Source organism: Sinohyriopsis cumingii, chromosome 3, assembly GCF_028554795.1.
Source record: "Sinohyriopsis cumingii isolate HCF-2022 chromosome 3, ASM2855479v2, whole genome shotgun sequence".
NCBI lineage: Eukaryota > Metazoa > Mollusca > Bivalvia > Unionida > Unionidae > Sinohyriopsis > Sinohyriopsis cumingii.
The window spans coordinates 118,414,466-118,486,554 of NC_142963.1; the positions used below are offsets into that span (position 1 = coordinate 118,414,466).

The window sequence follows — 72,089 nt, forward strand, 5'->3', positions numbered from 1 at the left end:
ATTTACAATGTGTTTAATAAGTTAGTACTTGTATCTAAAGCATGTGTCTTTGCATTGCACTACAGATCAGTCAATTTTCCACTTGCACTTATTATTAATAACAATTATTATCTGCATATTCGATCTCACCTAACATAATTGCACATACATATCCTGCTATTGATACATATTCATTAGTAAACATTTTCCCAACTAAGTATACTTATAACTAGGTTATATGTGATAGATGTATAGATATATGTAGAGATAGAGAGACAGGTGCATTGGTAGGTCGGTAGGAAAGTAGGTGGGTAGGCAGGAAGTTAGATGTACATGTAGCTAGACTGGCGTTGATACCTACATGTGCTGTCCTGAGTCAGTTTATCAATGTGTTCAATGAACATCACTTCTTTGTTGTTCATACCTTTCGTACTGCATACATATCCACGAATACCAATATGCATGATGAAAACAGTTTCAACTCAATGACCAGTATAACTATATTTGGAAAAGTTAATTGCATACTTCGAATATCAGTGCACACGATGTGCGTGAGAATTTTAGACCACAATGGTGATCTTCAGCGAGGAAGCAATGAATTTAAAACATTCATCCCAATAAAAGGTATTTGTTGAAAGAAATTTCAGGATTTCCCTAAATAAAAGTTATTACAGACATTCTAGTAAACAGCATCTAAAACAGCACCTAAAAACAGATAATTGGCAGTCGCAGGTTGGGCCCATACCCAACAATAAATAAGCTCAAGATTTCTGAAAGACGATATCGCTTCTGCATCCAACTGATAGATTGATTTTGAAATCGAATGTTATTTTATAATCCATTAGAAATTACAACGACGTTCTTTTCAAAGAATCGGCCCTGCATAGTGTCCCTTGTATGGGGATCTTCGCCCATATATATGAACAGTAAAGAGGACATATATATCATAATATGGTAAAGAAAATTATTGATTCCTGTTTGTTGAATATCAGTCTGTGGAAACACTTCTAGGTGTGTTCAGATATAATTTGACAGGAATCATATGTTTACATTATACAGTAGAATTAGAAAGTGATTCTTGCTTTTCTCGGGATTAACAGAATATTTTGAAATTATTAAGAATTCATTCAAAGATAGTCTGGATATTGTCATTGTAATTCATCAAGAATGTTGGTGCATTAAAGATTATTGGCACATCAGTACATTCCAGACTGGAATTCATTCAGAACACTATACTTTTGGGCTTTTGAAATAACGTTTAGGATTTATAGGTTACTGCATTTGTATTGGAAAATATGAACGAGTTTTGGGATGGAATACTGCACCAAATTGTGAGTGCAGTATATCCTTCCGACAAAACGAGTTCATATTTTCCCATACAAGTGCAGTAACCTTTTTATTATATGCTCATTTTTTTATTCTACCTAAGGTTTAATTATATAAATAAAATACACTACAAGAAACAACGTAAATGAATGAATGCCTTATTACAAACTAAATACACAAGCGCAGATTTGTCATAACACAATGACATCATTATTAATGCGCACATAACTCCGCCCAGATAAATTTGAACTTTGTCGCGCGCTCAACATAACTTTCGAAAGAAAATGGCGTGTCTAGTTAAAATTGAAATTAGCAGTCCTATTGTGAATGAATGCGCATTGCAACAACTTTTCCATTTGATCTGGAATGAATATATTTTGGTATTTTGTTTCGATTCGACGAAAGTTTGTGATTTTGGACTAGGTTCATCTGTGCAAATTATACCTGAAATACATCGGATTGAAGTGGCGCGGGAGAAGCGTGTTTACGTCTGCAAATGTGTACAGCACAATTTCGAAATGTGTAATCCAGTTTGAAAACCTATGACATGGCTCATTTAATTCGGATTTGCAGAAATAAGAAAAAACATTTCGAGGACATTCAGGATGTAAAACTGTAAGTATATTTTATTTTGCCATTCTTATCACCAGCTAAAGAAGACAGTATAAGTCTCGTCTCTTGTATGTTATTTGTAAGGACCTAATCTTCCGTCTTTTATATAATGTAGCTAGCCTAAATCCGTAACATTGTATCAACGCGGAAAGTGCCAAAACAGCTTGGGTTTTTTGCAGTCCACGAAACATGTTTTAGTTCATTCAGAAACAGATTTAAACAACCACAACGTACAGAGCCTCTTACGCGAGTGTATATGATTTGTTTACAAATCAAAAGTGCTGGCGTCTGCGTCCATTGTTTGTTTACAATAGAAAGTAGTTCCTTTATTCACGTGAATGCAAAATGTGTATTGTCGCGCGCGTTCAGTATCGGGGAATACTGAACGATTCTGACAATGTAAAGTTAACGGGAAAAAAATGAGCATATAATAATATTTGGGATTTAATTTTAAAAAACGTAACTTCCTCTTAAATTTTCACTTTGTAACTTAGAGAATTAAATTATTTGTTGCTTTTACTCAGCGCACTAGTTTTGCTTCTATCTATTTCAAAGTTTAAGACCATATAGACGTAGCAATTATTGTACTCGATGCCACATACGGAGTGGGAGCCTAAACGTAGTGGCTACGACATAACTGGAAAGTAAGAGCCTGTCTAGATGATATCCTTGACCTACACATTCATGACAATTATCCTTTTGTCCAAGGCCTGTTCACTTCTTTGACTTTCTAATCAGCTGTATTGTCACTGTCTATTAACAATGAGGGAATTTTCAGAAGCAATGGCAAACAATTCAGCATCGCCTTTCTTTTGAATATCATAAACTAATTATAAGTATGTGGAAGGAAGGAGTGATCAGCTGATAGATTTAAGCCGCATGTTCTATTTTATGACAGCAAATAAGAGCGAATATGTTCTATAATTAATGCGTCCTCTTGTGACCCGAAACTATACAAAACTTCAAGTAGAGTGGAAAACAGAAACTTCTGTTCTTCTTCAAACATGCCGCAAAATTGTCCCATATAATAAACTCTATCCAATTATCATATTAAATATTAGCATGCAAACAATTTCGTATGCCAATTTTTTTAAAAGTATTTTAGAAACCCAATGAGGGATTTCTCCATAAATACCTATTATCAGTTCAGGGTAAAACTGGGTGAGCGTTAAGGATAGGCCAGCATTAAAACACTTGATATGAATCCAACACGACATAAACATTATATACATTATTTCACAGTGTAATTGATAAATTGAAATTTCATTTAAGATTGCAATTGATCAAACAGAATTATAGTACAAATCTATTGATGGGCAATAAAAATGGAGAACTAAATATTTTGAGAAACACCCACTGGCTTATAAATAGATTTTAATTTTTTTCCATAAAACATCTTGTCAACTTTAATCGATGTACTATAGTTAACTTTTTGGGGGACACCATGTATTCAATTTCCGACTGAAAATAACACATGGACTCTTGGTGCGGGGCTATGTTATTACATGCAGACTAGGGCGTTCCCTGTTTAGAAGCATGAGGGGCAAGGAAATGATGTAAAACATCTGTTTATCAAGGCTTGAAAATGCTCTACTTCTAAAGAATGAAAAATATATTTGGCTTGAATCCCAATCTAGTGAAGAAATTAATTCTGAGTTTTACATTATGGGATATGAATTAGTCGTCCGATCCCTTTAATATCTAGTTTGTGTGGTTCCTGAAAGTGGAGGTTATCAGTAGCACAGTTGGTATCGTAACGAAGTGCAATGGAAAATTGGTGATATGTTATTTACTTTTAATTTTTCTGTTATATTGCAATATATTTTGATTTATATGCTTAAGCATTATTTCGCGCTTTGGTCCTTTGGGTGTTTCTGGTGATGCTTTTTGGTAGATAATTATTAAAGTTACGAATTTATTCACTGAGCATGAATAACTTGTGATTGCCTTGTCGAGTAAATTGTCACACTTCAACGTAAAAGGCGTACCTTTCAAGGTAATGTTTATTCCCCTCAATCCAATATAAACCCCCTGTATATGCCTGTATTCCATTGCTGATAGCAACTTTGCACTTTGTATTAATTAATACATCAACCGTATCCCATGTGAGGCCAAAGTTGGTCACTGAAAATAAAAGCAAAATTCAGTAGTCAAGGAAAAAATTTAAGCAGAGAGGAAATCGGTTCGGATCTACTAAAATATATATCAGACGACACCTGTATTAGTGCGTTAAAAGAAGACCATGCTTTTTACATATGACACGTTTATGTATAGGTTCAGCATTTAATTGACTCCAATGCAACCAATAGCCAATATAAAAATTGCACGTGATATCTTCGTGGTATAATTATTTGTGAAACATATAAATATATATACATAAAAACAAACTTACACCATTTCCCATCTTTTCGTTGTAACATGATCTTCCCAATGATTAAGCTAAACAAAATAACGTTCGTCCAGATATTATGTAGCCGTGGTTGACAATCACAACGTAATGACATAAGCTTGAATGGAATTTTCCAGATTGAAGATATGATTCTTGTACATGCGTACGTTTGCAAGTACACTAGACAAAGGAGACTTTAAATATAATTTTCGTCTTGAGTGACTGGTGGAGCTAAATAAAGCTACACAAACACCTACCATTTCAGAATAGTTCCTGTATTGGCATTGCCTATCAGTTTGTTTGTAATATACACTCTTTAGGAACCAGTCGCTATTATTGACCTTATTCGAAAGACAAACCACATAAATAAAGCAGAAAAAAAACACATTGCGGGAAGTAATAGACCAACTATTCGATGCGAAGTAGCCTATTGAGTCAGCACGGGTTCGGACCGGGTTCGCAAGGATAACCAAGTAAAAATATTAAAAGTGTACATACAGTTCTTCTGGTTGTGTAACAGAACCTAAATTATTGCAAATAATCTAATTTGCTCTACTAAACTATTCTGCCCACTTTTTCACAATCTGACTGAAATCAGATCTCAACTGTCCTACGCTTAGGGTTCATGTTCTGGCGACCTTTGAATTAGCCAATGGAATCTCAGCTTTCAAATATTTGAAAGTGACTCAAATCGTTTGGAACACGTTGATGTTCTTTAGCCATACAGCTCAGTCTTCCAATCTTCCAAACGCAATGGTATAACACTTAAACTTGTCCATGTCCTACGATACGTCCTAGAAATATTACACAAGCACGGTAAAACTCACTTTTGGATTAATTAATTGTCAAATTTGCATCAGTGAGTCTGTCAAAGAATATTAGAATTGTCGCTGCATGATTTTTCCATGTGTCGTAGATGATGACATCATCAATGTAAGCATCACAATTATCTAGATCATGGTCATTAAACAGTGAAAAGTACTACGCGAACCTTTCATCCCAAACGGCATCACTTTATATGGATACAATTCATCTGGAGTCAGTGGAATCTGCCAAAATCCTTTCAGAAGGTCAAAATTTGGTGATATACTTTGCATTTTGAGTTTTATAAATGCAGTCATTGATTCTTTGTAATGGAAATGAATCTGTTCACCTTTCTATAACTAATGCACAAGCGGAAAGGATTATCTGGTTTCGGAACAAGTATACATGGTGAACTCAAGTCACTTTTACTTGGCTCTATAAAATCATTCTACGGTAAATAATGAATTTATTTTTTCAAACATTGTTGTTTGAGAGGGTTCATCCTGTGTGAGTGTTGTTTTACAGGTGTGAAATTTACAATTTCAACGTCATGATAAACTGTATTTGTTCTTGTAGGAACATCTGGAAATAAGTGCTCATATTCAGGTAGTAACTCTTTTCTTTTCTTGTTGCTGAAAATGTGAAGGTTTCTGGTCATGATTATTCATGATTTCTGAATTTCGAAGATTTTGTTAGTGCAAAATCCATAGTCCAATTGCATTCCATCGCTTAAGTCCACAATGTATGGGACTGGTGCAACTAAATTAATTTCATGATTAACTTGGATATCTCTATCAACATACTCCTTTGAATATTTATATAGCAAAGAGGTTTTCGTCTCCCAGGACTATTTATGATATAATTTAAATCATTTACTTTCTTTTCAACTGTGTAAGGACATCATTCTCAAGAGCTTTATTTACCATAGCTCTAGTAACTGCACAAGCTGGCTATAAATCAGGGAATTCTTTTTCAATAGAATCAACTTTTTGATCCAAACAAGACTTGTCAGTTACAAGTGAATTAACGACAACCTTGTCTGCAGCTAGGTTGTTGCCTAGTAATAAAGGAATTCCCTTAACGGGTAAAGAATACACTGTTCCGAATGCCACAGGTCCTGAGATTAAGTCTGACGACAAATTTACACATGAATGGTTCATAATTCTCCATAATAAAATCTTAGAAATAAGAGCATTTGGAATGGGTTTGTCTTAATGTTGTTGCTTATTTTTCAATTTGTAATAATCAGAAATTCATCTTACAATAGGTACACGTAGGACGAGATAAGGACTTCTGATCAGTCTTATCAGAAATTTGATTTCTAAAAGTAGTGACAGGTCTATATTTAGAAGGGCTCGTATTAGGCTGACATAATTCTTTACCAGAAGACTGCTATGTGGAAGACTTACGTACAAAGGAAACTTTTTGAGCTAAGGAATACTCTTCCGCAGTACGAACAGGATTTTCTAAAGTATCGACCTAATGCTCATCAAGATAACTTTTAACGTCACTGTGGACACAGTTCGTGAACTCTTCAACTAATATGAGTTGCCTGAGATTTTTGTAATCTTGATCAACTTTCTTGGCTAAGCACCACCTATCAAATAACTTCTCTTTTTCTCTTGCAAATTCTACATGAGTTTGTCCAGCTTCTTTTCTTTAGTTCCTGAACTTTTGCCGATAAGCCTCGGGGACTAACTCGTAACCCTTTAAGATGCATTCTTTAACCATAGGATAGTCAACACTTTGCAATATTGACATGGCAGCATAGATGTATCGGACCAATTCAAAAGTGCACTTTGTAATAGCAGATTCATCTACATACATATGAACTTGAATTTGTAGGTAAAGTGGGGATGTGCTTTTTACTTGCCAGCTCTAATTCTTTTAATCTAAATTGATATCCATTTTCTTCCATTTCTCTTTACATCTGCGTTTGTCTCTCTCTCTCTCTCTCTCTCTCTCGTATTGCATTTGTCTGTCTCTTTCCTCTTTATCCAATAGCATTTGTTTTTTCTCTTTCTGTAACTGCATTCGCTTTTCTTCTTTCCGTATCTGCATTTCCCTCTCTCTCTCTCTCATTTTCCATTTGCATTTTACTCTCTTTCTCCTCTATATCTATTTGCACTTGCTGCTACTCTTTCCAAAATTGTGTGTGAGAAAGCTTGCCAGTAGCTTCTCGTGGGTCGGTGGTTCTTCCCGGGATTTTCCCGGGTTCTTCCTCCACCATTAATACTGGCCGCCATGCATAGTCTATCGTGTGCTGAAAAATGGCGTTAAACCACACAACAGCAACAACAACAACTTTCCCAAATTGCATTTTTCCTTTCTCTTTTCTCTTTATTTGCATTTGCATTTGTTTCTCCTCTTTCTCTGTCTGAAGTTGATTCATGTTTTCATAGGTTTCATTCATATGGACTGCATGACCAACTGTAATTGATGACAAAACATTGCCATTATGCAGCAAAACAGTTTTAAGACTCGTCTTCGATGAATTAATGAACAGTCTCAACTCATCTGAATCATGAACGATGTGGAGGGCTGCCATCACACCATCGATGTTGTTGCAGGCTACAATATCACCTCCCAGGAAGAGGAATGGGACAATATCCTTTTGACGGTCACGGAACATGGAATCCCTAACATTAACACTGATGTAGTCTGGAGTCAAACAGTTTTGCCTTACTCTTGGATTATTCCAAATCCTTGGCAATGCCACACAGTTCACCTTGTGTTATGAGGTGTGGTTCGGAGGAGGAGGATGGGAGAAAATATGGGTACGGTGACATTGATGGTTCAGGACTAGCAATTTCATCCTCTTCCTTTTCCTCGTCTAACTCAAGAACGAAAGATTCTGGTTCATCAGCAACCGGGGGTTACTGAGCGTATAGCTAATGGAATGTTTGGATAATGCACAATCCACTTTCCCAACTGAAGGCACCTTGCAGAAGTATAAATTTGCTGAAATGATCTGTTGGCTCTATAAAAATCATTGGCACTGCAAAACTCATAGATGTCCTTTTCCTGTTCAACCACTGGAGAAGATTTGTTGCACACGTGTTGCGGCATATGTGTGTGGACCCCTTTTTGTCCTGATCTCCAATTTTACCGCCAAAAAAAGGTGATAGGCTTTCTTACCCATAGTGGTTATACTTTGCTTTTGGGATGCAAAAGTCACTTCACCACAAACATAGCAGAAGTTATCTGTATTGTTCACACAAGTATGAGGCATCACTGCCCACTTTGGCTAAACATAAATGTGTCCCTTTGCAAAATCAAACACTGACAAATAAGAAAGCACGACACTGTATGATTTCTAGAGCTGACATAGAGCAATTTGTTCAGCAGAGTGACGTAATTTTAGTTATGACTTTAAGGAATACCATGATGCAATTCATATCATGTGTGACGCAATACCAGCTTCAGATCACATCGTTCATTGTTTTGCCTAAAAAGCAAGTACTGTCCAAACCCAGTCATAGATTTATTCAAATATCCAGATAAAGATGCATTTTAGATATTTCTGGTTGAAATTGAGATCCCTTCTCTTTATAACTCACTTATCCTAAGCCATTCCCAATTCAAAGGTCGTATATACTGACCCAATATCATATATGTAAAACTACAACAATTGTACGCATCGTTTCGTTCTCATTTCCCAGAATTAGTACGGTGTGACTACATTAATTTCGGAAGCATTTTGGCTGTAGGCCAGTGTTATCGCACCATAAATGATGCAAAACAGTTTCAATTCAGTGCATTGAATCCTTATACATGTGAACTTATTCTTCGAAATATTTGGTAACAAAATTATTTATAATGACCCTAAAACAGATATTTATGAAAAAATACACGTTAAAAAACATTTTAAGAATTGCCATACCTGAACGCTACTGCTGAATGTGCGGTGCTAGAACTCAATAAGCATATAGTCTGGTTGTCCCCACCCCCACCCCGGAAAATCAGGGAAATATTTCTTTTTACAAAGGTGTCATTGTTTATATACGGAACGGGTTAAATTTTGAGATCAAGAGATTAAGCGCACATTTAGTACTCAACTCTTTTTGAACATATATATGTGTGTGTGTGTGTGTGTGTGTGTGCGTGCGTTTTTAAAAGGCTCGAAATGGGGACATCTGTGTGAATACACACCAACTTACCGAGGGCACACCTCGAAACGGAGACGTCCCCGTTTTGTAATGTCGGCTTAAATGGAATGCCAATGCCTTGTTTAATGATACAAACGTTAAAATAACCGTATCTGAGCATGTACCCATTTTGTTGGTATTTTTTCACATCATGCTGTACACAACAATACACAGGCCCGACTCTACTCAAAACCTCGCGTGTATCAGTCTGAAAACTCCATTTATGTTTACGCGGTAAAAATTCATTCACACTGTTGTGCTGTCGGCTTGCGCACTTTGCTTCCGAATTACTGACCAAAGATGGCATCAAGAATCATTGATGTAAACATGGACAAATATATATGATATATTTTCTATTTTAACACAGAGAGCAATGTCGATATACATGTTTATTAATGAGTAGTCCAAAGTTCATAACACATTTCGCAAAATTAGACCGGGAACCAAGAAAACTGAATAAAAGGTTTCATGCAGATATTATGCACGGTTTTTACGTCGGACAAGATATTCTAGCAAGTCATCTGTGCTTGTATATTTTATCTATTATTTAACTCTGAGCCATGCACATTTGGATAAGAAATAAACTGGAAAATATCAACATAGATTTTAGTTCATTCAAATGTGGTTAGAGGCATAATAACGAACAGTCTACATGGTAACCAAAACATAATAACATTTCTTTCCTCCAATTAACCGCACTGGAGGTAAATCCGACAATTTAAGCTTGAGCCAATAGGACATAAAAAGAACTTTTGTGAGTACTTGTATATGGCACCATTCACGACGCTGAAAATGCAAGTTTTCATACTCATATTTAGTGTTTCTCGATGTATCATAAATGTGCATGCTGGCTGAATTATCAAATATTTCACATTCTTTCCTGGTTTAGTCAGTATCCTTTTATATTCTCTCTCTCTCTCTCTCTCTCTCTCTCTCTCTCTCTCTCTCTCTGCCTCTCGGCTTCGTTACTTATGCCTGTCGTTCTTCCTCCTTAGCTTCATTTCATTCTTCTAAGGACCCGATGATAACAGTCGTCAACCTTTCTCTAATCAATCAATGACCACAAACACGCAACATTAAATTCACAACTGACTTCACTAAGCGAAATGCAGAACATTACTACTTTTACATGCAAGAGGTCTCTTTAGTGAACAAATAAAACAAACTATAATAATTTTCCTCTAATTAATGCATGACCACCAATATCAAAACCACACATTTACATCACAACTTCACAATTGCCTGCCTACCTCACAAATGCATTGTTTCTTCTTAATACATTTCCGTAATGTAGCGCCGGTACTTAACTACCATAAAATACAAATCACAACTCAAACACCAAATACCGGGAACTATTTTTCTTACGCTACCTTAAGTCAGTTAAATCATGCTTTTAAGCCTCATTTGGAATGTAACTCTTCACCATATTTACCATCATGTTAAGAATAAAAGGGGTCTCCAGATAACGGGACAGTCTCTTCTCGATCATTCAATTGTACGATTTGCCAGTCTCTATCATGAATACTTCACAGGGCGTCACACAATCAATCCACACAATGAGATTTTGATAGGGACTGTTTGGCTCCAGGGACACTTATGCGGCTCTGACCTGAACTCACTAAAATTAAACCATGCCATCATGCAAAATAATTTTTGGGTGTGTTTTATATTGAAGAGATCTTAACATGCATTGGATTATCAATGAAGGGGATTGCACTGAAATGGCAAATGTTTGTACACCAAAGTTAAAAAATGTGTTAATTTTTCTGACATTTTAAATTCTAAACCGTAGTCTTGCCAATAAAATTATTTTAACTGAAGATTGGCATGCAGATCTGTGATTATTTCATTTGAGAAAAAGGGACACATTCTCTGTATTTTCACACAACTCTGACAATTCAACTTCTTCAAACTCCTGAACGTATGTTTTTACTTATACAAAAAAAACAAAACATTATATAAAGATTCAACATGGCACTTTTAATTTAGTTTATTAATGTGGATGGTAACTACATGTAGGAGGTGAATATTTAGATTGAATTGATTTCTATTTAGAATCAAAATACATACTTATTGTCTGTCCCCGTTCTGATGGTAAAGATTCTCACCACAAATCAATTAGAAATGACATGTATGTATCAAATGCATAGTAAAATAGATCTTTATCGCTCTTAATTTGCTAAAATAAAAATATCCCCATTTTGATGGTAAAACTCATATGTCCCCGTTTTACAAGAATGTGTGTGTGTGTGTGTGTGTGTGTGTGTGTGTTATCTCGAATTATGACTTCTCCAAGTTTCAATTCTAGTTTAGCTTTTCTCTTAATCATAAAATATTTGTACATAGATAATAGAAAATTGGGATAGATAGCATAATCTGTCGTCACTGTGCAACGGAAAAAAACACATTATAGTCTGTTTTTGAATCTACCAGATAAATGAACTATATTGGCAAGAACTCCCAAAGCACAGTTGTATGTGTATTTTTTCTTACTCGTTGTAGTCAAAGCCATTCCCTGAAGAGGACATTATATTTGCCTATTGTTCTTCATTTATCAGCAACTTTCGATCTACATGCAGAGTCTTCGTTGTTTTTTTCACACAGGCACGTACCACTTTTGTATTAGTCAAGAAGTGGCTTTGCTAACTCTATTCTATTTCAAAGGGGACAAACTCAGCTTGTTAACTATACAATTTTATGTTCGATAAAGCAAACACTTCTTTTAAGCCGAGTATATATATGACCTATTCCATTTTGAAAATGTGAACACAAAAGGTAAACCAAAGATAATATATGACAATAACTATGAGTAAAAACATAGAATGTATCATTTTAATTTGTTACAATAATTCTACTGATTTGTGAGTGCATTAGAGTGTGCTATTAAACTGGACATAAGACACGTAAATGGTTATTCAAGTTCATATCAAGAGATTTATATGCATTCTACACGTCATATCACCTAAAATGATCTATATACATATGGTTACTTTACTCTTTTCGTTGCATCGATATACATTGGCAGATATTCCTATCTTCTCATCACTTGAAAAAGTTGATGATGTTCTATATTTACCAAACAAGTCAAAACTTTGAAAAGATGGCAGTTTTTATATGTTACATATAAAATGTGTTTTGAAAACTTGTTTGAATTATATCTTCGGATCTCCGAAACGGGTACATTTTCATTACTTTGTTTTCACAGTCCTCCTATTCTGAAATCAAATTGTCACGTTTCATGTTCTATTATACTTTACAGGCAACACAAATAATAATCATAATCATAATTATAATCATAAAATTATTATTACGAGTGCCAAACTCGTATTGCTTTTCAACTATGCGAATTAAATCTTGTACTATCTGAAACATGTTTGACTCAAAAATGGTTAAAAATTTAAAGAAGTCGACTTTGGCGGGGGATGGGGTGGTGGTGTACAAAGTGACCATGATAAGGTCCCACAGTGATGTCAATTCAATGTTAAACATTTCTGGAAGCTACTAACTGTTAAAGTTTTGTTCGGCTTTGTTTTCCTTGGAGTCTTATGGCACCGAAACACGTGAAAGTTATGTCGTGCCCAGGCAAGTAGAGCAAAGTGTCTTTGCATACGCCACTGTATCTATCCGAGCTGATCACATGGTGCAAACATAACCTGTACTTCTGGTCACGAGTCTAACATATTAGATACTAAAAACCGTCGCTTTATAAAATTGTTAAACAAGGTAATTACTCAGAAAAAGGCAAAACACCACCTTCCAAGAAAAACCTTGTAGTTACATATATCGATTATTTAAACCTGATATATATCATCGTTCGATGTTAAATGGAACAAAAGCTCTTGTCATTTGACAAAATTAACAACGACATATCTGACGTGAATATTCATTTCTAGAAAATAGACATGATTTTTAAGAAAATGAATTTTTCAAGTATTATATTATTTACAAGCAGTTGTTTGTACTTTAAATTTTTTTTAAACCTGAAGTGCAAATACCCATAGATAATTATGACTACTAGTAGTTGAAAAGGAAAACAAGAATAATTTGGGGGAAAACCCTAGCTAGTCAACAGCTGATCAAAGATATGTATCACTAGGGTATAACATGCAAGCACCTGCTAGAATAAAGGATACAATAATACACTACTTATATATCAAGGCTGTAACTCATCCATTAAGATATATTTATGACACTTTGAAGAACCAATAAGCTTCAAACTTCCTTCTCCAAAAATCAATGACTAGATTATAATCGTACACGAATGATTGGTGACTTGAGAAGCCAATGGTAATGAATATATTCAAAAATGACCTCTTGTACAGAACATGAGTATATGGTAAATTCTGTTGAAAGGAGCTGTGAAGTACATTCAATGGGCATTACTAAATATTTAATATGATAATTCCAATTTTGAAATCAAACACCAGTGTGTTTGAGTTAGTAAGTTTCAGGCACGACCGTTTGTTCGAAATATAATCAAATATAACACTGGCATTGGGTAAAAACAAGCGAATGGGTGTGGACATGTAGACAGATGGAGTGGTTAATGGAGGGGATTGTGGATATGAAATGAGATGTTCTTTCAATTATGCAGTTTGTCTTTGAAATAATCAGATTGTCGTGAACTATCTGGTCCCCACTGTTTAATTTGTGTGATAGAGTCAATGCTGACCGGTAGATCGAGAGTGCAACCGTGCGGTATACTTCTATTCTTTCAGAGACACCTCCCCCCCCAAAAAAAAAAATATATATATATATAGTTCTGATATTATTTTCTTTCTTCTATTCACTCCATGATCCTAATCTGACGAAACAAAATCATGGCAAGCCAGAATAGGCTTTCGATAGAAGGTATCGGTACATATGTAAAAACCTTAAGATAGGAATTTACATACTTTAAGAATAGTCTTCGTTGTGCTGATTTGCCAAATTCCATTTAACCTTTATATATTTTCTTTTACAAGTATGTTTTTATCTTCCTTCCATGGAAAATAACTTACTTATCTTGCATTAGATTATGCCATTACGCTGAACATAAGACACGTTAAAGGTAATTCAAGTACATACATTTACATGTCTTCCATGTTATATCACCTAAAATGACAAATATCATTTTAGTTACATTACATTGCTCCTTGCGTCTACATTTGCAGATACTCTTCCCATCACTTGAACTAGTTTGTAATATTCTACAATTAGCAGGCAAATTAAACAGTTGAAAAGATGGTAGTGTTTATTTATAAATTGTTCAAAATGTGTCTTCAAAAAGCTTGTATTATTTTTCTTTCACCGTCTTTGTATTCTGATGTCCAAAAATTGTCACGTTTCACACTCAATTTTACAACAATAATAATAATAATAATAATTATTATTATTATTATTATTGTTATTGTTATTGTTATTATTATTATTATTATTATTATTATTGTTGTTGTTTGTTGTAACTCAAAATCGTATGATATTTCTAATATGTGTGTTAAATCTCGTGCCATCTGATACATGTGTATCTTACAAATGTTTACATAGTCTAAAGATTTAAAAACACATAATGGACTAATTTTCTTTACTTTTTCCTCTTGCCTTTAGAGAGAAAGAGTGGAGTACAAATCGGTCATGATGAAGTCCCTCAGCGATGTCGGCCGAGGCGTCAACTCATTGTTAAACATTTTTTGGAAGCTAAAAAATCTGTTTATGTTTTTGTTCGGCTTTACTTTGCTTGGAGTCTCATCGCAATGAAACACATGAGGGTTCTGTCGTGCCCAGCCATGTAGAGCATGTTCCTTTTCATACGCCACTGTATCTATCCGAGCTGATCACATGTCGTGAATCTAACCTGTACTTCTGGTCACGAATCCAGCGCCTTAGGTACTAAACACTGTCGCTCCACAAAGTTGTCAATCAAAGTAATAACTCCCCAAAAAAGGCGAGACACCTTAAAGTATCAACAAATGAGCTTCAAACTTCCTTTTCAAGAAATCAATGACTGGATTATAATTTCTCACGAACGATAGGTGACTGTAGAAGCCAATGATAAAGAATACGTTCAAAAATGGCATTTTGTTATGGAATACGTTTATATGGTAACTACCTGCGTGTTGAAAGGCGCTGTGAAATACATTCAAAGAGGCCATAACAAAGATTTAATATGATAGTTCCAAGTCTTAAAAAAGCTCACTTGAGCAGGAGTTATTAAGTTTAAGCCACCTTGCATCGCAAGCACAATTCAGCTGGTTAAAAGGAATGTAATGTGTGCTTTTTCTATGCACTTACCCTTTAATGTTAAATTTACGACATTACAAGACAAGAAATATTTTGCATATGTTCGTATAAACCTGGTTTGGATATTTCTAACACAAAGAAGTTGATAAAGTACTTCTAAATTAAAATTATTCGAAAATTAATGGACCACTAAGTTTCGCCCTTTTGAAATCTTCGCACATATTGCAGAACTGAACCCCGTATTCTACAGGTAGTAGTGTCCTAACATTTTCATATTTTCGTTCTTAATTTGGATGGAGACTTACATTTTGGTCCTGAAGGGTCCCTAGGTGGAGAATTTATAGAAATCACAGGTTTCCTTCTGTCTACATGAATGTCTGTTGTAATACCTTGATTGTCTATTATTAGTTTATTGAAAAACTAATGTAACAGAGTTCTTGTAAATTAGAGTGACCTTCAACGTCAATATTTTGTTAGCGTGTGCAAACTTTCTCACTTTGCATTTAAGTAGATCTGCGTGCAACCAAAGCCTTAAGTACACTTCCTTATTGAAAACTCTCAAACGTGTTGTTTCATTTTGATTACGGGTGCATTTAAGTGCGCAGGTATTTCAGGTGAAAATGTACACACAACATGTTTACAGCCAGAATATATATTGCAAGGCATCCCTTTTATTGAAAACTGTAGGGGTGTAGGTGTGTGTGTGTGTGTGTGTGTGTGTGTGTGTGTGTGTGTGATTTGGACTATTAACGAAGCTTTAAAAAATATTCAGTCATATCGCTACGATGTCTGCAGTGTTGCAGTTTATAGTGATGTCTAGCACTGTGCCACAGACATATAGCATGATGTACCACCTAGTCACATTATCATGACGCCAGGCCGACCAGTCCTAACACTAACCTCCTAATGCTGAGCGCCAAGCTAGGCAGCTGTTAGTACCATTTTTGTAAGTCTTTGGTATGACTCGGCCGGGGATCGAACCCACGACCTCCCGCACCCGAGGCGGGAAAACCGTAGAATGAATGATTTAATAATAATAATAATAATAATAATAATAATAATAATAATGATATTGAAATTTAAATAAATAAATAAATAAATAAAACAAGATAGAACCCTATCAATTTCTTCTCAAAGGTCAAGGTCGATGTGACTGAAGGAATGAAAATGGTTTCTAGCTCAATAGCTCCATTTCTCTAGCTTCTGCAGTTACCACACTTAGTAGATAGCTTGCTCTGGAGTTAAACATAATTATTATGAATTTGTGCGTCACTCTGACTGAAAGAAGCAGAATTGTTGATGTTATATAAATATACACATGGTATGGCAGGTAGGTATGTACACAGGTTGTTAGATGTATTGGTAGCTAAGAAGGAGTACGAGTTAAATATTATGATCATTATCTTAGTCCGAGTCAAGGTCATTATGTTTACCATGTTCTTTATTATAAATTTAGCAACAGACCTTGTCTAATTATAATTCAGATTATTTTAGAAATGAACTTTTGTCCTAGATCCTGGCTGTTATTTTGTGTCTTAGTTTCTTCTAAATAATCTTGTTAACTGTAGAAATTATTCATTCCTGCAATAACATTTGAATCAGAAGTTAGTCTTCTTGTTGTGTTCCATAATTAATTTGGGTGGAATTTATTTATTCAAATTATTTATTCACTGGTAATACAAAGTGCCCTTAAATAATACAATTGAATAGAAACATTAACTTGGAATTAAAGTTACGTCAGACAAGGACATCCTGGCTTATATTATTGTGATTAAGTGGAAGACTTCTAGTACATCAGCACACTTCAGGTTAGTGGTACATTAGTACATTCAAGACTACAGGCACATCAACATCTTCAGCGCTGGGTCTTTTTTCAAACATCACTGGAATTAATTTAGAACTTTATTCATTAATCATTAGGACTGGCGATAGAACTTTTAGGACTATTTGTAATTTAATTCGCAATACCATATGTTCTTTTTAAATTTTCACTTTTGTATTTTACGAACAAATAAATTATTTGTTGAATTTCGCAAAACTTGTTGGTTTTAGCTCTTGTCTACTACTTAGTTTAAGACCGTAGAGTCGTAATAATATTACATCTATTTATTATGCTTGATAAAAAGTATTCATTTGTGCTGTGTTTATTGAACTGATTAATGGAGTAAAATCCGTTTTTCTCATTATTTCTTGGTTTAAGATCTTACCGCAGAATAAGTTATTTCAATACAACTTTAGTTCACTGAATCGAATCTTTATATTTGTAAATTTATAATTCGAATTATTCATTTACAAGATTTAAAATGAACATGCCAAGTTCAGGCTATACTGTTGAGAAGCAGTGACAATGTAATGGTCTAGAAATTCATTAAATACTTTTCCTTTTGTTAAAATAAATCTCGACAGCCCAATAATTGAAAGCTATTGCTGAATTACAAGTCTTCTTCGCTAAATAAAGATGCGAAATAAAACAACCCAATGCAATTGGTTGTGCCAGCCTGCCCATCCCCGAACCTCGTACAACCGGGCAGTAACCAACACCACTCTCACTCTCTCTCTTTCCTTCTCAGCACAATAATGAAGGAATAACTCTATATTTGACAATGGGAATACATTGTCGCAGTGCTTGAGTATCGAAAAGTTGCATTTTGAGATCAAGTCATATTTTGTACAATTTGTACAAGAGTCATTTTGACATAACGGTCAGGTCCTATTTAATTTGTCCTCTGCCACATGTAAATAGTAACCAGAAAGCTTTAACAAGAGGCCACTCTATGGCCATTAATGTTCGAATGCAATCGCTTTCTTGCACGATTTTTGTCTGAAATATTCAATTGCTTTTTTTCTTTCATATACTGGTCTTCTACGTTTAATTTGCTTGAATGATTCATTCCTGGATCGGTAAATAAAGAGTGAAACCGACATTGCAATTCTTTACTTGGTAGAGGGGAATGAAATAAAGTTCTTGCCTTGTTTTCTCTTTATTTTTTCACGAAACTAAATCATAGCATATTGGAAATTAGTGTAGATAGAATATATCAGAACACGTGTTTGAAGCAGGTAAGTATGAATCATATCATACTGCAATCAAATGTAAAAAATACTGTATGAAGTATATTTAAGTAAAGTATATGTTAGTGGTTTCAAATATGCAGGAGGTATGCAGGGAATTCAGTAAACTTTGGAATATCAGAGTAGTCGCTGCTGTGCTGATTTGCCAAATTCCAGAAATACGATCTATATTTCCCTTGATAAATACATGTATCGGTCACAATACCTTAAGTTTATCTGCCGTATTTTTTCTACCTTCCAAGAACAATATTGTATTGATCCTCCATCAGAGTAATTTATTGCTGTTGACACAAGTTTATGTCTAAGAATACTCGATTTGGCTTGTTTAGTCAACACTAATGTTAAGTCAAGTACATATGATGACCTATTTTACCCGTCATATCACCTAAACTGGCCAATAGAATTTAAGTTCCTTTCTAGTGTGTAGTATATCCGTACTTTATCGACTTATTTAGATTTTCACATTAGCTGAAAATGCTAGTAATGTTCCAAATTTAGCAGGCCAATGAGAACCATGAAAGGAATGGCAGTTGGTATAAAAAGAAGAAAATAATCACAATTTAAAACTGTTTTTAAAATCTGTAGCCAGAATCGACCAAACAGGTAACAAACTCTCACTATTTTTTTCAGTTCTTGAAACTATGCTGTCACGATGCATATTCCATTTTACATCTGCACTCATAATAACACTACTACTACTAGTACTTATTATTATTATTATTATTAAAGTAGCCAGCATCACTGAATTGCATTTCTACAATGTGATTAAATTAAACTTTTCGTCTTTTTAAAAATTATTTGACTAACAGAACACATTTTCGACCAACTTTTGTTCTCTTACATTTTCCCCTCCACCACCCAAAGTTTGAATGATAAAATCCACTGTCGATGTCGAAGCAGGGTTACTCGATCGTTTAAACTATTTCCTTAATCAATGCTGAAATTTGTTTTGTTTGGCATTTTAAGTTACTGACATACACTGAGAGCACGGAATAAATGCATAGAATGCGAGATATTCTAGATTGCGAGGTCGATTCAAAAACACTTTTGCTATACCAGCATCTGCGTTTTCTCTATCCTTCTTGATGCATTACTAAAACTCATTTCCTTCATTTAAAATCTAACTTTTCGTGATATCCGAGAGTAACAAATATCATTTATCGGACTTTGAGTACTTCGTTTCTTCCTAAATGAATGATGTTTTGCCTTTTCAATAGTGTTAATGATCATTACCATGGATGTTTGGAGATTGGGTTAAAATGAATTAAAGTATCCATGTATGTATATTTAACTTGTGGTCATTTTACCACGGTATATAAAATACCTTCAAACGTTATTTAACCGTATCTAGTCTGTAATCTGTTAATGAGATATAAGGTGAACCAAGAAACACAGCTTAAAGAAAACTTGTTGCTTGATAGTCTTTTTAATGAGCACCGTATGATCATCCAAATAGAATGCTTTTCTAGAATAAATATCAATGGTGATTGCATTAGTAACTTCGCTGGAATCATTTGATAGTCCCTAGATAAAGAAGTTTGATATGGACGTTTAATCAAAAAGTTGATTGTGGTTTATAGAAGAAATTATACTTGTTAAAATATCCTAAAAGATGCCTGCTGGAGATTTTTGTTAATAATATTTTTTAAAGTACAGATAGAGCAGATATGGGTCGATAGTTAAATGAGTCATTCTTTTTTAATTTCCTTACGAATTTGTATATTTCAGCTAATTTCAATTACTCTAGAAATTCATAATTAAACTGATTGTTCCTTTCAATGAATCAAAACCTGACAAAGCTGATATTGTTCAGAAGTTTGGGGTGAATTCCATCCGTAACGGCCGGTCTGTTAATATATATTCTACTGACAATCTTAATAGTAACAGTTTATTCACAAAAGCAGTAACTTTTTATCCATCTCAGCCTCTGTAAAATTAGACCAATCAAGTATTTGGGAAATATTAGCAAAAACGAGGTTCAGCTCTGTAGCAATGTTGTAATAATCTGTGTACCAAATGCATATTTTTCATATGGACTTAGAAGCACTGGTTTTGTAGAAGTTAGTTCTCGTCTGTGATTCCAAAGGGACCTGTTATTAAAATCTGAGGTAATGACTTCTATCAACAAGTAGAGTTTATGTCTAAGACTACTTAATTTTGATTGTAAATGACAATTGGTACATCCATACATAAAATTCATGTGTCACATGTTTTCAAAAGATTATGTTTAATTTTGCGAATTATTTAGGAATTTTGTGCTGATACTAGTTTTACATCCATGATAGGTTCTTTTGCCAAGCCAAGAATGTCTTCATCCCCGGCGCTGTATTCCGCTTTCCGTACGAATGGCGGCCCAACTGTGTACCCTGAGATAAGGACCGCCTGGCAGGCGGACATCGTGGAATCTGGACTTATTTTCGCGTTCTGCATAGTTGCAGTATCCTTCATTATTATCATACCTGGAATACGAGGGAGAGAGGTAAGAAAAGCTGGCTTGTGCATGTTTTTTCCAATTTGCCAATATTAATTAAAATAGTCGAAAAGTTTTTAACGGCCTTTAACAATCTAATAGATGATACGTATTCAATCTTTGTCAAAATCATAATTTACCCAGAATGGGGAACATTTTCTTACTCATTAATTACTTTGTATATCGATTATTTAAATCATGTCAATCCAACTGTCATTAGATCATACGTCCGTCGTGCCAACTCGTATATAATGCCTACATCAAGCGCGCACATCAGAGAGAGAGAGAGAGAGAGAGAGAGAGAGAGAGAGAGAGTTCTTACAGGACAATGCCATGTAAAAGCCAGAAATGTAAATGTTGAGGGTCAGCAATTAAATTTTCCTAAACCAACATGGATTCGTCTTTGATACAATCCCAAGCTCTAAACAACTTTGCAACATTAGACAACACCTGTAACATAAAGAAACCATATATAATGATAAGATTACAAAAAAAAACCCACCATGAAATTAGAAAACAAAAAACATGCTGAAAATATCTAAGGTAGGAAACATTATTATATCTTTAAGTTTGTTCCTGCAGTCGAAACAAGTGAGGTTTAAGAGCACTCTTGAATGGGATCACTGTGTCTTTGTGTCTAAGTTCAGTGGGCAATTCATTCCACGTTGCTGGGCCCTGATGTGCAAAAGAACGTTGTCCATATATATATATATATATATATATATATATATATATATATATATATATATATATATATATGCACCGTTATAATTAAGGTTTGTCTCAGGTCTCTTCCACAGTCTCTTTCTGTAATTTATTGAATGACTCTCTCTCTCACTCTCTCTCCCCCCCCTCTCTCTCTCTCTTTATATATATATATATATATATATATATATATATATATATATATATATATATATATATATATATATATATATATATATATATATATATACTCTTTTCAGAGCGTATTTACAATCATCCGAGTTCTAACAACTTTGTTTATAGGAGCAGTTATACTGTGTAAGTATTGATTACAAATATCCGTATTATTTTATGTACGTATAAATCAATATTCCCAAAACGTGCGCTGGCATTACACTGTGACCCGAATCTAAAGTTTGCATTCGGTGACAAAGTTTTAAAGCTCTTGTGAAATACAGTTGACAAACATTGTTTCAGATACAATTTTAACAAGACTAAAGACAGCCGATCATTTTTACACCTGATTTTGTTTGCATGAAATAAATTAGTTTGATCATGAACCGACGGGCATCAATAAATAATCCGATAACATTATGCTGAACAAACATTTTTCCATGTAAAATGTTTCAAAATTGTAAGCATGCAAGTTAATACTACGCATATATTATTCATATTTCAATGGAAGACAAGAAGATTCCAATCACTGCTTGGGGTTTTAAAGAAAAAGTAAAGGGACATATAGGGTTCTTGTGAGTAAGTGATTTTTGCTTGTGATTGATTGACTCGATATGTTTATTTGCATCGAATGCTTGTATTGTTAATAGAAGCAAGCCTGTTATAGGTATTCTCTTTCTGAAACGTGTTTTTTTGTGGTTTGTCTTTTGAATGAAATTTCTAACCTCGATTGACTCCAAAGTGTGAATGAATATTCTAAAGGATTTGATAGACAGTGAAAATTGTAAAATCTATTATGAGACCATACACGTGAACACCCCTTTGGTTTATTTGTACACTTACTCCTGCAGGTGCGACAATGTTGCTGGCTGGTGTATATCAGTGCATTACCGTTGATGATTAGAACCGTGTTCTTAATGTGCGTTGTGTTTGTCTGAAGAAGGGCTACATAAATCATGGTAAAACGTTGGAGAAAATACGGCGTTATTTTGTTTTTTCGGGTTTATACTTGGGCAGATGGTGTTTGCCTGTTCTGTAAAGACTGGATCGCTCATGCCGTATAGTGTCATTTTAACGCATTTTTGATAGTACCTTTTATGCCGATATAATTCGCGTGTTCCATATTGGACATATGCATGGGTTGTACTAAAGACAAAAGAAAGCTGAAGCTATACATAAATGTGTTGTCTCTAAAAAGTGCATTGTCTTCTCTTGAGCAAGAAATGACACACTATGACAAACCTCGTCTTATATATTTTAGTAGATGCCAAGAGAATTGCTCTATGTTTGCTCAAATATTTTTCCTTGCCTTCTGAATTTTATCGTTATTTGCAGTGACCAACTTCGGCTTCTCTTGGGATACGGCTGCTATATCAACTCATACAAAGTATAAAGCTGGAACTAGCAATGGAATCCAGGCAGATGTAGGGGTTTATATTGGATTGAGGGGAGTAAACATTACCTTGAAAGGTACAGATTTTATGTTTACGAGTTACCATTTGTCCGCCTAAGTTTGCTGCATATCCATTCTATGGATATAATGTCACACTGTCAGGCAAAGATCGTCCAGTTTAACCCGATCTCACCTCACTGATGTATTTGATATTTATTTTTTTCACGTTTATATTGCTTTGATTGGCTAATAAAATATATGACACATGTACTCCGCAATACAAGAACAAAAAAAATTTGTGTGTGATGAATAAATTCTTAACTTCAATAACTGGTTACCGAAGAATATCACTCGAAACTCTTATACGAGAAAATAAAAACCCAGAAGAATACGTAAACAATTTTTAAAAAATGCTACTACATAAAAATTATAAGAAAAAGAAACTTGTGAACTTATTCCGTTAACCGCTCCAGTGGTCCAGTGGTAGAGCGTCCACCTCGGATGTGGGAGGTCGAGGGTTTGAATCCCCGGCCGAGTCATGCCAAAGACTTCTAAAAATGGTACTAACAGCTGCCTCGCTAGGCGCTCAGCATTAAGAGGTTAATGTTAGGACTGGTCGGCCTGGTTTAAGGATAATATGACTGGGTTGGGCATCATGCTACATGTCTGCGGCATGATGCCCCAGTGCTAGACACCACCATAAACTGTCTCACTGCAGACATCGTAGCGACATGATTGAAAATTTTTTTAAAGCTACGGTAAAAATCCAAAACACACACACACACACTTTCCGTTAACTTTGTTTTTCCGTTACGCCATCTGCTATGCAACTGATATATATATATATATATATATATATATATATATATATATATATATATATATATATATATATATATAAATTTCATAAGTACAATTGCTAGATATTACATGTTCTGTTACAATCGACATCAACGCAGATCCAATGTTATGGGTTTTGATTTACATCATACTAAGGACAAATGTTTAAATGAAAGATTGTTTGTAAGATTCACTTTCATTTTGTAATAACACCAACCATCATGGCCCCGATAACTATTCTACGTCATAATCTTTGATGTGGTTGTTAAGTAATGAGGACTCTGTATGACGCATCTTCTTCAGGATCTGTTTATTAGTAAGGAAACTGATAAGAGAAACATTCCATTCTCCTTTTCTTTAGAAACATGATTAGGTTCCCCCCTCAATCAAGTATCAGTCACATCACAGCACACTCAGACAAAACATTGATGCTTGATAGACAATCGCAGAATGTCTTATCGTACACATACGCCGTTAAGCACTGTGGTCTTCGAAAACGCTAATATTGAGATCTGCGCACGTAAAGATCGCCTGACAGCATGCAAAAGTCCTTTTTATTTAATACTACTCCGCGTATATAGTAGAAGACAGAAATTGGTAGTCACAGAAAGCTTATCACATACATCATGACACATTAATCCAAACTATTTTCATACCTAAGAGAAATGTTTATGTCACATAATCTTGAATTGCAAGTTTTACTTTTTTTCTGAAACTGGAAGACTTAGAATCTCGAAGGGACGGCAGAGCAACGAAATATATGACACTATTGGAATACATCAAACCAAATATTCTCGCGACCATTACTTTTTCTTTTTTATTTTAAGACCTGCAAAGGTATTAAAAAAGTCAATATTGACAAAAATAACTTGCAAAACTGGGTAGGTAATATGCTGAAATATGTCAAATAATGAAAACGTAGTACTGTAAAAAAAAATTTTTTTTACAAGCTTTCATTATGCAAGGGATCTTCAACATTCAAAACAATATTGATTTTATCACGTGTTATATTTACAGGAAAACCCGAAAATCAATTGAATGAGACCATCAACTACAATGAGCACTTCTCCTGGGAAGGTGGGCAGGGTCGTTTTGGATATGGACCGTACGGTAAGACTTATTTTCCAACAGGTTATTAGTTTCAGATTAAAATTATTAACCTTGGGGTAGAATAATCAAACATCGTGTTCCATTATTAACGTTTAGGGGCCTTCGAGATTAAGCACTGAAAATCGAGCATAGCACTTAAAAAGTTTTGAAGTTTGTTCTGCATTTTGGCATATATATATATATATATATATATATATATATATATATATATATATATATATATATATATATATATATACACGGTAATTTTGCGGAATTGACGTTTTTTCTATTTCATCCATATGTTTTATAAATAATACTTTTTCCATTTTATTCGTTGTGAACATGACTTTTCCTTAACCGAGAGTGATCATATATTACTAGTCCATTAAATGGGGTTATGGCTGACTTTACTAATACTACTAATGCTGTTATTTATTTATTTATCATTAAAGCTGGCCGCATCAATCAGGAATACCGTGCCGCACAATTCCGCGGTCTTCCCCAGCCTATCCTCTGGATCGCTGAATACTTTGTCTTCGATGAAGAGGGTGTGCGTTGGGGACGATTTTACAGAACTGCTGGATTTTATTCTGAAATACTGTTGTGGTAAGATTAGTACAATATATTAATACCTTTTTATGAAGACAAAAACGGAACATTTTTGCAAATTCATAATGCATAATTCCAGCGTTCATATATATATATATATATATATATATATATATATATATATATATATATATATATTGCATTCATTTTTACACTGTATTACTTTTACATTCCTTTGTAAGTATATCGGATTGCACGCTGTATTGATAATTTAAAGAAAAATTAAACTTTAATATCATTAACTCGAGTACGTCAATGTAAGACAGATTTGGAAGAGTTTGTGTCTTATAAACAAGGACGTATGCGCCTTTCTGTTGTGATCTCCTGTATCTGATGATTTAACCTTGTATATAACCATATCAATATTGCTCATTGCAGGCTAGCTTTCGCTCTGTGGCTTCTGGCCAACATACTGTTCTTCTTGACTCTACGCTACGCTGCATATGTTCTGGGACTGTGTGGAGCGTGCATGATCGGAGCCACACTTGTCTGGTCAAACGTTCGAAATCCTTTTGAGCTGATGATTCCATTCACAGATAAAGACATCCTGAAGTTTTCCTATGGAGGATCCTTCTGGATATGTATGGCTTCAGGTATTATTTTCAACGTACCCTTCATAAAAAATCATTCGCAGTAATGTGATGCTGGAACATTTAGCGAGTGTTTGAACATGGATCTGAGTCTTCAGGTTGCCGTTTAAACTCAGACGACTAGTTCTTATAATTATTATTATACATACATGACATGTTACTAAACAAATAATTTCCAAAAACTAAAAGAAAGGTACTTTAATGACGTTAAAAACATTTCATACGTAATGTAGGATTCAAATATAGCTTAGGCAAGCGGAGTGACAAGCTATGGAAGATATTGCGCGTAATGTTCCAACATATTACTTGTATGCTAACTAGCCTTTACCGTATCATGATGGAAAATGTGTTCTCTCTTGCTTGAGAAAGATGTTAGTTGCTTTTCTATTGTATTATGCGTGGAACTTAAATTTGGATTAATAAGGTTTATGTTTGATCATGCACAGGGGAGATAGCATTTAAATATGATGTTTATATTTGATGGCGCTACACGATAGTCAATGATAGAGCCATCAACCTTTCAATCAATAAATTAGTTAAACCACTACATATTTCGATCAGTCAATTAGTCAATCAACAGTTTGTTAAATTATCGAGTATTGGATTTTTACAGGAATCCTGAGCATTGTGATCGCCTTTGTCGTCTGCATTGTAAATTGGAAATCACCTTTGACTGCAGCAACATTTTTTAGCATAGATGTTATGTGGGATCAAAGACAGGATGAAGCTGGTTAGTGTTGTAGTACTACTTAGCGTGTGCATGAAATCTCACGAGAGTCGATTTGTAAACAGACAAAACACATTGTTTAACTTATTCACACTGTACAAACAATGAATCGATGCAACAAAAAGCAAAATGAAACTCTGAATCCGTTAACATTTCCACCAAACCACAATGTTATCTCTTGATGTTTCCATCTCTAGAAGAAAAGAATCAATCATCACTTAATTATTATGTAAATATATTAATGTATATACCCAGCAATATATCTCATGCTGTTTCATCAACGGCGGTGTTAAATAATATCTATCAATTCTTCAATTACTATGTGAAATTATGTATATAACATTTATCTCAGGTTTGATTCATATCAAGTATTTTAATGTTCGCCAGTCACTAGGGCTTACTTTCATATTTAGTATCTTTATTACGAAGCGATGATAAACATGCACAGATAATTCTCTTACCAGGCATATAAGTATATTTAATACGTCACATGGATAGAGTTTATTATATGCGACAATTTCGCAACATGTTTAAGACAGAAATCTGATTAAAATCAAATCACCACCGTATTACGTGAAGATTTGACAGCGACCGTGTAGGGGTCGTGTTCTGGTGACTTATAATTTTACCATAATCGCTAATTTTATCAACTAATCATATAAGTCTTATATCGTTGCGTTTGGGAGACTGAGCAGTGTGACTAAAGAACATCAATGTGTGCCGAACAATTTGATTCGCTTTTAGATTTTTGAAAACTGCACTTCCATTGGCTATTTCAAAGGTCACCAGAACATGACCCCTAGGCCGTCGCTGTCAGATCTTCACGTAGGACAGTGGACATCTGATTTTAATCAAATTGTCAGAACAGAAGCTTTGGTATAAAATTTATTCATCTTGTTCTATTTTCATAAGTTCAGAAATTTCATTCTGAAACCGATGCTATTCTTATTTGCATCTTCAATGTATTCTTTTATCAGATCACAAGGGAAGAGTGCAAAGACCGAAACGAGAGAAACTGCAGCTAAAAGATCTTGAAGGTCAACAGTCTGGCAAGAAAGCCAACAACGTTACCAAAAGCCGTGACAACCATGTTCACAATGACTGGGGCTCAGATGTCGAGTATTACAGCGATGACGACTTGCCACCAACAGATGAAGAGAATAATGATGACGATTATTCTTCTGACAAGGGCAATGATGATGATGCTAATCCGGTAAAATGTTTTCTGCATCATGGGATAGTAATCAATGTTTCACTGTGGCATAGAGCTCTTACTGGGACTTTTAAACTCAAAGAGCTCAGAGTGTACATATTAAAAATACAATGTATATGTATTGACCCTGTGTTATAGGTGCTGTACTTGCGACCGAAAGTGCGCGGACTCCAATCCTAGCATAGGGTCAGCCTGGGTCGGCTACTATGGTGTATCATTGGGCAAGGCCTTTTGCTCAAACTGTCTTGGAGCTGAATTACGTCCTTGAGTTGCTCTTCGAAAATCACCATACCAAACTAAACCAAAACATTGTATGGGATGAAATGATCAAATCTGATATATTCTAGCAAAACAAAGTATTACTGATACAAGATATGAACCTTGTCAGTTTTATCTGTGGACAGTTCTTTGAAAGGAAAATTTGTTTTAATTTCTTTTTAAAAAAAATTGGGGATGGGGGTGGATCTTTTGTCGGATATTTTCGAGACGATGCGCAAAGTTTTTTCTTCAATCTGGTTCCAAGGCAACACAGTCATTTCTAATTTCATTTACTCTAAGATACATATAAGCTTATTTATTTGAGGAAATTTTATCACTTCTATTATTTATTAGATGAAGTTTAGTTTCTCCTCTGTTATATTATCTCATATCGATCATTGAATCATTGAAAAGTTGACGTCATTTCATATCAATTAAAATGTTCTGACTTGTGCGTTTGTCAATAGTATTCGCTACCTACACAAGACAGTTTGAAATGTTTCATACCATAACTAAATTATATTATTCTTTGTAATCTCTCTGTAAGCAGTGGCGTCGCTAGGGGGGTGCGGGGGGGGGGGGAGAGGGGTGCGGACCGCACCGGGTGACACCATCTCAGAGGGGTGACACCAAAATGAAAAATTGCAAATTTTACAGAGCACACACTGCTCGGTCTTGTTGGATTTCATAAGCGGATAACCGATCATAGTTAAATACATGACTAGCAGGCACAGCAGTGGCGTCGCTAGGGGGATGCGGGGAGGGGGGTGCGGACTGCACCGGGTGACACCATCAGAGGGGGTGACACCAAAATGACATTACTAAGGATTCTGTATGGTCTGTTACGGAAGGAGGACCATGGGGTGACACCATGAGCTACCGCACTGGGTGACACCAACCCGAGTGACGCCACTGTCTGTAAGCTGTGAAAATTTTCTCCTAGTAAACATCTCATACAAGCGTATACACAGATTATTGGTTACTGTTCTTTACCTAGCACTGACCAGTCTTAAGGGTATGCCACCTTACGCACATCAACTGGTCGTGCAATGCAGACAGTACATGCGGTATACCAAAGGCAAATAGATTCTGAACAGGAAATTGACATTTTGAAAATATGCAGTATTTTTCTTCATAATCAATTCTGATTGTATTTTGTTACATTCAATGATACAAACAGCCAAATTATTACATTCAATGATACAAGCAAATTGTTACAATTATACAAACAGGCAAATTGTTACATTCAATGATACAAACAGGTACATTGTTACATTCAATGATACAAACAGGCAAAGACAAAATGTACATTTTACGACACGAGATTATCATGTGAATCCATTGCAATTATCTGCATCTACATATAAAATTACCCATATAATAAAAACAGCACTGCGCATGCCATATATATTTATATACCCTACTGAGGAGAGCACATGGTGGTACATCTTTTAATGTACCCTCAGAATTGGATGTTCAGAGAAGGGGGGCTAACCCACGCAGAGAGAGCTAATCCGGGTAATATAAATATAGATCGCGAAGAAGACAATTGTTTGAAATAAATTATAAAAAGATAACAACTTTCTGGACAAAGTACATAACGCAATACCACTAACAATGATACGCTTGATGATTTGTTGGAACAATTAATGTTTGCGAAACTTATAAAAAGAAAAATGATTTGTTTACGAAGCAAACATGGACTACACATGCTCTTGAAATTTATATTTGTCGCACTTGTTTAATTTTAGGAGATGACAACACTAAGAGTTACCCCATATGGGCTCGTAATTCCAAGATCCAAGGCAGGGACAAAAGTACTTCGGTCTAGCGGTACACTCACCAACACGAGGCTAACAACTTCTCTGTCGGACGCGTCCGCCACCTCATCAGGTATTGGCTCGATAACCGCGTCCATATCTGGTACGTCCAATGCATCCACAGCTTCCACCAGGGTCTCCATACCGATGTCCGAAGGTGGCTCAACCCGTAACATCAGAGGAATTTTACAGGATGGTAGTCATAATGGGATTTCACAGAGAAGCACAGATGGTAGCATTCCACAAGATGGGACTCCGGATAGACATGATAATGTTGGAAGAACATCGCCGCCAAAAGATTCAAGAAGTCCTGGTGCAGGAAACGTTTGGACAACACGAGAGTCTACATGGTTTCCAAAAGAAAGAAGAAAAAGAGAGAATCACGTGGTTAAGTTTTTAGACAGACAGAATCAAATCTCCCCGGTATGAAAAATTAAATGACTGAATTGAGACTTCAGAAAAATTACTGAAAAATCGTACTTCTTTAGGAGTAAAACAAAATCCACTCATCCCCCACCTTACTGCCAAAACACTGGACTCTGATATGGACAATGGATAGTTCCATTTTAGTATAGCGGAGTCATTTTCTATCCGCAAATTCATCCGCTTGGTCATCTTCTCGTTCAATAATTTAGATACCAATTTGATGCATTTTAAAAGAAACAAATTCCATTACATGTAGAAACGAGAAAGTTTGTGCACAACTTGGAAGTTGTATATTCCTGGCATTCAACGTCCGGTAAGTATAGCAAAATACAGTCGTGCATGCTACCTGTGTCTAAAATAGTAGCATACGGGAATGTATTATGCTGTACTTACTTTTGTCGTCAACATACGTGTAGATTGCAGAGAGAGAGAGAGAGAGAGAGAGAGCAACGTATAACAATAGAGCAAGACAAATGTCTCTTCGTTTTGAGCCTTCTGTGATAAATTGTTTAACATGACATTTTATTCATTTCAAGTTCATTTGTACTATAGTCTCACGTGTAATATTTGTATGTAAATAAACGGATTTCATTTTCAAATCGTCAATAGTTTCTATCTTTATTAACATCAATATTTTCTAAATTTGGTAAGGTGAAAGCAAGGCTGCACACAATGATCAGACATGCAATAATATTTGTATATATGTATGGAGCTCTAAATTTCATGTTGACCAAATGCAATTGCTGCTACGTTCATTCGGTGCGCACATGACCATTCGAAGTTTCAAAACATGTATCTAACCCGCAAAAAGTGAATATAAATCAAGGAGTCAAATGATGAGTAGAAAAATGAAAAAGCAGGCAGCTTAACTACAAATATTAGTATAAGGATAAATGGGTAAAAAGCGACCAGAGAGAGAGAGAATGGGAGATTAAACGTTGTTGTTTTGTATTCATGTTTACTCTCATTGTCTATACTGACATTGTTTATTGTCACTGAGTGATTCTCATGACGCAATGACAAATACAATTGAAGTTACTAATTTTTCGTAATACAAGTTGTTATATTGTTTAACGCCATTTTCAGTACAATCTAGGCTATACGTGGCGGCCAGTATAACTGGTGGACGAAGAAACCGGAGAAAACCCAGGCATGAACCACTGACTTACGCGAAACAAATGACAAGTTTTGTCAGTTACCCACAGACTCGAACTCAGGCAGACAGAGGTGTGATGGCCGTGATCCGTAACGATGGGCGCTTTATACCACTTGGCCACTAGGGGCCTGTTAATATAAGAAATAAAAAGTTAAACGTTGGCATTGCATAGAGGTCTTTAAATGCAATGATTTTAAAGCTTTGTTTTGGACTAGAGGGGGAAGGTCAACTCTGACAGTACGTAGGAGCGGCAAAATCATAAATCCGTCACTGCTCGGTCCGGGTTTCGTTAGCATTTTATGGCAAACACACGAATGTCATGATGTGACGAGGCATGGTACAATAAAGTACCTTTCTCCAAGAATATACCACGGTAGGCTATCCCGGTTGATCTAGTGATGGGAACCCAACTAGCACCTTTCTGCTAATGAGCCCAATGTATTGGGAACTGAGCAATTGCAGCTCCCTATAATATATGTGTACGGGTATAACTCCAAAAAATGACGAGTTAGCGCCTTCCGGAGATTCCCTGTTGTATAATATATCAAATAATTACACTTGAATTATATCGTTTATGAAAATCTATAAATCATCATTCACTCAATGAAGCTTCTCATTATGACGTCACAAACATCTGGAGTCGGATTATATATAATACAGTACGTGCGCTCCATCGTAAGTATGCAGGACGCTATGAATTATATGCCGCTTGTTTTCTTTGCTTATTTGGTTGGTTGTTTTGGTGCTCTGTCGATACCTATGCAACGAACACAACTTCCTTGTTATGTATATTGTTAGTTTAGTTCAAAACCATATTTTGTTCTTCATATATTGAAATGGAATAAACGAAGTGCAGAGTATAATTGAAGGATTTGGAAACAAATGCTCTAAACCAAAATTTTGAGAATCCACCTCCTGAGAACAAAAAGAGACAGATCAATACACGTCACATGCAAAGTTCACACACACACACACACACACACACACACATGTATGTATGTATGGATGTATGTATGTGTATATATATATATATATATATATATATATATATATATATATATATATATATATATATATATATAGAGAGAGAGAGAGAGAGAGAGAGAGAGAGAGAGAGAGAGAGAGAGAGTCTAGGATTCGGCCAATGTGGGTATGTGAGAAAGCTTGCCAGTAGCTTCTCGTGGGTCGTTGGTTCTTCTCGGGGTTTTCACGGGTTCTTCCTCCACCATTAACACTGGCCGCCATGCATAGCCTATCGTGTGCTGAAAAATGGCGATAAATCCCACAACAACAACAACAATATATATATATATATATATATATATATATATATATATATATATATATATATATATATATATATATATATATATATATATATATGCCCATGCACATGTGCATGTTACTACTAGATTATACATTTCACTTATTACAAAGTTTATACAGTAACTACTTTCTGTACTCATTTGACAATATTTACATTCTATTATCATTTTCAAGGGTTTCTCTTGTTATCAACCTCCCAATAAAACAGAAAAATAAATTAGGAGTAAATATTACTTTAATAATTTGCTGCATTAACACCTTGGCAATTACTATGCTTTATAGATGTGTATATTATATAACTACTACAATTTTTCTTTCTATTATACCCAACAGCAAAATAAATGAGGATATACCTCCATCACTGCACACATGCCTAATTTCATATACGGACATATCTGAGCTTGCTTAAAAGTGGAGTTGGGATTGAAAAATTTAGTACGAATCATTGAAAGAGATGCTTCTATATTGTACATTTGTCATCCAACATTTTCCATTTACAATTGTTATATGCACATTAATTTTCTAACATGCATTAAAACTTCATTTCTCACTTCAAATGGACACTGTTTGGTGTTTCATTGTTAAATCTATATTTATAGATATATGCTTTTAGTTGCAATAATGATATTGATCACAGTAACTTTGTTACTGTTTATTATACCAAGATTAAAGTCTCTTTCTGAAACTTTAAAATTGTGCAGATGATTATTCTTCTTTTCCACCCAATAAAACTAGTAAACAAAAGCTCAGTTTTGGAACAGTTCCAAAAATGATGATAACATCTCTAAGGAGTCATTACATAAAGAGCACATGTTTGTAAGGACTTTTCCAATTTTGTTTTAATGTATTTGTTGGTAAACTTGTATGCATTTAGTTTGAAACCCTCTGTTTACGACACTTGGCTGTTTTAACAGGCAGGAAAAAGTAATACTTCCAGTCGCTCTCATCTACAAACTAGTATTTGTTTTATTCCATTTCAATACTGATGGTGGTCTAGAAGCACCAAATTTTAGTTTTTGATGTATACTTTTACAGCACTTTTTTCATTTGTGATTAAAACTATAGCTTTAGGAAACCGACGAGTTCTTTTGTTTGGCCGCATGAAGTTGATTAAGCCGTGTTTTGGTCAACCACGGAGTAATATTTCATGTTAACTTGGTCGGAGAAAGTCTCCATGTGACCTCGCAATCGTTTCATATTTCGCTCCAACCTTCACTTCAAGATAGGGCATTATTATTTAAGAATGTAACAGCTTAAATTACGAATTTAAAATAAATATTCACAGGCGCGCCAGTAAACCTCATTATTCCACTTAAACCCTGCAACAATCAGTCTTGTCGCAGAAGATTATTGCTATAAATTTAAAACTGCATCACCGGGGCCTATACGTGCCTTTACGTACATGCTGTATAAAGAGGTCAACATGTACGAGGTAAAAGCAATAATTCGGGTACATGCTACGAAATTTCTGATGACATTTGTGGTCTTGGTCCATGTATTTAACATACACAAGAGCGAGTTTTTACTTACGAAAGTCGAGCAAAATGTTTTTGGTGGGTTCTTGGTGTCCGTTTGATATCAGCGAGACAACAATCAAAAATATCATTGGACTTTCCTTTTGGGTGCTTAGGTTGTCTCCCATTTGAATACTACAACTGGTGCCATTGTGCTCATATGCCATATTGAATACTTATATGCCTCGAGACTTCAACTCAAGTGTTACTCTGGCCTGAGTCTGTGGTAATCGTGCCAAATGAAATAATTACAGATGTTCTGCTAAGGAATCCTAGGGTTCATAAAATTCATTTATATTAAAATTTAGGGACTTCTCAAACTAGGAACCGTTATATGCTGAAACAAGACACTGCTATCTCTTTTGTCTGCAACAAAAGATGATTTGATTGTGGATAAGGATATTTATTTTTCGAAATGATACGCAAATACAGGAAACTAAGTACCCCGTAGCACGAAAGACAAAATATACCTTTAGTTCCCTGGATTATATCGAAAGACGGAATAGTGAGGTTTGACTGCAATCTTGCATATTGCTATCAAATAGAAATATAATTTTTTTTTTCATACTACAGACAATATTGCCATTTAAAAATGAATATTTGTTTGTATGATTTCCCCCAAGTTAGTATTTTCGGACAATGATCTTCAGGATACAATATCAGTTACGGACTTAAAATTTCATAGCATGTATATTATACCAAAATTTTTATTTACAAATACCTTTCGCGGAAGAAAGTTCTTGTGCCCGAGACAGCTGACAATCCAGTTTTAATTAGTAAGGTCAAATATTGTATTCGTGGTGGAGATTATTGACGTAGGATGATATTGAATGAAAGCGAGATCTGTTCAAAGCCGATTTATCAATCAGTGAATTAAAATAAAACGTGCCTAACGGAGCACGACTTTTTGTTGAATGTCAGAAACCGAGTATTCTTGAAATGTTTTTAGAAATACGAAATGATTGAATAACTATTGGTTTTTTTCTTCAACTTTGAACGTTAACCAAATTACCGATTTCAGCCCATGAAAATTAAAAATCGTTATACGTTTCTATTTGTTGGTGAATGCATTTGTTTATGAATCTGTTTATTGATGGATATATTTGTTTATAAAAGAATAAACAAAGCAGATTGAAATTTCAATGGTTTAAATGAAGGAAACAAAAGAGCAAGTCACGCATTGGGTCTCCTGCGGTTGACATGCAGAACAGAATGTAATGTATTAGGATATCCTTAGAAAATGAGAGGTGTCTTCATAATTATTTGTGAAAACAATGCTGTTAGGTGTCGTATTTGTGGCAAGAGAATGAAAATGGCAGATATGAAAGAGCACACTTTTTGTGACGTGTCGTGAAAACAACGGATTGAGAGAAAGAATAAGACAGGACAAAGACACAATTTTATACTAGAAAAATAAATGCACAAGAATGTTTGTTTTAAAAAATATCCATTTAAGTCAATTAACATAAAGACCTTAAAAGGACAAACACATTTTAAACTTAGAATAATGGAAAATATTTAAAGTTGATACAAAATTTACGGTATATGGACGGTGAGTACGACTGTAATCAGATTCACACGTGTCAATGCCTGTTGAGAATTACAAATAGTAGAGTAGACACGTGCTACAAAACAACGCAGTTAACAATTAACAGCGGCAGGACATGACAGTTTCAAAATGTTGATTATATAATATATAATTAAATTCATCTGGAATAATGATTATTCCCTACATGTTTTTATTGCAAAATAAAGTACCGCTGGAAAAAAAAAACGTACAAAGAATATAAAAAATTAAATGGCCGTTTAAGAAAAAGCATTACATTCACATTACTATAATACAAATCATGGACCGAAAGTCTGACTGAACATATAGATCCCGAATAACGTCATCAGCAACCATATTTATGATCCGCTGGCAGATATACCGTTGACATAAACGGAACGCAAATTAGGCTTTCTGTTAGCATCTAAATATGTGATTTATAATTTGACTTTGCTACAGTGTGCCTTGTAAAAGGGTAAATTTTGGTGATCGCTTATAGGAGAAACTGCCAGGTTGCCCGTTGTCCAGGTAAAATGGGCAGAATATCGTCTCCTAGTGACCTTATCGGGAAGCATCTATAATGGGCCGAGTATGTAATTGGCCGAGTAAGTTATGTGGACCGAGTACGTTATAGGCCAATGTGGGTAGGCCGAGTTCGTTAATGGACCAACTCTGCTATGGGCCGAGTAGTCCCGTAATTGTTGTTTCATGTCGCTTGTAGGCTGCTTTCGAGGGTCCAGCTTAGAATACGGGTCGAGTTATGTACATATATTCTGTCCATAATTCGTTGCCTTCTTCATTCATATTGTTTTTAAATGCATTAACCACTTTTACAAAATGTTTCCACCTATCACTGATGGCATTTTGCTTTCCAGTGAACTCCCTAAATACTATTTAGCCATACAGTGTCCATGAAATTATCATGGGTTCTTTTTTTTTAAAGAATGATCATTCCAGTCGAAGGCTCCGTTAATGTCAGCATGTGCAGGATTTGTGAAGATCATCTGACGAGCTTGTTGTTTTAAAATTATTGAGCCAGTGTTTTCATATGCAACTTGTACTTGGGTTTTACTCATGGTATCCTGTTAATTTCCTCTATAATATCTTCATCAAGTACATGGATGCCTTTTGTAATCCCATCAACTACCTCTTCTATTTTTCTGATACCTTCTTGGATTTCCACACTTGCCTCCTGCAGACTTGACTAGGGGCCGTCCACGCTTGCGTACAGATGTGTGTGTGTGTGTGTCAACTAATAATGTACGTACGCATAGGAAACGAGGGGGGGTGTGTGTGTTAAACTGACAGAGGACATAAAGGCATCAGAAACGAAGGACAAAGATACATTAAAGAAGTTACATAGTCTGTTGTAGATTTTAGTTTGTAAGCATAAAGACTTGGACATACAGTAGGACTAGACAGTTATGTAAGTTCTGTCAGTTTTGCCCGTCAAACCTACCGGAGTACAGACCGCCTACAAAAGATCGCCAGAGGCTTCTGTCCTGTGCCATCCCCTCGAGCTGACTCCAGGTGTGACCCATCTTAGTGATGTCTGCCTCCAGGTCGCGTCGCAAGGTGTTCCTTGGTCGGCCCTTTCTCTGCTTGCCTTGAGGGTTCCACCTTAATGCCTGTCTGGTAATGTGTTGGTTGGCAGCATATGTATGGTGTGTTCTATCCAACTCCACCTTCTCGTCTTGATCTCGTTCTCTACCGGAAGCTGGGAGGTACTCTGCCACAGGTTGGTGTTGGTGTCTGGCCAGCAGATCTGGAGAATTCGTCTTTGGCAGCTGTTGATGAAGGTCTGAACATTTTACGGTCGAATTGGTGGTCCTCCAGATCTCAGCTCTTTATAGTAGGACTGATATCACATTTGAGGTGAACAGTCTGATCTTGGTAGTCAAGAAAATTTCTTTGAAGCTCCAGATGTTCTTGAGCTGTATGAAAGCTGCTGTCGCCTTTCTGATATTTGCCTTAACATTTGCGTCTGTGCTACCCTGCTGGTTGATATTGCTGCACAGGAACGTGAAGAACTCCACCTCTTCCAGGGGACTTCCCTTCAGTGTGACTGGGTTGTTACTGACATAATTGATCTTGAGCATCTTGGTCTCGTTTTTGTGGATGTTGAGGCCAACCTGTGCTGATGTGGCTGCCAGGACGTCGGTCTTGTCCTGCATTTGCTGATAATTATGGGACAAGAGCGCTAAGTCAACGGCAAAGTCCAGGTCTTCAAGTTGACTCCACAATGTCCCATTGCTCTGCCCATTGGTGGACGTCTTCATAATCAAGTCGAAGGCGAGAAGGAAGAGAAATGGCGACAGCAAGCATCCTTGCCTCGCGCCAGTCCGCACTAGGAAGCTGTCTGTGTCCTGCATGAATGACTCTGCAGGACATTCCGTTATAAGTGTTCTTGATCAGGTTCACCAGCTTAGTTGGGATGCCATAGTGGCGAAGAGGTTTCCAGAGTGTCTCTCGGTCCATGGAGTCGAATGCCTTGTCATAATCGACAAAGTTGATGTAGAGTGAAGAATTCCACTCCACCGATTGTTCGATTATGATACGAAGAGTAGCTATTTAGTCTCTACACGATCTGTACTGCAGGAAGCCCGCTTGCTCATCTCGTAACTGGGGGGTCGGTGGCCTCCTTCATCCTCTCCAAGAGGACCCGGTCGAAAGACTTTCTCTGGTACTAACAAGAGAGTCGTCCCTCTGTAGTTGGAACAGTTGCTGAGGTCGCCTTTCTTTGGGATATTGATGAGGTGTCCCTCCTTCCATTCAGTCGGTATTTCTTCTTCCTCCCTTATCTTCTCAAAGAGGGGGTATACCACTTCCCCTGAAGCCACAAATGTCTGCTCTGAGAGTTTCTGCTGGGATGTCATCAGGTCCAGCTGCCTTGCCGTTCTTCAGCTGGGTGATGCCTTTCCTGATCTCATCTCTGGTGGGATTGTCACAGCTTATGGGGTGATCTGCGTTGGCTGGGTTGATTTCTGAATGTCTGGCTGCATCAAAGAAATAAGCCGCCTAACTTTAAAAAGTTTATATAGTGTCTTCAAAAGTTCAAATGCCGATTGAACCCTGTCGAACAGGTTACGCATTAAATTACTATCAAGGTTTCGCACACCCTGCATCATATGCGAACGTACATTATCAGTAGACACCCATCATATGCAAGCATATGCATCTGGGTTACTCACCCCCCCCCCCCCGCATACATACTAAATGGACGTCCCCCAATGATTCATGACACGAGCATTGTGGAAATGGGTTAATAAAAGCTCACCCATTGGGATACCATTTTATTAAAACTGAACATATCTTTCTCAATGTGGTCGTTAATATCACCGGTGGCATGTACAGCTTCTTGGTTGCTAGATTCACTCAATGGTAACTTGGCTCACGTCAACAGTTTGAAATTTTGTTCCACAATAGCAATTAAGTTGCTTGGAATGCAATGGAAGCCTAGACTGCTGAAGTCGGATTAAGTATATTTTTTTAATTAAACGAATAAATATATACTAATATTGAATCAAGTGTTTAGATAGCTTCATTTCGTTTAAGTTACTTATCAGTCTTTTAACCAATTTCAGCATTCCTGGCTTCCATCGCATTCCACTTTCACTTCAGCTTAACTGCAGGTCAACGGAACTTGGAAACATGTATTTTGCTTATGCTAGAATTTGAATTTATTAGAAAAAAAGGCATCAGAGTAAACCGAAGTCCGACTAAAGCAATATGACTTGTTTGTATAAAAGCACCATTTTGGGCTGCCGAGTGAGCGAGATAATCTTGAAAATTTGACTTCTCGTTCCGATATTAGTCGACCTCGTAATAAGCTACACAACACCGTTATTTAAGCAGCAAGACAGTAACCTCTAAAACACAAATATCAGTGCAGGCATCTTACAATATAGGACCAAACGGAAAATAGGCTCAAGCATTATGCAAAGAACAATAGAGTCTTAAGGAAACACACATACTCATCTATCTTGACTAAGGCAACGATAACTAATTCGGGAAGGCATATAAACGTGACATAGAAAGATTGTGAAAAGAACTATTCTGGGTTATATAAGGCTGCAGCAGTCTGATGACGATGTAATGTTCCAAAATGAATCAGGAATAATGGAAGATAAATACTATAAAAGTCTTGAAAGCCAACACATACTAGACTGATTGTATAAATTTTGAACAAGAATGTGACAGCAAAAGATTTGCACAAAATGTTGGGAAGTCAAAAATTCAATTAAATCATTGGAAAAGGCATGTGTGTGTGTGTGTGTGTGTGAAACTGACAGAGGACATAAAGATATCAGAAACGAAAGGACAAAGGTAAATTAAAGAAATTACAAAGTCTGTTGTAGATTTTAGTTTGTAAGCATAAAGACTTGGATATACAGTAGGACTAGACAGTTATGTGGAAAGAACAATTGCCAAGATGAATTCAAAGCTCAAGTTACCAATGGGTAACTTAAACAATTTTTGAAAGTGATGGGTGTAACCATTACCACAACTGCTGCATCAAGTAGGAATTAGTACTACAAATTCTGGATTTACAACTGCAAGCCTGGTAACTAATGTGATCAATCCAGCTCAAACAACAAATCCACCTTGACAAAATTAAACCTGCTTGAAAAATGTCGATTCGGATTTGAAGTTAGCTGACAAAGCGACATCAGTAAAGCCTGACATAACCAGTTTCGTTGTAAAAGTTGGCTACTGTCGACTGTATCAAAGATAATCTAATTCCTGGCTGATCATGTCATACTACTCATTCGAGCATAATTTATTCACAATCTGATCTCATTAGAAGATTTGTTAAAAGCTGTTAATGTCGCTTTCTGTGCAATCATTATTCATAGCCATATCACAGAGAACGAGGAAAATGCCATCACCAACAACTGCACTGTGTGGCAGCGGTATCGTTTGGAATCTTACTATATTTTCTTCAGTCATATTCTTCACCCATAATTCTCTTCAAAACAATTTATGGCGTCTTGGATAGTTGAAATAGACTATGTAATAGTTATTTTATTAATAACTTGGGTACTTTAAATAGCAATACACAGCACACACAATCTAAATGTTTTCATCTAGCCATCGAACATAAAAGTTTCAATAAGTTAATTTCTTCAGTAGGTATCCTTCTCCAGTATTTAGCCATATCAAATTGATATGCTGCTAATACATTAACAGGCGAAGGTTCTCTAAATACTTGAGGTACTGTTTCGCATCCATCAGGAACATCATTGATATGATACCTATTCCGTCCATTATTATTCGTCTCCAATCATTTCCGGGAGATGCATCAAATTGCTGCAAATGGTGTTAAATTACTTTAGGTTGATACTGTTGCTATTCTAATTGATCTAAAAGTGTACAAGAAAACCTGTAAACAATCCTAATTCTGGCATGGATGAACCGTTGGAAATGTGGCCATAAGATATTCCACGTAGAGATGTTAAAACAAGGCAGTCCAAGTAAGACGTGCCAAAATACAGATCAAACTTTGTACTATCAAAACTCATACTGTACTACTATCACTAACAAATTTAAGACTGCCATTTTTGAAAAGGTCTACTCATTCACCATGTAGTATATTGTCATCTTATCCTAGATACATATATTTAAAGTTCAATTTTCGGGCATTATTTAACTGGCAAGTGTTTCAGAAGAGCGAAATCAAGTTGGTTACTTATTCCTTATTCCCCATTCAATAAGGAATAAGTAACCAGTTACTTATTCCCGATTCAAATATTTTCATTTACATTTGAATACTTATTCCTTATTCACAACGAGTTTTGTTATTTATTCATTATTCCCAATTCAGTATGTAATTGGTTACCACTTAGTTAATGCAGATGAAAGCTTTTTTTAGGGCATGCATTTGTGTAATTCTAACCGGATTGGAGAAATACGAGTGCTATATAAAGCTGTCTATAGACAGATCACGGACTATATGTAGGAATGGTTTAGGATATTGATAGGAATACGTGTTTAGTACTGTGATACAGGATAAATTAGTTGTGTTTTGCATTTGGGTCGTGTCTTGTGATGTATTAGTATTCGGGTTCGAAAAGCTTACGAATGATTCAAGTAAAAGGGAAACAACAAAAAAACAATACGAGAGTGAAACTGGAGATTTCTCTTGTGTGGTCGTCATGTCCTTAGAGGAGAATTATGTGGAGTATTTACGAGTTTAAGAAGTCTTCAGATGTCTTGAATATTGTCTTGAAGTCCTTGGAACTGGGGAACTTAGCATTCTTGTAACCGATTTTAAGAAATTGGGGTTACATAAAGAAGAGTGGAGGGCGGGTAAAGCACATGCCGCAACATGATTATATCTTACTTATGCAGTTTGGTCGTTAAGTATCATCTTTAAAGAGATTTGAAAAGGGCCCTTCTTTGCATGTTATCTGTAGAGGATAGTGTAGTCACGAAAAAAGTACTGAGGAATTTCGTTGAGCCGATTTCGAGAAATCAGCCAGATGACGGAGGTCTCGTACGACACATACTGTAAGATTATAACATAGACCTTCTTTGACATTTTATCTCTTGAGGATAGAGGTCCATCCACGAAAAATGTCCTGACGAATGTCGTTGAGAGGAAACAGCATAATAAGGGACGCCCTATGGGTACCTGTATAAATAGTTGAAACAGGAATAAGTAACTGGTTATTTATTCCTTATTCAGTCGGTACTGGTTACGTATTCCTTATTCAATCGGGAATAAGGAATAAGTAACCAACTTGACGTCAATTTTGAGAAGTAGGATTTTCTATCTTTTGAGCAGTGGGCAATTATTGAATGCAGATTGGCATCATTTGTAGAAATAATGAAGTCGTCTGTTTTAAAATGCTATGCTGAACTTTCTATTTTCCATGTTTAACGAATCTTTTAAAGGGTTTCCTTTATTTGGAACCGGTGGAATATTTCATGGCAGTTCGCAACCGTTTTTAAATACCTTCATGTCATGTTTTTGATCAAATTTGGTCAAATTCAGTTCTGAAAACTCTAAATCGCTACTTAAATTTTTAACCATTTATAGTAGTGATGGCCATATTGGGTTGCACATCTAGTCACAGTTTCATGAAGCACCTCAAAATTTCGTCTTCAATTGAGATTTCCAGAATACCTTCGATTCTGTTACATCATCGGTCAATTTATTCAACAAAAATAGGTCCAACTGCCTGCTGAAGTTTCAAACTGTAGCCATAACTCTGTTCAAGTCTGTTGGAAAATGGTAAAATCAATGTCCACTTTATGCAAAGCCTAGTATAATTTCAGTCTGAACATATAAAATCCTTCTAAAGTTATTGAGTGGGAATGACACAATGTGTAGTTACTTGATGGATGGACATTGACATGACAAGACCCCTTCTACAAATAGGATAAGCTTAAATAAAAAGCATGATTACTTTAAGTGTTGTGGCAAGAGGTTCCTATGCTGATGATGCATGTATATAATAGCATTTATGGTACTTATTGTGGCTGTACATCTTCGCTAGCCAAAGATCCAATGTGACAACCCTATCTCAAACTTAATTTTGGTCTTCCATATAAAAAAAATTGAAAACATTTGAAGGGGGGTTTGGGGGACCTCCCCCAACAGGGTCTGGAGGGGCAGCACCCTTGATCCCGGGGCTCCAGGATTGCAGAAAGCCTCTGGCCAAAAAGCATTTTACACTCATAAAAAACTGCTGCTGGTGCAACTTATGATTATAAAATAAACAAAAATAATAATCTGAAAAACTAATGAAACTTCCAAACTTTACTTCAATATATTTATAGTTACATGAATTTGTTCTCCAATCCTACTGATGCTGAAGTTATTTCATGTGCATGTTAGTGTTCACATTGTAATTAAGTCTCTTTTCATAACAAATCCGTAACATTAACACCCAAGTACATCAACTATTTACAAATAATCCCAAACATTCACTTGTCTTTTTCTCCAATGGGCACAACCTGTTAATATACCAGTTGAGCTCTTTTTGCGGCATAGGCAAAGATTTCTTTGGCCTTCCTTTTTGTCCCCACCAACTTTTATGGCTCAATGTGCAATCATTTCTTTTCCTTCTCAACGAGAGCCTTTTTCCTTTCAAGCTGGTGCATGGCAACATGCAGTGCACATATTCTGACAGAGGGCTAGATCCATTGTCTCATGCAAGAAATTTTTTAATTTATAGTAATTAATTACACTTTTTTTCAGAAGCCTTCTATGTTTCAATATTCCGTATGCAGCTTCTTTTGCAGGTGCTGTTCCAAACTCTTCCAACCACAATTACGAAATTCAGATGTTTCTTGCATCACAAAATATAAGTCCTATATCAACTTTTCGTTCCAGCCATTCAAATTTCCATTCGTTTTGTAAACCTTTCTCTAAACTTTTTGTGTCATGGTCTCTCAACAACTCGGGACGCCATGTTTTGCAAGAAGGCTTCTTCTGTCCATTGCCATCAGTTTCCATTACAGGAAGATTAATTGGATGAATTTAAACCTTTGACTAATTAGAATACTTATTACGAGAGTTGTGTGGTAACTAATATATTGAACGAATAATTTACAAAGGTTGTTGCGGAAAGGGAACAGACAGACAGTTTTTTTAAAAAAAAAAAAGATTCGGATATGATATAAAAATGGACTAAAACGAAGAAAAATCATATCTGCTATCTACACTTTGGCGTATCGTGCAGATATTTATGCGCTTTGAGTCTGTGAATTTAATTGGATGCAGCATGCCACTGCATCCAATCAAAATTGTCTTGTTCAAATTTGAACAATGTTACTAGATCATCGTGACAAGGGGAGCATACTACTTGAATGCACTGATAAATAAGCAATTTTTCCATGCTGGTCCATGTTTGCAGAAATACCTTTCACTCAAATACACCTGCATTGGCGTCCCTCTGGTAAATAGTCATACCTTCCATGCTTAACTTAAAATGTATCCTTTCTAGGTCAGTTTCCTTCGCCATTTTCAGCTAATGAACAATGCACCATGCTATTGGTTAGTTGGCATTACATACTAAATCCAGGAGGTGTTGCTAGGACAAAGTACCAATATATCTGTTCTATCTGCCATGGTGTAGATAGGGTTATCATATCAGAGACTTGGCTAGTGAAGATGGTGGCCGTATTGTTCAATCAAGTTCAGTGAATACCAAAAATATTTAGAAAAATAAACCCTTCAGACTCCGCCCAGAAAACGTAAAGGTATTAAAATTCTATAAAATGTATATAAATTAAAAAAGAAAGGTAACACATGCAAAAACGTTCAAACATGATCAAAATTTGTTACATATAATGCAATCACTCAGAAAGTCGGACTTTTTATTTAGGTTAGTTCATTGTTTTATACTTTCTGCATGCACTTCAATAAGAAAAATTACACAAAAATAAAATCCAACTTCTCAAATAGCTCAGTTCTAGAATTCTTGGGTTGATGATTCTACGTCTATTTAAATGGGAGCAAATGTTTCCTCGTCTAAAGAACTATTACTATGAGACCATTCCGTGAAGATTTAATGTCCCTGGTGTTTCTTGGTAGATTAAGCAACACAGCACCAATTCAAATTTCACATCAATGAGTGACTGGACAAACAACAGTGCACCCACTAAAACATGATAAACTGGGCTGGTCATTTTATATAGAATCACTAATGTTGATGTATCTCTGCAAACCAAGATTGAAAACTGTTGCACATTGTAAAAAAATACTTAGGAATCATATGACTTTTTCAATACAAAAATAATGCAAAGCCCTCGGAATCTAATTGTTTGTATATTCAAATGCTACTATTGGATTAAAAACTTAAGTAACCACTTTAATAAGTTTTGTGTTAATCATGCATTATATAAAGAATAAATGAAACAATATACACATGGCAAACTTGTCCTTCTCATAATATTGGTGTGGGATGTGGAAATCTCAAAGGTAATAACTTATTAAGAGAGACCATGACTTGCAGAATTCCTTATTCAAAATCATAACCCCATGTGTGGGCTTCCCTCTCCACAATGCGCAATTGATTATTCTATCAAATCCATTGTAAAACAATGGGTATCTAGAAATGCTTTAAATACATGATTTGCTATAACTAAATTTAAATCTGGTGTAAACTTAGAAATTTATTTAAAAAACAAATATAACTTCTTACACCACAAAACAAGTCTCTCGTAGGATCTGATGTTTGACTGGGAGAATACAATTTCCAGGAATTACAAAACATAAAAATGAAAACCATCAAGACCCATTTTAAAAATAAACCTGCAAATTCATAAGCAAGCAAGTAAAATTGTAGTATTTCATCTACTTAGTAGTACCCTTAATATGTAACCCTTGGAGACAAAGAATGGTTTGCTCTTTCCAATAAAGACCAGGCCTGGTAAAACATTATACCTGCCCAGACCGGCTAACCCTGACGAGTCCATCTCAGTAAGGCAGTTGATTTTTTTCTGTAAGATTGACCAGTTTTCAGTAAGGTATAACAAAACATAAATAACTGCTACTTTAAAACTGAAAAATGTAATTAAAAGTTTGACGCATTGACCATAAACATCATGTTCAAATGAAAAGTCTGTAAATATGCGTGGACTTTATTTACCACTAGTACAGTTGCACAAACTCTAGTTCCGAACCCTATGTAGCAAAATGGCTTGCTGCTACTTCTCTACCTGACATGGCGACGGCAATCATTTCTCCTGCCACAAGACATACTCAAACTGGCACGCGATATCTAATAAACTTCATTGTGCCCTTTCAAGCTTTTATCCACAAGAATCTGAATACTCCTTTTTATTTTTCTGTGTTGATTATTAACACTTTTCTAGAAGCTTATTTTCCCTTTCGTCTTAAACATGCATCACTTTCTGGACGCCATTTTTAAAAAAAATATATAATCAACAGTTTGATCACGCAGATGCTTCGCATGAACAAACAGATGAAGTTTAATCCGTCTGTGGTGCTGCTGTAAAGTTAGTCTTGGTTCCATGGTTTGATAATTCTAAGATGTAACCCGGATCCAAATAAAATTCGGATGAACCAATTATCTGATTGTGGCCAAGAATACTGCATTGGATTACTTGCAGTGAGGGATCAAAGCTTTGGGATCAATAGGTCTGTGAGGAACATGGAGGCTCTCGATGGTTCGTTCAGCGGTTTGGAATGGGTGGACCATTTGTGATGCTCTCCGACATTTGATGCGAGCTGTGGATAAGAAATAAAGTATAACTGTCGACTGGATGTTACTAGATACATGTCCCATTTCTGAATCAATATTATTCTACATCACTATAACAGTGAAACTGATATTTCAATATCGCCATGTGAGTGAAAATCAGTTACTTGTATTTGAACCATCCAATGCTCACATTTTTATACAAAATTCTACAATGATCATCCTTGGTGGTAGGATCATACTTTGTCCATAGTATAAATTCTATATCCTCCATATATGTTTACAAGTTCCATACGTTCATTCCCATTTGATTATCCATGAAGTTAGACAGTTTGATTAGTGCCGTTGAGAAATGTTCATTATTCAATTACATTATAAACAAACATTCATGAAACAGACTTTAACCTCTTCAATGAATCCGATCCCAACAGGAATTCATCCTGTTATGGGAAGCAGGGAAGAGAAAAACGAAATAGGGCTAGGTGAATCCTCTAAATTGCCCACTTCTAAAAGCATTGTTTTAATTCATGCTTGCAGCTTGATCAGTCAGCATAACAGGGAAAGTGAAACAGGAAATAAAATACAAAGAACAGTTATGGCATTCTGTAAATTTGAGCCAAATAAATGAGCATAAAGGCAAGCATGTCAATTTAATGCAAGGCACTGGCATGCTCTACTTGGGATGCCATCATACAAGTATCTGTAATTCAGACCAAGGTTTATCTAAAGAGATTAGTCAATAATAAAAAGGGGTGGGGGAAAGGCCATAGTTCCATATTTAAAATTTAACCTTAACTGCAATATCAATCTCTCTCTTCCTGGTCCGCTCTATTAGAGGTATGTTCAAATCAAAATATTTAAAAGAAGTTGGATCTAGCTGTATAAGCATTGTTCTCTTTACTGTTTTTGAGCTTTATCTGTATCAATATTGCTGTCTGTTATCTGCAATGGTGTATAGCAAGCTTGTACGGTTTGAACACACTGACAAACTGGTCTTTATGGTTGTCATGTACAATGTTAAAATACATCGTCTTTTGGATACTGCAGCTCCAAAATATAATTTTTCACTAACATAAGCTCTGCCAATGTTTCATTTTCTTTCAGTGCTTTACCGACTATTATGCCATATTTCTCATCTATTCCACAATGCTTAATTGAGCATTTAAATGTCCAACAATGCCATAGTTTGTTGGTTTCAACAGCTAGCTATATAAAATAAATATCTTTACTGCTTAATTTCATTTTTGTATTCTTATTTATTCAGTTTATGTTAACCCTGAAATAAAAATTACACTCTACTCTTAAACTGTCTGTATTTTAAATAAGGTTGGTATTCTACCTTTTCTACATTTGATTTCAAAATACTGCAGAAAGGGGGATGTTGATCGGCACGAAAACTAATTTTTCCATTCATCATTTACATCAGTCTCAAATTTAACAACATAATTGGGCTCAAAACGGGTCACTGGTATCTCCAAGATACTTTCTAAATTAAAGCATTCTACTGTGTTTCAAAACTTTTAAATCATTGATGTCATTACTATCACCAGCCAGTATAAGCCTAACGAAATCATCTGAAGATGAACCATGATTTTTGGGCTTTATAGGATGCTCGTATTTGAAATGCTCTTTTGTAAAACTTCTTGATGCAAGGTTCAAACTATGACAGAATGCTTCTTCTAGGGCCAAATGTGCCAAATGAACTTGGTCTAACAACCAGTATTGTCAGGCTGAAACTATAAACAGACGACTAACTGAAAGAAGATGCCAGGACATGCACTACAATACCACTAATGACATGACTAGTGTTATTACAAGCAATTTTAGTATGAATGGTAAATACAGTTTATATACCTCACAGAGTACATTTTCATATACACAACTCTAAAGGAATATGTGGGAGCTCTTGTGCACCAACACTCTCCAATTAAACAAATTCACACAAATTTTCCATGATTCGCACGATTATTGAATGGCAGCATTCATGTTCCTAATGCAAGTGTGATCTCTCAGACAAATGCCTCGATTAGCCTCACTGTGTCCAAGAGAACTAATTGCTAGACAAGAACTGACCAGCGGGCTAGCCTTTATAGATGTCAGACTCGTCATCATGTTGTCATCATTGAGATGTCTCTTTGTAATGAAAGCAAGAGAAAAGAAATATGACTACGTGAATCCTCCAAACCATCCACTTCTAAAAACATGGTTTTAATTCATTTCTGTTGCATCGACAGGGATCACCGATTATTTCACCATCGTCTAGTAAACATTTGGAAAAGGAATTTTCTCTGATAAATTCCAAATCTAACACAGAAAGGGAAAATTAAATAAAAAGACAAATTATGCTAATCTGTAAAGTGTAGCCAAATAAACGATGACCATAGGCAAAGACTATCAATTAAATGCAAGGCACTGGTATGCTTTCTTGGAGTGCCATCGTACACATATCTGCAGTTCAAATGAAATATTTTTAAAAAACATGAGGATATGATTGATTTTGCTAGAAAGCTGAAAATTCTTAATCAGGTAACCATGTTAATTTATGTTGTTCATTTGCGAAGTAATACCTTAATTTAGAATCCTTTGCAACATAGAACTGATCTGCTCTTTTCAACGAAAGTCAGAGTCGGAATACTAACCAAAGAATTTTCTACCTGTTCACTGTGATATTAAAATAAATAAATTTCAATTAAGTCCAGTTTTCTGTTCATATTTTGCATAAAGTTTTGGGCATGTAAGGAACATTTCTGCCTGTCTAGCTTAATTTTCAGCTTCTTCATGTTGTTTAACAAAGGAATTTTCGAACACAGAAATTATGATTTAACAGTGAAATTATCAATGTCCTAAGGAAAAATATGCTTTTCTAGTTTGTGGTAAAATTACAGAAGTTATATTTGGTAGATTTAGTCACTTGCAAGAAGGACGATCAAATTTTTTGACCGTTCCGGTGGCCTGGTGGTTAGAGTGTCTGTCTTGGCTGTAGGAGGTCATGGATTCAATCCCCCGCCGAGTTATACCAAAAAACTTATAAAAATGGTACTAAGAGATGCTAGAAATCACTATAAACTGTTACACTGCAGACAAAGTAGTGATACGACTCAAAAAATGTTAAAGCTACATTATAAATGAATCACACATAATCAAAGTTTGAGGAAAACAACAAAATCAGAACCAGTTGGAGTGAAAATTAAATTCCATTTGACGGAAGAATTTACAGATTTTAGATCTGTCTACCATCAACTGTAGTCGGTCTCGTAATGTGTGTGCAGATGTTCAGAATTGACATTCATCAAACAAATCAGAGACTCTAGTCTATAATATGCCAAATTCATCATAATATCCAATGTTCAAAGTTTTCTTCAGTATTTTCCTTCAATTTGAGTGAATCCTACCTTTCTAATGACATCATTTTTTAAAACAAAAATTCAATAATTAGTGACAGACAAACAATTATTAAAATCTTATTCGTGAAGTTATCTAGATAATAATTATGTGGAGAAGTTGGCAACAAATTTCGTAAGAGGGAGAGGTCCCTCACACCAACCTACCGGTGGTGGTAGGGACTGATGGGTGAAAACATTGATATAAAGTAGGAAGCCTGTATTTCATGTCAAGCTGAAGAAGTCCAAAGTATCAACAGATGGTTACCTGAATAAAACCCCAGAAGATGGATGTCACAACAAGCAATGTTAGGGTGAACAGTTTAGTAAACATTGTATATTGCGGAGAGTACATTTTCTTATGTGGTTGTTATCCTAATTTGTGTGTGATTTATTCTCTCCAAATGTGCAAACTCGTACAAATTTTGTGCAATTCACACTCACTGGCAGAAACTTGTGCAAGTGCGATCTCTCAGACAAATGCCTCGATTAGCTTCATTGTCTAGGAGAGTACTAATTGCTGGACAAAAACTGACCAGTGGCATAGACTCAACAGATGTCAGACTCGTCATCTTGTTGTCATCATTGAGATGCCTCTTTATATTCAAGGGACCAGTGTTTCTTTTGTTTTTTTTTTGTTTGTTTTTTTTACGAAAGGCATCACAGGAAGGTTAAAAAGGAAATTAAATGCAAAGACCAATTATGCTGCTCCAATCTTGGCAAAGTGAATCATCCAAACCTCCCACTTCTAGAAGGATGTTTTGAATTAATTTTTGCTGCTTGATTAGTCAGCATCAGCAAGGACCTCTGTGTGTTTCCCCATTGTCTAGTAATACGTTTGAATAAGACATTTTTCTCTCCAAATGCATCACATGAAGGTGACATGAAATTAAATGTGAAGACCAATTATGCTGCTCCAATCTTTTCAACAAAGTCAGACCCAGAACAATCTCAGAATGTCCTACCTGCTTAGTTCTGGGTATTTACCAAACACTGGATTTTTCAAGCACTTATGACTGAATAGCCAAATTGTTACTGTCCTAAGGAAAAAATTCTTTTCCTAGTTTGCGGTTAAATAAGCTACACCGGTTATTCTAGTTGGTTTTTTTTAGTCACTGGCAAGGAAGAGAATGAAATTTTTTGAAAACAACAAAATCAGAACCAGCTGGAGTAAAAATTAAATTCCATTTGATGGATCAACTTAAAGATTTACTTTTTGAGTTGTCTATCATCAATTGTTGTACGTGTGTGCAGTTGCTCAGAACTGATATTCATCAAATAAATCAGAGACTCTTGTCTATAATATGTCAAATTCATCACAACATGCAATATTCAACATTTTATAATTTCGAGTAAATTTAAATGAAGACTGTACCTAAATAATAAAAAAAATTTAAAACAAAAATTCGATACCTACAGAATATGATAAATAAAAAATACAATCTTTTTGGTGAAGTGACCCCGATACCCACTGCAAGCAGTACATAATGATCCAAGTCTTAATGAGGCATGAAATAGTTCAGGTGATATATTTTAAAGGACATTGCATTCTGTCTTTGTAGTTAGTCAATATTATACATTAGTCTATCATTTTAATATAATCTGTATTGTAACTTCATGATTTTGGTATTCTACAAAAAAGCTGAAAATTTCATATGGGGTTTTGGGGTCCTCCCCCAACATGGCCTCGAGGGGCAGCGCCCCAGATCTGGGGGTACAGAGATGCATTTTACAATCATAAAAACTACTCCTGGTTCAACTTATGATCATAATGCATATCAAAATAATCATTTGAAAAACTAACAAACTTATCAAAAAATTTCAACTTTGACTTGAATAATTTCACAATATTTACTGTCACATGAATTTGTTCTCCAATATTATTGGTGCTTAAGTTATTTCATGTGCATGTCAGTATTCACATCGTAATGAAGTCATAATAATTTCTCAATTTTTGCAGCAAATATATTATACTTTTCCCTTTTCATAACAAATCTGTAAAATAGACACCCAAGTACATCAATTATACACAAATAATCCCATACATTCAAATGTCTTTTTCTCCAACCAGTTGATACGCCAGTCGAGCTCATTTTGTGGCTTTGGCAAAGATTTCTTTAGCCATCCTATTTTAGTGACTGTTTTGGCTCATTGTGCAATTGTTTCTTTTCCTTTTTAATGACAGCCTTTTTCTTTTCAAGCTGGTGCTTGTATTGGCAACATCCAGTTTGCATATTCTGACAGAGACATATATCTGGTCTCTCATACAAGAAATCTTTCTTCTTATAGTAAGTAACTGCACTTTTTCCAGATGCGTTCTGATCTTCAATTTCCCCGTATGCAGCTTCTTTTCTAGGTGCTGTTCCAAACTCTTCCAACTGCGATTACCGAAGAGCAGAGGTCCCAAAATGCCAGTCCTGTAGCGTTCAGTTTCTTATAAACTGACCAACTAAATTTCAGCCGACTTTTCGCTCCAGCCATTCCCATTTAAATATGTTTTTTTAAACCGTTATCTAAACTTCTCTTGACATGGTCTCTCTCAACAACTCGGTATGCCATTTTTTGCAAGCACGCTTCTTCTTTCCATTGCCATCGGGTTCCATTACACAAAGATTCAGTGGATAAATTTAAACTTTTGACCAATCAGAATACTCTTTACAAGAGTCGTGGGCTAACTAATATATGGAAGGAAGGAATACTTTACAAGGTTCTTTGCGGAATGGGACCGAAAAAACCGTTTTTTTAAAAATCAGATCGGAGATGATAACGTCAGGAGAAAAGCGGAATTCCGTTTTAAAAAGGGAGAATTGTTTTAATTTGTTAATGGTTCCTTGGGATTCAATATGAATGTGTTCGAATCTGATGTATTTAATAATGGCAGTGAAATGCCTTGCATGGGGAAAATGATTTTCTTTTAATTTATCAAATTATTGTACACAGAGGTAATTATACTATATGATGGCAACAGAGACACAGTAAACTACTGGCAAGCTTTCTCACAAACCCAAGTTGGTCATGCCGCAATTCAAAATCATATAGGCAGATGTGTTGCTATATGGTTTAACGCCATTTTTCAGCACAAGACAGACTATACATAGCGACCAGTATAAATGGTGGAGGAAGAACTCGGGGAAAATCCCTGAAAGAACCACCAACCCAAGAGAAGCTACTGGCATGCTTTCTAACATACCCACATTGGCCAAATATGAGACTCAAACCCATGCAGACTGAGGTGAGATGGCAGTGATCCGTAATGGTGAGCGCTTTGGGCAGAAGTGAGATGTACAAGTGATCTGTAAAGGCTAGTACCTTAGACATCCTGGAATCCATATAATATTGGAGAAACATTGATGTACTTCTATAAATACTCACACACACCTCCCAACCATGATAACGAGATATCATACTTCCCCATGCAAATATGGTGGTTGTGACCTAATCATCCGTGTGTTATAGTGAATACATGCATGTCCACAGTATTGGGCTATATTCTAAATAGTTATAGAAAAGGGAATCAATGCCACAACGAGATTCTTCACTGCTCAGAATAAATGTTCATATATTTTGCAGAATTTACACTCTACTAATGATCGGTGTATATAAATGGAACATTCCAAATGTACTGAGGCACGAGCTTGAAATCTCAACTCTCATTTCTACAATCAACTCAAATTTTGTCGAGGTATAAAACAAGTTATTGGACAAAGAAAAATTACAAGCTGGACATTTAAAAGATCACAAAAAAATCTGGTCGGATTATTTTTCTATATAATACCACTGACCTTTGACCCTGGGACATCGTAATGGCATTTGGCCATATTCTGACAGCCTGTAGGATGCTGTATAAACAGCTTGGTCAAAGATGTTACTTTTAATTCTGCATGTAGGTAAATGTCAGATACTCAATATTAATTAATAATAAATAATAATATACTCGTGTGATCCAAACAAACAAAAATGTGGACACTACATGTTCCAAATAATTAAACTTTAAGATTATAACACCACGAAAAGAATCGATATATCAAAGTATTGATGTTTTTCCATATTTATGCTTTTATTGATACAAGAATGGATTCAAAACAACATTAACCCTGCCCCCCCCCCCCCCCAATTCCATGTTATTTTATTTGTTCCATATGCTTAGCCACTGATAACATATCAACCAAACGTAAAAAGTGATTATTTTCCATGTACGACTGAAGTACTTTACTGATTAACCAAGATTTTTGAATCAATACAAGAATTCTGTCTACATCTTTTTTTAATGCATACTATACTCAAAAAACATAAATCTTAAATCATGTGCAGATCCCGGAAAATTAAATGTATGTTGGAAATCTTTGCAGAATCGATGTACTTAACACCCACAGCTTTTGCTTTCAGAACCATAGTCTACTGGTCCTGGGCCCTCAGTCCTTAAAATTTAGACCCAAGAGCATTTTTCTCTTGAAATATGGCATAAACCTTCCATTTTGAAAAGACTGCAGACAACTCTATAATGTTAATATGATTGCTGAATGCAAGTATCTTTCAACATGAATGGGGCCTCTGTTGTTTAGCTGACAGACATTTGTACAACAAAGTGAAATGTACACAGTGAGATCTCTCAGACAACTGCCTCGATTAGCCTCATTTTACCTGAGAATACTAATTGCTGGACAAAAACTGACCAGTGGCATAGACTCGACAGATGTCAGACTCGTCATCTTGTTGTCATCACAGAGATGTGACTCATCGTTCAGGTTTCTAATATTTGCATTTTAATGTAAAGTATACATCAGCAGGCCAGCAAATTTAAAATTTGTTTTCTTTCCTTGCTTAAATTTTGAAATTCTTAATTAAACACCCTAGGATTCTGAACATTGAAGTCCAGTGTCACATTTCTCGTAAAAGTCAGTCAATATAAAGGCAAGTGTGTTCCTCGAAGGGATTGATGCTCTTTTGGAAGAAAAACCTCCAGAAGTTCAAGACGAGACTATTTCTTCCTTTTAATTGCTTAGTGTTGAAATCATCTCAGGTTTCTGATTAGCTGTTTCGGTGGACATACTGAATCTCTCCAATATCATTTTGGACTAGTAAGACAGCATAAAAAGTCTTCTGGTGAAAACCACTAACAGTCTGGAGTAACGATAACAAGCTTTTCAAGATGGTTGTCATACTTGCTGTCTGACATATACCAGTTCCATACAGTATTGTAGCTCATCAAAAGAATTTTGGTGAAAAAATATTCTATGGATTCTTTCAAATCCAAGTCAGCAAGAGTTTTCATACGAAAGTAATTACAGCAATAGAGAAATATCTGCTGGCATCTTTGATTTGTACACATCGATCTGCATTGTTTTAAAGTATTGGTGACCCAAGTGCAAACTTGATGTCATGACCAGATTAAGTTCACATGTGATTGGTCAATGAAACGCAAAACTTAAAATGGTTCAAAGATTACTGAAATCTCACTGTAAATGCAATATCTATTAAGAAATAGATAGATGTGCAGCTTCAATTTCTCTTTTAAATCTTGTTACTTATTTAATAAGAATGCAACCACATCTCAGTATTTAGAGGTTTAATTCACACTGAAAGGCTGTATGCCACTTCTGTCAAAAACTCTAGCCTACATAATATTCATCACAGTGGTTGTCTGATTTACACGTGTTTGCAAAATAATGGAAATTGTTTGCATTGTCCGTTTTGTACAAAGCTTGTTAGAAAGGAAATACAGTCTTGACGGTGTACTTGCTGCAAAACAGTTTCTCTCTGACCCCATCCCGAGTCTTGGACAAGTGGAAAAAAATACAAATCAGCTTGGTAAGATTTCAAAATTGGTATTAAAGCGGGACTTAATCTTGGGTGAAACCACCAAATTATTTGCAAATCAAACCAATTGAAACAAAACAAGACTTGTATGACTAATTAGCAGTTGTAAACAACATAGTTGGGTTCTGTTTACTCAAACCAGCTCCTCACCAATTACATATCCTTTTTAATTTTAATCTAATAAGTCAATCCTTTCAAATTAGCATAAGGTACTTTACTGATATCATTGTTAGTTAACTTTATGTATGGATTAAATGGATGTGATGGTTCTTTAATTTGTAACTGATTTGTTTTTCACCATTTTATCAGTCTATTTGGTAATCTCAGATGAGACTGAATTGAGAAATCTTAAATTTCCATGATAATAAATTGGCTTAAAGCAATTTGTTATCCAATGACAATGAAGAAATTTTGATAGTCTAATTTACTAGATTAAAATCAAAAAGGGTATAATACCAATTTTCAAATATTACCAAGTTGATTTGTATTTTTTCTACCAGTCAAAGACTCGGAATGGGGTCAGAGAGATTAAAATCATGCAAATCACAAAGAATGTGAAGACTTGTGATAACTGTAAACTTATGAGAAATATGTACACCTCAACACTGTTAAATATTTTATTAAAAGAATCTTTGGAAGAAGGTGCAACTAGAGATCAACTTATGTGATGAAGTATCCAAGTTACTTATTCAACAAAATGATTAAGCTTTACATTTATACAATTTACTGTACACATAATTCATCTTAATCTTTTAAATCTCCTTACTCGTTTTTTAAGAATGCAACCACTTCTCAGTATTCAGAGGTTCAATTCATACAGAATAGCTCTGTGCGACTTCTGTCAGAAACTTAGCCTACATAATAATCACCACAGTGGTTGTTGGGTTTACAAGTGTATGCAGAAGAACAACAATTGTCTGTTTTGTGAATAGCTTGTTGGAAGAACAGGTATAGTCTTGATATACTTAACCCCATCAAGATAGTCCCAGTCTCGCAGAAAAGGGTACAAATGTGCCTTACAATATTTGAAAATTGGTACAGAACTCCAGATGAGATCTTCACTGGTGAAATACAATGAAAAATCTGAAATGAGACGGGTCTGCCACGTAAGTGTCAAGAAAGAAAATGTAGCAGTTAATTATTTTGATGGGGAGAAATAAAAAATAATGAATAAACAAAAGCAACAAGCAAAACATTGATTTTGGGATCTCTCCAACGAGTCTATGTATAAAAGCATGCCGCATTTACTATCGGTGTTGGCAAGCATGACACTGTCATATTCCATAAATCTGAGTGTGTAAATTGACCTAATTATTGGCCAATCAAACCATGTGAAACAAAGCAATGTCAGAGACATTAGCACTTTGAAACGGCATATGTTTACTCAAACCAGCTCCTCATCACCAATTACATACCTGTTCGATCTGATATTAACGACCATGATGGTTCTTTTATTTGTAATCAATTTACTTTCCATTATTCTATTTGTCTATTTGGTAATCTCAGACGAGACTGCATTCAGAAATCTTCCACCTCTGTCTGCGTGGGTTCGAGTCTTTAATGCAGCCAATGTGGGTATGTGGGAAAGCTTGCCAGTAGCTCCTCGTGGGTCGGTGGTTATTTCTGGGGTTTTCCAGAGTTCTTCCTCCACCATTAATACTGGCCGCCATGTATAGCCTATCGAGTGCTGCAAAAATGGCGTCAAACCCTACAACAGCAAATCTTGTTACATATTTAATACAAAAGCAACCACTTCTCAGTTTTGAGGTTCAATTCATACAGAACAGCAGTGTGCCATTTCTGTCAGAAACAGCCTACTAATAATCATCACAGTGGTTTGGGGGTTTACAAATGTTTGTAGAACAATGGAAATTGTTCGACTAGTTTGTTTTTGTATACAGCCTGCTGGAAAAACTGGTATAACGTTAATGATATTCTAACCCAAATGACAGGATTGCTCTATGACCCGTCAGGAGACCATCTGGAAAGTGCATGAATCTACCTGTAAATAATTGAAAATTGGTTCAGAAATCTCGATGAGGCCTTCCATAGTGAAATGGTATGAACAATGCTGAAATGAGAAGACTGCCATTTCTAGAAGTCCTACAACATATCTGCCAATCCTAACAAGGCCTCTACAAAGCATATTTTTTTTCATAAGTTCTGATAGCTTTCAGTAAGGTACAACAATATATCATGTACTGCTATTGTCAAGCTAGAAAACGTTCATATAAAAGTCTAGAAGTGTGATTCAAGACTTGTGTGCCAATGGGAAATATCATCTTGGACTAAAGTTTGTAAGGCTTTTATTACCTTAATTACCTCCAATATAGATTCACTAACTGCAGTTCCAACCCCTATGAGGTCAGTTCTTACTTGACAATCCTAAAGAGAAAAAATAATCTGCCGAGACGGTACTCATCTTTGCTGCCATGTGAATACTCACATCAACATATCATGTCAGCTAAACATGAATTAGTTCATTCCCGCCCCCACGAATCTGATTATTCCATTTTATTCTTCATATTGTGCTATTCAAAACTGACGAGTTTATTGTCCCTTTCATCACATATGCCAATTGTTTAAAAAAAAAATACAAAGAAAACCAAGCAAAAGATTGATCATGCAGACACTTTGTGTCACAAAACATGTACAGGTTAAAGCGTCCAATTACTCTGGTAAATTAAGTCTGAACCCCTGAATGAAGCCAGGAAGTGTTTCGATAGCGTGATTACATTTAATATAATCCTTATCCTATTTAACCAATTTCTGCATTCCCGGCGTCCATCGCGTTCCATTTAACTAAAATGTAGGCCAATGGAACTGTTGTTTGATGCCACAACACATAACCAAATTCATCAAGTTGATCTTTAGTTTTTTTTCATATGATCGTGTTGGGCGACGTAAATACAAGTACACATTAATAACTGTACATGTTACCAATAAATGCAGAAAAGCTGAGCGGTTGACATCTGACGATTCAGCATGTGTTGTTAACAAAATCATGAATGTTCCAAGTGGATGTAGGCCCAAAAACTGAATCGTTACATCGTTTAAAAAAACATGATGTGTGGGTTCATGTTGAACATACACAATAACCAAGCTATCGAGGACAATTTAACTGTATACTTGCAGAAATGTTGCTCGAATATCAGTATGCACAGGAATTACTAATGAGGCCTTAGGCCAATTCTCTCGAGTACAACTTCCATCAATCAAACAAGCAGTAAATAATTAAACCACATGAACAAAGAAGGTTAAAAACCTGCAGAAGAGCTTCCATCGTTACGTATAAAATGATTTCACAACCACTGCAGTTAGACCAATAAAGAACAAATTTTGTTCAGCATCGGTGTGTACTGGGGGGATCTGAAGAAGGATAGCATCATGCTACTGACCTGATATGATCCATTTATATATATTACAATCTCGGACTAGATTGATACTGCGAGGCAGCAAACATGTTACCATTTGGCACCAAGGGCGAAGCAGAGTGGTCTTTGTCTACTAAGTAGAACATTTTGTGCAAGAGGAACTGTATGTTGTTCCTGCAAATATGGAATTAACGCCAAGGTAACCATACTCGTAAGTAGAGATTATATCAGGGAGTACCAACTGTCTGGTATCAAGCAGAGAAAAACACGCTTTAGCACAATGGTACTGTAATGCCGTGTCCGGCTACAATATTTTTGGGTTCTCCTGTCTAGCTTTTGATTAGAAAGAATAATACAAGACCGTATAGAATCAACCTCGAAAGTATTTATTCGTGAATTACCTTAAGTACAAGAGCAGGTGAACATGCAATTACCGAATGTCAATACAGTTACGTATACATAAACATTTAAGATTTAATACCAGACTTATGTAGACCAGAGAATCACGGGAGACAAAGGTGATCGACACCCGTGGGGGAAGGTGCAATGGAGCTTCAAATATAATTGCACCTTCTCCACCTCTTTAAGAATGTATTTGTAATGATTTATATCACATATAATTCTTGTTATGGACGTACAAGAAAGAGTTGCCTAAGTCGGGGAGGTGAATAAGGTGAAGTATTAACCTTCAGTTGTTGAAGGTGATGAGTACTGTAAGGTGAAGGCGCAACGTGAGTTCGCCTTTAAATGAAGGTGAAGAGTGACGGTTTAGTAGCGTTAATATACTTATATATCAGTTTCTGAGGGAACAATTTGTATGTTTCCCAGGATTATATATATTGTAATGATCTCTCGCCTTCACTTACATAGGTTAATCGCGGTGATAATTCACCGAAGGTGAAATCATATCAACCCATACGGTAGCAGACGTCACCTCAAGAATAATAAATAACTTCTGGAATTCCCCGTAATGTCAAGCAAGCATATCAAATTTCATTAGAACTAACCATTGCAACCTGACTATGTTTATCCAACATAGCTTGAGACATTATTGAAAAATAGTTGAAATGGGTACAACGTCACCCGATGCTTTGCTTCCGTCTGCTCCGAACGCTGGACAAGATAACAGTGAAGCCCCCGTTACATGTATGTGGTGCTATTTATAGGAAAAGGTCATGTGACCAATAACCAATCAGATTCCATAGCGCTCACTGACCAAAGAGTGCAAATGGCGGATTAGTACGTATTTTGACGGCGAGTGCACAGCCAAACATTGGAATTATGGAATAATTTGACCATGTCATGGTGGAATTATACATGATACATGGTAATTTCCTTATACTGCTATGACTAACATGTAAAATATGCACAAAATATTCATACAAGGTTACAATACATACCGAATCTGTCTATCACATCGTGAATCAGCGTGTTCCAATACACAATGCAGGTAACAAAACTCACTTGCTAAACACTGAAAGACGTGTCCAAGATAAGTAAGTTATACATATTACCATACATAATGGGGTATATCTCATCTAGGAAATGATGCATAACAATTACATTGTAAATTCGTAATGAAGGTAATGTGCATTACAGGTACACACCCATCCAATCTTTCTTTGAAAAGATCAGATATGTCTTGTGTTCAAATTAAAGTCAATCGCTAAGACATTCAAAGATATAGTGTCAATGATCCTTTTGTACAAACATGCGTGAGACACCTATCACTTTTAAGATATTGGAACGTTCAGAGCCCACAGGCTCCCAACACAACCGAGTGGACGAAGTCTCATTAGGCATACATGAGCAGTCGTCTTTGCCAACAACTTTTTAATGTTTGTTATTAAACGGTGGACAGTCAATTAGATACTCACTGGTGTCAAACTGGTTTATCAGAAATAGGCCTTTGAACATAATTTATTCACTATCATGGACAAGGTCAAAGCAAATAGGTTCCAGACATTATCCATAGTCTTGCCAGACAGAGTATTGTTCACAAGTTCAAAAGAAATATTTCTCAAACTTGTTTATAAACTTTCTGCAATGATCTGTATTTACCTGAATGTATGGGCCATCTATACGCTCTAAAAATCCCAAAGTACCCAAGGGGCCATCCATTTAATACATATGCAAAAATCTGGCAAAGAGTGATGCCTTCCCCTCCCTGTACACATGCATACTTTTTTTTAACCCTCCCCGCCTATGTACGCTTGACCCCCCCACCACTGAATTCTATAGAATTGCATATATTTAATCCACACAGAAACGTTTAAGGATTAATAACAGCAACGTGTTCAATAAAACAGATAGTCCAATGACACTGAATGTCTAGCTACATCAAAGAAATAAGCTGCGTAACTTAAAAAGTATGTCTAGCGTCAGCAAAAACTCGAATGTAGACTGAAAGAAGTCAAAGTTACGTATTAAATCAGATTATTGTCAAGGTTTCACCCCCCCCCCATTTCCAATGCGTACGTGCATTATCATTAGACCCAACCAATACGCAAGCGTTTGCATTCGGTCCCCCCCACCCCCGATGAGTACATACTTAATGGACGGCCCCAATTTTTCATGACATGATCATTGTGGAAATGGGGTTAATAAAATCTCACCCATTGGGATACCATTTTATTAATAGTGAACATATCTGTCTCACTGTGGTCGTTAACATCACTGGTGGCATGCACAGCTTCATGGTGGCTAGATTCACTCAATGGCAACTTGGCCCACATGAGTAGTTTGAAATTTTGATCCACAAAATCAATTAAATTGGTTGCAATACAATAGAAGCCAAGAATGCCAAAATCGAATTAAGTTAACTAAGCTTAACTGCAGGTCAACGAACTTGAAAACGTGTTATTTTGCTATGTTAGAATTTGAATTTATTTGAAAAAAGGCATCAGAGTAAGCAAAGTCCGACTAAAGCAATATGACTTTAGTTTGTATAAAAGCACCATTTTGGGCTGCAAAGTGAGCAAGATAGTCTTGACAATTTGACTTCTCGTTCCGATATTAGTCTACCTCATAATAAGCTATTCAATGTCGTTATTTAAGCAGCAAGATAGTGACCTATAAAACAAATATCTGGGGAGGCATCTTAAGACCAAACAGAAAATAGGATCAAGCACTTTGCAAAGAACACTGGCAAGTCTTAAGTAATCACAAATCCTCATGTTAAACTTAAAATACATCCTTTCTAGGGCAGTTTCCTCCACAATTTTTTTGGCCACTGAACAATGCTATTGGTAAGTTAGCATTACATACTAATGAAGGCAACTCATGAAATCCAAGGTGATATTAGGACAAAGCACCAATGGATATGTTCCATCTGAAAAGAAGTAGATAGGGTTATCATATTGGAACCTTGGCTAGTGAAGATCTTGGCCATATGGTGTCAATTATTCAGGTTCAGTGAATTGCAAAAACATTTGGAAAGATAAACCCTTCCGGCCCCCCCCCCCCCACCAAATGTAAAGTTATTAACATTCTATAAAATGTACATAAATTAAAAGAGAAAGGCAACGGATGCAAAAATGTTCAAACACATAATCAAATTTGCTACAAAAACTGCAATCCCTCAAAAAGACTTTTTATTTAGAGTGGTACATCGTTGTATACATTCTGCATGCAATTCATGTAAGGTGACGACGATAAGAAAACCTTCACATAAATAAAATCTAACTTCTCAAATTGCTCAGCTTCTAGACTTCTTGGGTTGATGCTTCTCTGTTTATTTAAATGGGAGCAAATGTTTCCTCGTCTAAAGAACTATTCTATGAGACCCATGCTGTGAAGATCTAATATCCCTGGTGTTCTTTGGTAGATTAAGCAACACAGCACCAATTCAAATTTCACATCAATGAGTGACTGGACAAACAACAGCGCACCCACTAAAAAGTGATAAACTGGGCTGGTCATTTTATTTGGAATCACTCACGTTGATGTATCTCTGCAAACTAAGATTGAAAATTGTTTAATGCACGTTATAAATAAATACTAAAGGAATTATATAAGTAAATGTGACTTTTTCAAAACAAAAAAAAATGCAAAGCCCTCAGAAGCTAATTGTTTGTATATTCAAATGATACTATTGGATTAAAAACTTGAGTAACCACATTAATACGTTTTGTGTTAATCATGCATTCTATAAAAAATAAATGAAACAAATACACATGGGATAATATTGGTGTGAGATGTGGAAATCTCAGAGGTAATAATTTATGAAGAGAGACCGTGCTTTGCAGAATTCCTTCTTCCAAATTATAACCCCATGTGTGGGCTTTATTGTCCACACCGCACAAATGATTATTCTGTCCCATTCCCTTGTACAAACAATGGGTTATATTTCAAAAGGTACTAAAGCAGGAGAAGGACAAAATATCCCCTTCAATCCTTTGGACATCTATAAATAGCTGTAAATACATTATGAGCAAGAACCAAATTTGAATCTAGTGTGAACTTGGAAATTTATTTAAATACAAATATACGTTCTTAAACCACAAAATAAAAGTCTCTCGAAGGATCTGATGTTTGACTGGGTGAAAACAATTTCAAGGAATTACAATATAAAAGAATGAAAACCGTCAAGACCCATTTAAAAAACAAACCTGCAAATTCATAAGCAAGCAAGTAAAATTATATCGTTTCATCTACTTAGTAGTACCCTTGGGGACCAAGAATGGTCTGCTCTTTCCAATCAAGATCTGGCCTGGAAAAAAAACTCTACCTGCCCAGACCTGCCAACCCTGACCCAGACCTGCCAACCCTGACAAGTCCGTCTCAGGAGGAAGGTTGATTTTTTCCGTAAGATTGACCAGTTTTCAGCAAGGTGTAACAAAATATCAATAACCGCTATTGTAAAGCTGGAAAACGTAATTTAAAGTTCGACACACCAACAATAAACATCATGTTCAACTGAAATGTTTGTAAAGTACACGTAGACTTTATTTTCCACTAGAACAGTTGCACAAACTCTATTTCCAAACCCTATGCATCTCAAAGGCTTGTTGCTATCTCTCAACTTGACATAATTCTTGGAAAATCTCTTGCATTTAACGCGACGACGGCAATCATATCTCCTGCCACGAGACATACTCATTCCTAAAGAGATAATTTTCAATCCAATTTCACCCAAACAAGCTTTTAGTAACAACTGATGCATCCTTGCCTAATATTTGCCTAGCGGCACCGTAAACAAAGAAACTTTTACTGTGAAATTGAAGCTAACAGAACAGGTAATCAGTGGACAATCCTAAATGAGAAAGTCAAATTCTGCAAGTCTTTCTCGTTCAAGGTCTCGTTAATAGACACAAAGCTCACAATATTCCATCTGATTTGTTTTCAATCAAGACTTCTTTTTCTGCACAGAGTACATTTTCATATACACAACTCTAAAGTAATATGTGGGAGCTATTGTGCACCACCACTCTCCAATTAAGCAAATTCACAGAATATTTGCATGATTCGCACAATTATTTGACCTGGAAGCATTCATGTTACTTATGTAAGTGATCTCTCAGACAAATGCCTCGATTAGCCTCATTGTATCCGAGAGTACTAATTGCTGGACAAAAACTGACCAGTGGCATAGACTCAACAGATGTCAGACTCGTCATCTTGTTGTCATCATTGAGATGCCTCTTTATATTCAAGTGGCAGGGAGGGACCAGAGTTTTTTTTTTTTTTTTTTTTTTTTTCTTAAACGAAATGCATCACAGGAAGGTTAAGCAGGAAATAAAATGCAAAGACCAATTATGCTGCTCTGATTTTGGCAAAGTGAATCATCCAAACCTCCCACTTCTAGAAGGATGGTTTTAATTAATTTTTGCTGCTTGATAAGTCAGCATCAGCAAGGATCTCTGGTTGTTTCCCCATTGTCAAGTAATAATTCTTAAGAGGTTTTTTTTTTTTTTCTCCAAATGCATCACATGAAGGTGACATGAAATTAACTGTGAAGACCAATTATGCTGCTCCAATCTTTTCAACATAGGTCAGACCCAGAACAATCTAAGAATTTCCTACCTGCCTAGTGCGACATTTTATAAATAAATTTCACAGAAGTCCAAATTTTGTCTTCATATTTTTCATGAAGTTCTGGGTATTTAACAAACATGGGATTTTTCAAGCACTTATTACTGAATAGCCAAATTGTCACTGTCCTAAAGGAAAATTCATTTTCCTAGTTTGCGGTTAAACTACACAGGTTATACTTGTTGTTTTTTTTATAGTCACTGGCTCGGAGGAAAACGAAATTTTTTTAAAAACAACAAAATCAGAACCAGCTGGAGTAAAAATTAATTTTCATTTGGTAGATCAATTTAAAGATTATTTTTTAGTTGTCTATCATCAATTGTTGTACGTGTGTGCAGATGCTCAGAATTGACATTCATTAAACATATCAGAGACTCTAGTCTATAATATGCCAAATTCATCATAACATCCAATGTTTTATCATTCTGATTGAATTTAATTGAAGAATGTACCTTCATAATAAGAAAATTCAATACTTACAGAATAAGAAAAATAAAAACATCAATCTTTTTGGTAAAGTTATCCTGATACCCACTTGCAAGCAGTACATGATGCTCCAAGTCTTAATGAGGCACGAAATAGTTCAGGTGATATATTTTAAAGGACATTACATTCTGTCTTTGTAGTTAGTTAATATTATACATTAATCTATCATTTTACTATATTCTGTACATTTACTGGTTCCTTGGGACTAAATATGAATGTGTTTGAATCTAATGTATTTAATAATGGTAATGAAATGCCGTGCATGGGCATTTCTTTTAACAACTTATCAAGTTGTAGAAATTAAAGTACAAAGAGGTATTTACACTCAACTCAAGCCTGTAGCTACCCGGAACAAATCTAGTAATTACCACTCTGGTGTATTACAGGATGTTTAAAAGAAACCAGACACTGAAGAAAATGTTTATAATCCAATCTCAATATAAAAATCAATCATGAATCCTTGAACTTCAATGATGAACCAATCATCAGTCCTTGATTTTCAATGCTATAAAGTGGGCAGGTTCATAAAATTAAATAGTTCAGTAACAAATATTTGTGATTGGCCATCTTACAGAAAAAAAAAACTTGCAAAACTGTTAAAGATAATAATGGAGGGTGGGGTGGGGGTGGTTTTGGGGGATGGGGAGAGAAACAATGCCATTTTTCAGCACACGATAGCCTGTGTACAATGGCAAGAGACAGTAAGCTACTGGGAAGCTTTCTCACATACCCATGCTGGTTGAGCCTGGATTCAAAATCATATGGGCAGAGGTGAGATGTATCAGTGATCTCTAAAGTTGAGTGCTTAGACATAATGGAATCCAGATGCTATTGGGGAAATACTAATGTAATAAATACCCATTTCCCCAAAAATAATGATAGATATCATGCTTTCTCATGAAAATATGGTGGTTGTGACGTAGTCCTCTGTGTGACATCAGTGGGTACATGCATGGATGCAGTATCAGAGTATATTCTATATTGGAAAAGGAACACCAGTGAGATTCTTTATTGCTCATGTATTTTGCAGAATTTTTGTACTTTGCTATTGATCGCTGTATATAAATAGAACATTCCAAATGTACACGATGTTAAAATCTTAACTCTCATTTCTACAATCATCTCAAATTCTGTAGAGGTATAAAACACGTTATGGTGCAAACAATAATTACAAGCTGGACATTTAAAAGATCAGAAAGAAACTGGTCAGATTTTTCTCTCACCATAATCCCAATGACCTTTGACCATGGGGCATCATAATGGCCATATTCTGACAGGTTGCAGGATGCTGTATAATAATCATCAATTATAAATAGTACTACATGTTCCAAATAATTAAACTTTAAGATTATAACACCACTGAAAGAATAATAAGCACTAGGGATGAAACCATTAATCAATATAACAAAGTATTCATATTTTCCCCACATTTATGTTTTTATTAATACAAGAACTAATTCAAAACAACACTAATCCTATGCAAGTTACTTTAATCTTCAGCAGTCATGAATACTTGTTTTTTTTTTATTCTGTAAATTGAGAATTTATCAAACTGTCATAGCAGACACAGAAAATTATGTCAGGGACAAAGAAAACATTAACAATCCACAAGTTATCAAACAACTTATGTCAGATTCGCAGCATCCAAAGACTTTTTGTAAAAACTGAAAGGGCTCTAGTGATTCTTTCAAATCCAAGTCAATATCAATTTTTGCATGAACGTAAATACAGGCACACAGAAATATCTGCTGGCACCTTTTCTTTTTATATACAGATCTGCATTATTGGTGACCCAAGGGTAATAATAAGAATGCAACCACTTCTCAGTATTCAGAGTTTTATTTCACATAAAGCAGCTGTATGCCACTTCTGTCAAAAACTCTAGCCTACATAATATTCATCACAGTGGTTGTTTAGTTTACAAGTGTTTGCAAAATAATGGAAATTGTTTGCATTGTCCGTTTTGAACAGAGTCTGTTAGAAAGGAAAGATAGTCTTGATGGTGTACTTAGTGCAACAAGGTTTCTCTCTGACCTCATCACTATCTTGGACACATGGAAAAGCAGATGAATCAACTTGACCATATTTGAAAATTAGTAATGAACTCCAGAGGTGACTTTCAGTGGTGAAATCCAATGAGAACAGCTGAAACAAGGTTGTCACGCAAGTCTAAAAATATAAAACGGGAACAAATGATGAGAAATAAAAGTCATTTGATGTAGAAAAAAAACAGGTGAAACAAAAATCTAGGGAATACCTCAGAAGAGCATGTATTAAATCATGCTGCATTTATTATTGATGGTGACTAGTACTGCAGTGGCACCTTCTATATATAAGAGCTCAAGATATGTAGTCAATTTTTGTATTTTATACAAACCAACTGAATAAAAATGCACTCAGTTGAGCAAATCCCACTGTGCAACAGCATGTACAATTCATTTTCAAAGCTGGGGAGTAACATTTTTCAGAATTTCATGCCATAATTGCTTCATCTACCCACACAAATCCTCCAGGCCTAGTAAATGCTCCATTTTACCATTCTCAATCTATTTAGTTACACTGTGTACCACACCTGCTGGCTGTCACTGATAACAGGTTGATGTACATGTTCTATTAGCAAATAACTGCATATATGGAAAATTAACAGCCATTACAAAAGTGGGAAAAATACAACCCCCCCCCCCCCGCCAACCAAACAAAGACAGCATGATTAATCATAGACATGATTTTGGTGTTCCATAAAAAAAGGCGAGGGGGGTCATGGGTTCTCCCCCAGTGGGGTCTTGAGAGGCCGTGTCCCAGATCTGTGGATCCATGGTCCCCGGCCAAAAACGCACCCCTTCCCCTTACAAATTCCATGTTAAGATTTTCTATTATGATGGAATAATGGTAACAAACTTTTCAAGATGGTTGCCACATATATTTGATGTCAGATTCGCACCATCAAAAGACTTTTTGTAAAAACTGAAAGGACTCTAGGGATTCTTTCAAATCCAAGTCAGCATCAAGTTTTGCATCAAAGTAATTACTGGCATATAGAAAAATCTGCTGGCATATTTGCTTTGTATACACAAGTCTGCATTATTCTAAAGTATTGTTGACCTAACGGCAATAATAAGAATGCAACCACTTCTCAGTATTCAGAGTTTTATTTCACACAGAGCAGCTGTATGCCACTTCTGTCAAAAACTCTAGCCTACTTAATAATCATCACAGTGGTTATTTAGTTTACAAGTGTTGGCAGAATAATGGAAATTGTTTGCACTGTCCATTTTGAACAGAGCTTGTTAGAAAGGAAATATAGTCTTGATGGTGTACTTGCCGCAAAAAAATTATCTCTTGACCCTATCCCGACTCCTGGACATGTGGAAAATATACAAATCAACTTGGTAATATTTGAAAATTGGTATTACAGCTGGACTTAATCTTGGGTGAAACAACTAAATTATTTGCCAATCAAACAAATGAAACAAAACAAGGCTCGTATGACTAATTAGCAGTTGTAAACAACATAGTTGGGTTCTGTTTACTCAAACCAGTTCCTCACCAATTATATATCCTTTCTCATTTTAATCTAATAAGTCAATCCTTTCAAATTAGCATAAGGTACTTTACTGATATCAGTGTTGGTTAACTTTATGTATGGATTAAATGGATGTGATGGTTCACTAATTTGTAACCGATTTATTTTTCACCATTTTACTAGTCTATTGAAATATTCTCAGCATGCTTTTTATTTTTTTAATGTTTTTCTAAGTTTGTGTTGTTTGTTTTTGTAATAATATTATCTTTCTTATCTTATAGGTGTTGTCTAATGTTGTAAAGTGCTTAGAGCTTCTAAAGCTTAGGCGCTATACAAAGTCCTCATTATTATTATTATTTGGTAATGTCAGAAGAGACTGGATTCAGAAATCTTGAATTTCCATGATAATAAATTGGCTTAAAGCAATTTGTTATCAAATTCTAATGAAAATTTTTTGATAGTCTAACTTGCTAGATTAAAATCAAAAAGGATGTAATACCAATTTTCAAATATTACCAAGTTGATTTGTATTTTTTCCATGTGTCCAAGACTCGGGATGGGGTCAGAGATATCGAAATCAAAAAGAATGTGCAAACTTCAGTAAATTGTAAACTTATGAGAAATATGTACACCTCAACACTGTTAAATATTTTGTCAAAAGAATCTTTCAAAGAAGGTGCAACCAGAGATCAACTTATGTGATGAAGTATACATGCTACTTACTTAACAAAATGATTGAGATTTATGCAATTGACTGTACACATAATTCATCTTAATCTTTTAAATCTTGTAACTCGTCTATTAAGAATGCAACCACTTCACAGTATTCAGAGGTTCAATTCATACAGAATAGCTGTGTGCCACTTCTGTCAGAAACTTAGCCTACATAATAATCATCACAGTGGTTGTTGGGTTTACAAGTGTATGCAGAAGAATGGAAATCGACTGTTTTGTGAATAGCTTGTTGGAAGAACAGGTAAAGTCTTGATATCCTTAAGAAAATGACAGGGTTTCTCTTTGACCCCATTATGAGAGTCCCAGACTCGCAGAAAAGGGTACAAATGTGCTTTACAATATTTGAAAATTGGAAGAGGACTCCAGGTGAGATCTTCATTGGTGAAATCCAATGAAAAATCTGAAATGAGAAGGGTCTGCCACTGAAAGAGTCAAGAAAGAAAATGCAGCAGGTAAATATTTTGATGGCGAGAAGTAAAAAATAATGTATAAACAAAAGCAACAAGCAAAACATTGATTTTGGGATCTCTCCAATGAGTCTATGTATTAAAGAATGCCGTATTTATTATCGAAGGTGGCAAGCAAGACACTGTCATATTCCATGTATCTGAGTTTGAAAAATGAACAAATTATTGACCAATCAAACCATGTGAAACAAAGCAATGTTAGAGACATTAACACTTTGAAATGGCATACGTTTACTCAAACCAGCACCTCACCGATTACATACCTGTTCGATCTGATATTAACGGCCATGATGGTTCTTTTATTTGCAATCGATTTACTTTCCATGATTCTATTTGTCTATTTGGTAATCTCAGAAGAGACTGCATTCAGACATCTCAGAAGAGACTGCATTCAGACATATTCCAATTTCTGTGAGAATAAAATGGCCTGAACATAACTCATTTCTTATCCAATGAAAATTTGTTGCAAGTCGAATTCAACCAAGTGAGAAAGAATGTATAGATTTCTGGGACTTTTAAACAGTTGAAATATACATACACTTCTGCTCTAAGCGTTCTTACCAACCCCGAGATGTACAAGTGTAATTTTTGCTAATACAAGTGGCAAAAAAGCATAATATGCATAATCTACACGTTACTATTACTAACAATTAGTACCCTACTTTGTCAAGACATTTATTAAATGCCATAAT

The 72,089-nt window shown here is 35.5% G+C and overlaps 1 protein-coding gene across 1 annotated transcript; it reads left to right on the plus strand.

Moving 5' to 3' along the window:
- Positions 1–19,019: 19,019 nt before the first annotated feature.
- Positions 19,020–31,472, plus strand: LOC149803678 (dual oxidase maturation factor 1-like). The gene is made up of 10 exons (XM_089953454.1): positions 19,020–19,152; positions 20,835–21,028; positions 21,985–22,042; positions 23,234–23,368; positions 25,149–25,241; positions 25,676–25,829; positions 26,211–26,425; positions 27,036–27,152; positions 28,127–28,362; positions 30,372–31,472. Exons 2-10 carry the CDS (start codon positions 20,855–20,857, stop codon positions 30,867–30,869), a joined length of 1,680 nt encoding a protein of 559 aa, XP_089809580.1. The 5' UTR covers positions 19,020–19,152; positions 20,835–20,854; the 3' UTR covers positions 30,870–31,472.
- Positions 31,473–72,089: the final 40,617 nt, after the last annotated feature.

What these genes read in the sequence shown, in the direction of transcription:
- LOC149803678 (XM_089953454.1), top strand. Translation starts at nt 20,855, where the DNA reads ATGTCTTCATCCCCGGCGCTGTATTCCGCTTTCCGTACGAATGGCGGC. An exon ending in CTGGAATACGAGGGAGAGAG is followed by an intron (nt 21,029 to 21,984) that starts GTAAGAAAAGCT and finishes TACTCTTTTCAG; the next exon opens with AGCGTATTTACAATCATCCG. An exon ending in ATGATGATGATGCTAATCCG is followed by an intron (nt 28,363 to 30,371) that starts GTAAAATGTTTT and finishes GTTTAATTTTAG; the next exon opens with GAGATGACAACACTAAGAGT.